Source organism: Meleagris gallopavo, chromosome 2 (genome assembly GCF_000146605.3).
Source record: "Meleagris gallopavo isolate NT-WF06-2002-E0010 breed Aviagen turkey brand Nicholas breeding stock chromosome 2, Turkey_5.1, whole genome shotgun sequence".
NCBI lineage: Eukaryota > Metazoa > Chordata > Aves > Galliformes > Phasianidae > Meleagris > Meleagris gallopavo.
Window position 1 is genome coordinate 100,422,395 of NC_015012.2, and position 72,089 is coordinate 100,494,483.

General features: G+C 42.8%; 1 protein-coding gene and 2 long non-coding RNA genes across 5 annotated transcripts; 2 read left to right on the forward strand and 1 right to left on the reverse strand.

Moving 5' to 3' along the window:
- Nucleotides 1–6,968: 6,968 nt before the first annotated feature.
- LOC109366316 lies at nt 6,969–22,479 on the reverse strand. The gene is made up of 5 exons (XR_004159015.1): nt 22,019–22,479; nt 18,870–18,938; nt 17,650–17,844; nt 16,614–16,700; nt 6,969–8,013 (listed from the first exon to the last, which is right to left on the reverse strand). It is a non-coding gene; the product is annotated as an uncharacterized LOC109366316 (long non-coding RNA).
- A 32,051-nt stretch (nt 22,480–54,530) lies between these two features.
- LOC116216185 lies at nt 54,531–63,294 on the forward strand. Of its 3 annotated transcripts, XR_004159017.1 has the most exons (4): nt 54,531–56,401; nt 58,712–58,771; nt 58,904–59,041; nt 59,634–63,294. It is a non-coding gene; the product is annotated as an uncharacterized LOC116216185 (long non-coding RNA). The 3 variants fall into 3 exon arrangements; XR_004159016.1 differs by having other exon boundaries at nt 58,712–59,041; XR_004159018.1 differs by lacking the exon at nt 58,904–59,041.
- Nucleotides 63,295–69,616: 6,322 nt separating this feature from the next.
- Nucleotides 69,617–71,352, forward strand: LOC104910013. Its single transcript, XM_031552262.1, has 5 exons — nt 69,617–69,689; nt 69,896–69,996; nt 70,103–70,142; nt 70,236–70,395; nt 70,502–71,352. Exons 1-5 carry the CDS (start codon nt 69,617–69,619, stop codon nt 70,878–70,880), a joined length of 753 nt encoding a protein of 250 aa, XP_031408122.1. The 3' UTR covers nt 70,881–71,352.
- The last annotated feature ends 737 nt before the right edge of the window (nt 71,353–72,089 follow it).

Here is a 72,089-nt window from a genome sequence, read left to right on the forward strand (position 1 = left end):
CAGGAACTTTTTCACGAAGAAAAGAATTTGCAGTTTCATTTGCCCGTCTGACTGTAAAAACTCAGTCAGCATTGCCTGATACATTACAACTAGTGCATTTTTTTCCTACTTATCTGTCATCAGAGGTTGTTGTGGTTTGGGTATGTGGAGGCAGATAGGGAGGCTGTAGATGTATACACTGGATCTAACTGTTTTCAGCTCTGCTTCCTAACATTTCTGCTGCATGGTATTTCTTATCCTAATGTAGAGTAAGTCTAATGAACAATGGCAATGCTTGTGTCTCCCTGCTGATAACAAGTGGGCACCAGCTCTGGTATATATACCTGCTTTGCAAATGCCTAAATTAGGTGGGATAAATCTTGTGCTCCAAGCTTGATGCTATAAGCCCTGATTCAGCAAAGCACTTCATGATAGCATTAAACAAAGCCTAAACTTAGACACTTCTCTTGGTTGAAGCCTCAGTTACTTAAGGAAGGAGCGAACAGTCACTGGAGATAGAGCAGTTAGACTTTCACAAGGCTCTTGTTGGATTTCCACCGTATGACCTTTCTACTCTACTACAAAAAAACTTTTCTTCCTTCAGTTTCCTCCCCCAAACACATTTATTTCCAGCCCCTCCTGTCATTTGCTCCCCCTGTTCAAGTCACGCGTGCTGTGACCCAAAACTGGGGCCAGCCAAGCCTGAGGCCCACTAAGCCATGCGGACCTGTGGCTTTTTGCCACTGGCCCTTATCCTTTTGTTTCATTTCTGTGTTTAGCACCAAGGTCTTCCTAGCTGAAAACTTTGCTTGAGAATGTCCAGACTGCATAAATACAGAGCAGTGGTATGACAACTTCACATTATTTAGGCTTTAATCTGTAAACCATGCAGGGGCCAGCAGCTGGAGTATCACCAACCCCCCAAAGAGCCTCTTTGAGCTGAGCGGAGAGTCTATCAGCAAAACATCTGATTTTTGTTTTCTCCCTTTCATGTCTTTTGCATATTTGAGGAAGCCTAAACTCACAAATTAAAACAGAGCAAGTCTGTGTTGTAATACATGCAATTAAGCCAGCTAAAATTGGTGAGCAGAGCGGCACTAATTACTGTTACATCCGTTTTCAGCAAAACAAAGTGATCTATAATGTGTTCATACATATATAAATTTCCTGATTTTTTAATGAAAGATATTGTACAAATACGGAGGAGTAAACCTTGCAGTTACACTAATTATTTTTTTTTTTTGTCATTTTCGGCCTTTGAGGCAGAGACCTAATTGTCCCTTTCACGAAGAAAGAAGTTACTACATTCATGTCCAGACTGTAGCCAATGCTTTTGCTGGAGATAATAAATAAGGATAGTGATTTATTATTGATGTGTTTAAGGTGTAAAGATGTCAGAGGAAATGTCAAAATACTCAAATCAAATTGACATGCTTTGTCTATATGTGTCTATTAAGAAGCAGAGAAATACAATTACTGAATTGAAAGAATTACTGCAACCCTAAAGATGCTCAATGTGCAGATTAAGTGGAAATTGATAACACTGGCAACACAGGAACACAAATATGACCCTTTTTCCCCCCGTTACAGCAATTCAGATTCTATTCCCTGCTGGTCAATAAAATCAATGGAGATGCAATGCTTAGTATTGCTCAGTACAGGTACTGTTAGTTTGTAGAATCATAGAATCACAGAATCATTGAGGTTGGAAAAGGGCTCCAAGATCATCTATTCTAACCATCCACTACCACCAGCGTTGCCCAATAACCGTGTCCCTAAGTACCACATCTACAAGTTTCTTGAATTATAGGTGCCTGAAACTATTCTTAGTTTCACACAACTAATTAACTAATAAAACAAATACACAAATTAAGCTCACTAATAGCTACACTGCTGTAATTAAGAATTAAATTTAATTCCAGTGGCTGTTATTTCCATGGCCAAGGTGACTGGATTAAGGAACTGAGTAGGGTTGGGTCAGCATTACCGGAAATAATGCTCAGCAATTTTCTGGGTTAAAATATGTTAATCTCCGTAACTCTACAGATCAGACTTTCATTTCCTTGTATCAAGTACTTATGCTACATTTACAAATGCATTTTCACTTGATTTTATTTTGATGTTTTTTATAACATGAATGGCTGCATACGTCTACGTACAAAAATTCACGTCACCATCTCTTTCACTCCATTTGCACTCAGCAGCTTTGAGCAATAATGGGGCATATTTAAGTTTCTGATTTTCCCTCTTGATGATACGTTTAGAACTTCTAAGTGTGAAAAAAGAAGTTCTTTCTTTCAGTTAATCCACGTGTCAAGTTTCATTATTAGATTTTTATATAATTAGGAATGAATATTGTACTTTATCTATGAGACACTTTCAGTAAACTGCAGGCTGGAAAACAGATGTGTTGTATCTCTGTGTTATAACTTTCTGAAATGCTCTGTGGTAACGTAAATAAATGCATTTTGGTTTCTCAAAATAGGAGATTCTTTCAACTAGAGGCAGAAATGCTTCTGTAGAACTGCAGAGAATTAAACTCGTTTAAACGCTCTGACAATTTTTCAGTCAGAAATGAGAAAATTAGATGCTTTATTTTTTTCTGCATTTTTTTTTCTTCTATTATGTTTTGTATGAATTAAAATGGCACTGTAAAATAACCTGTTTTAGCCTGTTCTAACCTGAATAATTTTCCATTCTTCTAAAGCCACATCAAGGTCAAATTTGCCTGCAGTTCTTATTTCTGATTTTTAAGTATTCAAAATATAATAAGTAATTAAGAACTACAAGCAGTACAAAAAAGACCCTAAAAGTTCCATAAAAGTATTAACACCCTGCTTGCGTAATTCCCGAGGTTTCACAATTCTTAAGCATTTCTCCTTTATGTAAGACAACAACTGAGTCAGAGACCTCGACACGTTCTGTTACAAGCTCATTTGGTGCTCAGTTCCCTGTTTGCTTTCTGACCACGGTCATAAGGCAATCTACATCCAATTAAATCTCTCAGCCTGCAGATCAGATATTCGTTACACGCCCCTGATGACTGCATGCAGCAGAGTTGCAAAATGTCTTAGTAAATCTTATTTGAATGAATGAGCTGTTGAGTTAAAAAGTGATGTAAAGCTTAGTCCTGCCCTTCCATGTGTTAAGCTTCATGACACGCTTTAGAGAATTAGCTGCTGGGGAGATGCGGCTCAGCTTACCCCACAACACCTAAGTGGCAGTGACTGAGCATTCAGGGTCACCCTTGGATTCAGTAGTCATTATACAAGCAAGGTGCCAGCTGAGGTAGCTGGAATTCAGACAGTTCATGCTGAGGCCAATATTCCCTTGGCATTTATTTCAGTTTTATTTATCTTGTGGGTAATAAGGCTTCTGCCCAGAGAAGGGAATAATTACAAAATCCAAGAATAAGGCCTTGTGCATGGCAGCAGCCATAAATAGAGGGAAAGCATGTTTTTGTGTGAGTTTATGGCGCATGCATTGGCTGTAAAACTTGCGTTCCTGTGAGCATCGGTGCATTGCAATGCCATTGATAACCGGTATGTCTGACGCAGAGATCATGTGAAACTTTTTGTTTCGATGATACTATAGAGGCGTGAGTGAGCTTTGAGTGAAGTAACCTTGCTTCTTCATGCAAGGTGAAATCACAGGGTCCGGTAAATTGCCTGCTGAGTGCTGCACCAGGTCTCTGCATTACATAAAGTCTCATCTCCGCTTCTCAGTACATTTCCAATGGAAGTGAAGATCATGCTCACTGACCTGCCTTTGGGTGTGAACTGTGTTGAAAGCAATTGCAGCCGTTGACGATGAAACGGCTGCAAAACCTGTCCTTTGCTTTTCACTTTTCACAAGAGCAAGCAAATAAAGGCAACGATTTGGGCTTCCCATCCCAAGTCTGCAGGAGTGCTGAAACGGCAATAACCCACTGATAGTACTTCTGGTGGTGTAACTGAGCTCCAGCTCAATTAATTAAAGACACGTTTACTGACAAGTACATCCCCTCACGTTCAGCTCTCCCAAAATCTTTTATTTGCTGTCGTGGGTTTTTTGTCTTTTTGTTTGTTTGTTTGTTTGGACAGCAAGAGACTGAAATCTAGAAGATAATTTTGGCTTTATTTCTGCAGGAATTAGTCCACAAGAGACTGTGCCACACTACTTAGATAATTCGTTTCTCACCACTTTCTCTTTCGGCATCCTGATGGGAAGCCAGAAAAATGGGAAGTGCTCATAGGTTTGCTGGTAGCGCTCCCCTTCGTAAGCTGCTCCTTCATGCTGGTAAGGTCAAAGCAATGGGAAATCAGGTTTGCAATTGAGTTCACCCCTCTTCAGAGGTGAGGCACAGAAAAACCGATCCCTCATTTCACAGGAAAGAAAACCACAGTTCTTAGCAATGAAAAAAATGAAGGAGAAGCCCCTTATCTACTCCAGCATAACTGAATGGGCCAGGTCCTTCAGTCAGGTGTGGCAGCTGTTTATTTCTAGAAACCTGCTTTGGAAAGAGTGTATCTGTTTACAGATCTGGGTAGGATTTGGCCAAAAATGTTTACCTTCAAAATACAGGAATACTTTTTGAAAATACCATAACTCTTCACTTTTCATTACAAAAAGACATTTTTAATCTTAAAATTTACAAAATTTACCAAAGAAAGCTTTTTTGAGGGCTATGTTCTATCTCCCCCAAAAGTCTTAAAACATTTTGTTTTAGATAAAATATATTTTAGACGATGACAAAAGTAGTTTTATTCTCCAGAAGATCCCATGTTACTCTTTTGTTGTTGTTCTTGGTTCAACACAAGCCAAAATTTCCACTGTACTTGTTTGTTCTACTTCTCAATAAACAGGAAACATTTTTTTTTATACTCAGCTCTATGAGACAGACTAAAAGTTAAGCCCCTGTCCGAATGTCTAGCTGTTTGTAGAAAGAGTATTTAAATTCTGGCCTAGGCCACCTTCACAACATGGAAAAGATTTGGCAGGGGCAATAGGAGGCTGTCTTCATCCTCATGGCAGTGCAGTGGGGACTGATAGCGAGGAGCATTCCTTAGAGCCTCTATGATTTTAAAACACAGTTGACATAATAGTTATGCCCATGGAAGTGTTTTCCAGAGGTAGAACAATGTGGGAGATAGGGAGCCCCATGCAGCGAGAGATTTTGAGAAGCCATGAGAGATGTAGGATAACCTGTGTAGAAGTTAAACCATTTGTTGCAAAACACCCCCACAATTAAAAGAGGAATTAATTGCCTCATAGACAGAAAGGTTGAAGACCTCACTTGTTTTCCTCTTACAAATAGCGTGAAGTGAAATCAGGAAATGAGAATCTGAGAAAGAAATGGCTAAGGTCCTGATTTTATTTTCATGAAGTTACTAACTTAAAGCAATGCAGGACCCATGCATATGAGTGAGCTCATGGCAGTCATTTATGAAAGAAAGGGGCATATGATTTGTCCATAATGATTCTTCTGATGGTAAAGAAACAGATTTAAATAGGAATTATTTAGTAAAGAGCCACACAGAGCTCTGTTGAAACTCCCACACTGACACTGTAAAGTCCCAAAACTTCCCTCCCACCCGAGAGAGATAGGGAGTCTGTGGCACCTGCACACACAGAGTGGTCTTTATTTCTTTTTATTTTTAATGAAGTGTTATCTCCAATGTGGTATACTTGAATTCTTGGGTGTTCTTCTCTTCTGTGAGCTGCTGTTGGACGTCCCCTGGCAGTCAGGAAGGGCACTCACTGGATGCAGTTCTGCCTACATTTAGACATCCAGTTCACACTGCACCACCTTTCCATCCCTTTCCATCACATTCGTGTGGTCATCTGCTAATCCTTGCCAATGCTACCCTCAGCTTCCTTAGGGAGCTATAGTTGGATACCAGCGTTATGTTGGTCCTGAGGATGCAAAGAGGTGGCCTGAGAGCGTGAGAACCGCAGACGAGAGCAAGTCCCCAGCAAGAGGTAGCACTGCTAAGCAGTGGAGCCCAAGACTCCTGCAAGCCACAGCAGTTCAGGACAAAACCCATGGCATGAAAGCTACTGAACGCTGACCTGGGACAACCAGGAGCACATGTCTAGCCTGAGGACTCCATTGGGAGAGTGAAGCTGACATCCTGGGATAGACGTGGCCCTGGAACATCTTACTGAACTGCCCTGAGCATGGGCATGCTGCAAGGGGAGCATGGCCTGGGAGGAGGGTGGCAGTGTCTCTGGCGCTCTCATGTCTGTAGGCAGAGGGCTGGGTCCAAAGTAATTCCTAAGAACTGCACTGAGGAGTACAGCTGGAGCTTGGTGGCTATTAGTTTAGCTTTCCCAGGCTAAGGCTTCCTTTTGTTTCCTGCCCTTCCCTCTAATAAAGTTCTGTTCATCCAAAACACTGTTAAGGCTTGCTGCTGTGACCAGGAAAACATTGCTCAAATCAGAGCATACAAACAGAGCATTTAACTACTCATGTTTCTGAATGGGAGTTAGAGTCTGGGCTGCTGGAGTTTTCAGGAGACATAGTTCAAAAGTGGTCCCAGCGTAGCAGCATATGTCAGAAGTATTACAGAGGTAAGCACCAAAGAAATGGGATACAGAGGTGAGACCAAAGAAATGGGAGGAAGGGCAGCAGAGGCTCAAAGTGGTGAGGGATGCTCCCAGGATCAGGCAGGTGGTCAACCACATATTGTGGCCTTTGCTTTCTATGCTCTATAAAAACCAATAAAAAACACTAGAGACCGGTGTTGTCCCTCTCCACAGACATGATCCACCCGTGGCTTTCTCTAAAAATGCCATGCCATCTCACATAGACAAAGTTTCAGTATTTACAGCAATAGAATGAATCACAGAATGACTTGGCTTGGAAGGGTCCTCAGAGCCCACTCAATCCCAGTTGTCACCCAGCAGAGCAGACTGCCCAAAGCCCCATCCAACATGGCCTTGAATGCCTCCAGGGTGTATGAGGTACTATACAGCATGGAAATCAACACTGGCATAAATAAGAGTAGTATTCTGATTGTTTCTTTATAATTATCTTAAAAAAGACCAATATAACACTTTCTAGGGATCCATTTTTTCTGCCCGTCTTTTTAAATTCATAACATTTTTGAAATGCAGATTTAAATTCAGAAAACGCTTTTATTTCTTCAAGGACATTTAACTTGCTGTAACCCGTGGGAACATGGTAGGGGGGGAGGGGGAATCCAATTACATGTTGCTTGTAGAACTGAAAGGATAAAAACTGCAAACTGACCCAGGTCAGGAATGAGAGATGGCCAACCTGCGGGGCTCTGTACACTTTGCAAGTATAATTGCATCCTCTGTTTGTAGTGCTGCTGCTCAGTGTTACACCCACTCTTGTGTGACTGAAATTTACTGAAATGTATATGTTCTGTATAGCAAAGGGAAAATCACAGCCCTGATGTTGCTTTGCTTAAATGAGAAGCTTTGCATGGATACCCTGCACATGGCAATGCTGCTCTGCCAAAGCAAGCTTGCCAAGCCTGGGAGCGCCAGCTTTTCTGACAGCCGAGTAAGTTTTGCCCTTTCATCCCACCTTGGCTGCGTGTTGTAAAAATGCAGATGCTTAGGAAATTGCCTCCAGGTGTTGAGTGATCTGAGTTTCACCAAAAAAAATAAAGCTTAATCTAAGATAGATGACCTTGTTTTCAGCAGAGGATCTTTCTGCTTGTGGAAGAGGACTGGAAAGGGTCTTTTCTGCGTTGCCTTGCTGCAGCCGTAGTGGTTGTTTGCTGGACTCTGACAATCCCCAAGTCAAATGCACATTAGGGCACAAGGCTGGTTTGGGTGTTTTGAAGATATATGTAAGTTAACATAGAACTCCCCAGTCCCAGCACTTTTTGCTAACTTAGTCCTGGCACCGTGGTACTCAATGTGGAGGAAAATATCTGTTTTTGAGGAATGCAGAGTTCATAAAGTTATTTGGTGTCTCCCCACAGCAAGCAGCAACAGAGGCTTGCCCTTTGGCTCTCTGTTTTTTTTGGACGTCTTGTGAAGCAAAAGCACTTAGCTTTTCTGTCTTGATTTCTTCAACTAGAAAAAAAAAAAGAAAAAAGACAATATTATTTAGTTTTCTCTTGGGAGTGTTGTGCTGGTTGATTTATTAATGGTGATAAAGTCTGGGTCTTTATGTAGAGGCTTGCTCTAATGCATGGGTGTCCAATCTTTTGGCTTGTCTGCGAGACACTGAGCGAAGTGAATTTTATATTTGGGCCAAATAAAAAATATAGTTAATGTCTGTAAGTATCGTAACTTCTTTATATACATGTATAGTTAATATATATATAATATGTATAATTAAAACATTAAAAAAGAGGGCAGCAAAAACATGAAACTGGTGGGGTATTTGACCTTGTTTTTGTGAAACCAATGCAGCAATGCGTGGTTTGATGGAAGCGGTTGCATTTCTCAGTGAGTTCCTAAGGCGTTGGTCAGAGAATTTTTTGATCTAATTTTACCCTTCCTGTACTTTGAAAACAGTTGTTCACAAGTGCCAAAAAGCACGAATAAAGTGTGATTGTGAAGCAAGGGATATTTTGGTCTCATAAAAATCTGGTTAAGAGACATGGTCAGATTTTTCTTCGAGTTGAATGTCTGATTGCAACTCAGTGTACTCCATTTGAAAATTCACATGGAATGTATTTGTATGTATTATAGACCTGTACTGAGTGAAGATGGAGTTGCAAATATACAAAAAAAATCATCATTTTTTTGTAGTCTTGAAACTTATTCTCAAATTCTTTTAAAAATGGAAAGCATGGCTGCATATTTTTCACTGTTCACAGGACTGTGTTTAGTCAGTATATCACAATACATACAGTTATTAGCCATCACTTCACTGTGACATAATCTAAGTTTCATTTTAAGCACTGTTATGGTTTGGAACACAGCATAGATAAGTTGATTTTCACCTTGGAGATGCATGTCTAGCTTATTTAAATGAGCAGTCAAACCCACGAAAAATACTAAACCTGTGAGCTATTGCAAAACTGATTAAAAGCACATTGCAAATTATTTTATGCTTCTTGTGAGCTTTTTGAGATATTGAAAATGACAAAATTTGCCAACACTACATGAGTCTTTCGGATATTTCTTTTGCACTGAATGTATTAACTTATTAAATAATTCCATGAAACAGCTCCCATCTCTTTTCGGACCATGCAATACTTACTGTTGTCCCAGGTTCAATAGTGCTGGAAACCACACATTGTAGATGCAGTTTCACTGTAGGTTTAGAGAATGGTAAAACTGTAGTCAGACTATGTGGGATTTTTTTTCCCCCAATATAAAGTGCCCAAGGATTAATATCTGTTTAATACTCAGGAGGCAAGAAATGCTTCCAGAACTTGAAAACAACAAAGATTGTCCTTTTGGGATACCTGAGATGAGATGGTAAACCTTCCAACACGCTTGCACTCCTCCTTCTCCTATTACAGCAGACATTGAGGGCAGCAGGTACATCACCACCACCAGGAACAAAACACATTAACTCGATGGTGCTAATGAGCAGCGAGCGAGCACTGGAATAGGAAGCTGTGTTGACATTTGAAAGATCCCAGTTACGAGGTTCCGCATTGCCTAATTGTGAGGGTTGTGTGGGAAGCACTGCTTCAGTGTATCTGTCTAGTATGGACATGACCGGCAGGAATACACTACCCCTGTGGAATGTCAGTTACTGGAGGAAACAATTATCCTTTCTGAATATTCAAATATGTCAGAATATTCTTCCCTTTTCCCTTTTAGGGCTCATCAAAGCTGTGAGTGTGTCAACATCATTCCACCTACTGGGAGGTGCTCTGGAATATCTGATTCACAGGCATTTCACTTGCTTGGCATTGAGCCTTGTGCAGCCAATGCTGTCTTGAGCCTTTACAAGTAATTCAGGCAAAAATGGAGTTTGCCAACAAAAGCGTGAGCATCCAGACCTGGCAATGGAAAAAAAGGAGCTGGGAGGTGGAAAGGGAAGAGGTGGGAAGGGCAAACAGGAGCTGTGTGCAGGGAGCTGGGTGCACCAAGCTTGCTGCTCCCACCAAGACACAAGGCTGGGGGAAGCGATTGCTGCTGTTGCTTTCAGAAGGGACCACACAAACCCACATGTGGTAGGAGCACCCTATCACCCCTCCCCAGATCTCTGGCATAATCTAAGCAGGTAACGTGGCCAGGGTTGTTTTACTGCCTTTAGCATCCTGCCAAACATGGCACAGCATTCAGCGCCAGCGCTCCACTGACCGCGAGAGGAGAAATGAAGCATGTAGTTTATCATATCCAAAGGCTGAAAGGGTACTTTACTTCTAAGACCAAAATAATGCAAGGATCTATTTCTTGGGCCTTGAGGCCTTCTGGCACTGTCTAGTTGGCAAATACATAACATTTCCTTCCTCTCCAAACCAGGGTGCCATATCCAAATTGCTCGTAGCCCTGGACTATGCTCATTCCCAAACTGTGTGTCTGGGAGAGGGCTAGGTGGCCTAGAACAACAGCATGTGGGGGTCTTCTTTATGAATTTAACATTGCAGGTAATCATGTTCTGGGCCTGGGTTCTGGCACTAATTTACCAGCAGAAGTAGAGCCAGTGAGTAGTAACAAAAGAATCACCCAGTCAACTTGTCTGATTGCATATCATGGGTTATTATGTCTCACCTTGCTTCTCTTTCATAGGGGTTTGCCTAGAGCATCTCTACTAGGAAGACATCCAATCTTGATCTGAAAACATCAAGAGACAGAGAATCCAACTCTTCTTTTGGTAAGTAGTTCCCAGGATTAATTGCTCTTACTATTAATAATGCATGCCTGGGTTTCTTTGTATGAATTTGTTTGGCTTCAGCTTCTAGCTGTTGATTCCTGCTATGCTTTCTCCACTAGATGAAGGAGATCTTTTGCATATGCTATTATCTTGTTGTGGTGGTACTTGTACACTTTAATCAAGTCACGTCTCCATCTTCTTGATAAGATGAGCAGAGAGATCCCTTCCAGGCTTTCACTAGAGAGAGGCATTTTCTCTCATCCTCTCTCTTGACTTATCTCCAGCTTTTCCCACTTTAAACACAGGCACCAGAACTTTTTACACTATGCCAGTATTAGGCTTACTAGAGCAGTGGAGAGAGATAAGATCAGCTCCCCACTCCTACTCACTGCTTCCTTGTTTATACATCCATGAATCACATTATCTCCTTTTGCTTTACACTAAGAGCTCATGTTGCTGCTCTTAAATCCAGTCTGCAGTCCTTGATTTCCAGGGCTGCCCACTAGCTAGATAGTTCCTTCAGGGCTGCCTACAATAAGGCTAATCTTAAAAACCAGGTTTTCTGCACTGCCTGTTTTGTAAGTGTACCAAGAGTGTTGTGGGGTTGAAACCCTGAGATGTTCAGGTACAACTCTTGGGCATGGAATAAAAAATAAAAGGTGCTTCTGAATAATGAATGACAAAAACCGTCCCTAGCTGTTAGGAGTAAGATCAACTTATGGCATTTGTTCCCCACTATGAACTAAATTTTCCAGTTCTACAAAAGGTAAAATCTACACCTCTCTCTCTAATTCTTTTCCCATACACAAGATTCCCAGAGAGCTGGTGGATGCCCCATCCGTGGGGACACCCAAGGTCAGGCTGGACGGGGCCCTGAGCACTGGTGGAGCTGTAGGTGTCCCTGTTCATTGCAGGGGAGGAGGACCAGATGGCCTATAAGGGTCCCTTCCAACTGAAACAATTCTATGATCTTGTATTTGCTGTAACCAATGAACATGTTGCCTCCTTCCCACTGCTACTGACAGCATTTTCTCATCTTATTAAAAAAAAGAATAAATCAAGTCTAACCTGTCTTTCCAACAGAGATTTTATGCTCATTAAAATCTGAGAACTATGGCAAGGATTTCAGCTTGATAGGCAGAAAGTATCTCATTCATCCTAAAGGTAAGTGTAGTCTACATGTCTAAGCCAGCATTATGATTTTTTTTTTTTTTTTTTGAGCAAAATCATAGCTACTCTTTGAAAGCTATGATTGTGCAATCATCAAGGCATTCTTCATGCTGGCAAGAAAAGACACAAAGCAAACTGATCTGACACATTTTTAAAAGGTTTTCTTTGTTTTAAGAGATGTAGATTGAAAGAACAGACCTGAAACATTTATGTGAGTGATCCTTACATCTTTGCTCTTGTTGATTTTGATGAGAGCTTCTGCTCAGGAAAAGATTTTAGGATTTGTCATGTGCTGATATTTTGTGTCAGTGATTCTTTCCATGTAAATAGGAGGTTGCATTGATTCCGTAACACTGAGAAATCAGTGTTGTGGGCTTTTTAACAGGGGACAGGCATCTAAATGTCTACAGGCATTTGTGGCTAGCCAAGAATTACAGTGTGAAACCACCTGTAATACATATAGATGCATGAAAGAGGAAAGTACGTTGAAGTCGATGTGAAGCTGCTGATTACTCTGCACAACACACTTTATATTACAGCCCAAGAGCTCACAAACTCTGCCATTAAACAGGGCTTGATCATCCTGAGAAATGCTAACACTGATGTCTGAAACGACTTTGGGAGACTGTGATCAAGGATGATGTAGCTGTCATTGTCAGATGTTTACCCAAAATGATATGGTTATTATTCCCAAGGAGTGGGGGGGACACCCCACAGCTCTCAGGAAGAGGGATGGCTTACCTGGACATGGGCTCTTGGTGAAGGCTCAGCACAACGTGAGGATGCCCGTGGGAACCTGTACCTCTGCAATATGCATTTTGCCGTGGTTTATTTGTGCTGTCCCCGTAACACACCCATTGCTGTGGGATGTGGATGCCTTTCAGTGATGTACTAAACCAATAAGCTACCTGTCATGCGTGTTTCTGACTCAGTTTTGCAGTCGAAAAGGAAAAGTCATCCCTCACTGATGGCACAATGCCCTGTGGACACTCTACACTCACTATAAGTTTAAAACAACCAGGTAACGTCAATTCTGGTTTAAACAAACATAATCAAACAGCATAGACATGAAAATCTCTGTTAATAATAATCTGGTCACAAGGTATACCATAAGCAAAGCGTGGATTTCTTCTGTCAGTGTAGTCGTAGCTGCCCCGGTGGCTGGGTGGCAGTAAGGTGTGTTGGTCGTGGGAAACCTCACTTGAGGTGTTCCCAGGCAGAGGAGTGAAATGAGGCCACACTGCCTAGGGATCTGTTGGGACACTGGTCATAAACCTCACTCTGCCAGATGTTACCTTCTAAAGTATTGGTGACTGCTCAGGGTTTGGAAAACATTTGGAAAACTTGGTCATATTCCTCAGTTGCTTAAAAGTTGGTATAATTCCTCTACTGAAGGTGGAACCAAAATAGTCATCAGCAAAATATCATCTGCTACACTCAGACACAGCCGGGGAGCTGGAGTGGGTTTTCTGCAAATGGAGAGACTAGAAAAAAGTGGCCAGCAGAGGTCAGATGTGGTTTTGAACTCTCTGAGAGCAGAAGTTATCCAGAGATACTCATAAGAATTTATACTGTCTATTAGCATTTGGGATGAAGTGTTGTTTGGTGTTTGTCTGCAGAGCAGGGCTGCCTGCCCTTGAGCCATTTCACTTTACTGACAGCTGTGATTATATTTCTACCATTATGGTATTTGCTGTGTTTCACTTAAGTACATTTTTAATGTTAAATCTCATATTTTGGTTCAGAGATGGCAGGCTGTGTGGAAAGTGATAAATAATAAACAACTTATAGAAGATTCCCTCTCTTACTTTCTCACTCTTTCTTTCTTTCATTCTCTTTCTTTTTTTCCTTCTTTCCTTCTGTGTTGTGAACTCAGGTACAGCTTGTGTACTCAGGGTGACAGCTACACCCACAGATTCACCCTCCCTAAAACCATTCACAGTTAGACTTGCCACTGCATGTTGCTCTCCTTTCCGAAGCTGAACAAATTGCACAGAAAGAACTGAAAAACTTATGCTTCCTTTCAAGAGTTTTCCAGCTGTCCCTGTAGCCAAGCCTGAGTTATTCACAACTTAGACATTCTGCAGACAGGAAGAGCAGCACACGTTGCACAGAGCTGGGAAGCTGAGGTGGGCTCACTGCAGGTGATAAATGATGCCATGAGTATTCTAACATTTGTTAGGACCTAATATTTGTTCGATCTGGTCTTCCTCACTAAACCATGTTTTGTTTGTGTTACACAGTTTCCTGATGGACCAACGTAGATGACCTAAAGAACTAGAGGAATTAAGAGGAATTAATCTGAGTTATTAGACCTCCTAGGACATGTTTTTCTGCTCCAAGTTTCAAAGCAGCAAAAAAAGAATATGCAGAATTGTATGTCTCAGAAAGTAAGGTTCAACATGACTAGGAACCTCACCTCTAGAAATTATGGAGCCCCAGCAAGGTCAAAGGGAGAGAGAAAGAGAAAAGCAAGATCAGTTAGTTCCCAGTGAACTAGTTAGTAGCTCCTGTTGTAGGGAGCCCAAAGAGGAAAAACAGGTCATTCCCGCTTGCAAATGAATTGTTATTCCTCTGAAAATGTTATATGTATACATGTAATAGAGTACTGTCCACAGGCCTCAAACTACATTGGGAGTACTTAGTGAAAGTAAGTGAATGAGAGACCAAACAGACAGGAAGTTGGGAGCTATGGGAGGAACAGTCAAAGGCAAAGGAACGTGCAGTGTGGTCAGCCAGGACTTCTCCCCTCTTCTGTACATCTGGCTGCTCTTCTGAAGGCAGGGCCTGAAGCACACATGAGGTCCAATGGACCTGGTTAGTAAAAAACAACTCCTGGTTGCACGTAAAGGTCTGAAAATCATATTTCTAATAAGTGCTCGGATTGCTGACTTTAATAATCCAGCATTTTAAAGATCTGAATATTTCAATAGGGCTTACAATTGTATCTTGTGCCTACACTAGCAAAGGCTATAGTCTCAACTAAACTGATTGCAAATCTTTCCAGTATGATGCTAGATGTGTTATCTGTGTAATTATCCAGACCCCCTTTGTAGTGTACCTCTCAAGATAGTTCTGGCTCTTTAACATGACCAGAAGAACAATTTCCTTTAGTAGTTAAATACTGCTAAGGTATCTTCAAATTGGGAATATTTTCTTGAAAACAATCCTACTGGAATGAGAATTCTTCTTCTTTAGGGACTAAAAAAAAAAAAGTTGTAGGAAAGGAAATCAAGTCGTATTTTGATAGAAGAGCCATAAATGGCATTCAACTAAAGGAATTTTCCCAAGATCTTCACATAAATTCTTTCCCCTTTCTCTACATTTGTTAATTTGTTAATAGGGTAGATTTCAAGATGTAATTTTTTTTTCAAACCTCCCATTAACTTATGCCATCTCATTCAAAACAGTTCTTCTCAATTCATAAAAAAACAAGCTGACCAGTAAATATTGCTCTTTCTACGAAGCTTGCAACTGTGGGCCTTGCTTTGGTCTTAGTAAAACAAACAAATACACTTGGGCACTGAAGATACCTTAGCATGTTTTCTGTCAGAAGAGAGACAATATTGCAGGGATGAAAAGTAATTTCAACTGTCTTTCTAGAATTCCTTTGCAGGAATATGAGAGTAATAAAAAGATTTCTCTCCTATTCCTTGCATGGTTTAGGGTTGCTGCACACTGTTTGAACAGCTGCATTTGCAGCCACCTTCAGGGATGGGACAAGTCAGCAGAGGAGGAAGCAATCCAAGTATAGATCATTCAAAAGTGATGGAAAGGATGAGCTATTGGTTTTCCTGACTGATAAATCCTTGTTTCTGTCTGGGATATTGAACTTGCTGTCATGACTGAGGAGTTTCAGTAACTTACCACAGTGCTCAGCTCATTTGTCATATAGCAAAAAAACCTCCTTCCTATCCAGGTTTAAATTTCCTAACATCCAAATCTCTGCCTTTAAGTTCCCAGTAGGCATGTCTCATGCAGCAAAACTCCACTGCTCTGTGGCTTGGGTGACTTGCTAGTTACTGACACCCTTCAGGTTCCTAATTGGAGAGTTTCTATTTCAGCGACATTTGTGTGAATCCGTGTCTGCACAAATAGTGCCATAGAATGATAGAATAGAATCATATAAGTTGGAAAAGACTACTTAGATCATCTAGTCCAGCCATCAACCCATCCCCACCATGCCCACAGAACCATGTGACATAACTTTTTGTACACAGCAAAGGGCCATAACAAGTGAGTATTCTTCCCCTTGTTATTCACTAAATGCATGACATACAGCCTTGGAGGATTTGCATAGGATAAAAGCTGTACATTTGTAATTTTCCCACATATTTAGCAATCTTAAAGGTGTAATGTTCAAAGTCATTATTTATTGTCTCAAGTGATCCAAGAAAGCAGGAATTCTTCCACAAGAGGGAAGCTGTTTCAGTCTACCATCATGTTGCTGCAAGACTGAAGTCAGGGTAATTCCCCACACAGCAAGCACCCCTCATATCAAGTACTCTTGCAGAGGAAACTCCAAAACACTACTTATCTGCTGCAGGGAACCTTACTATAGTGAATATCTCTATGGAGCTGTGTTTTAATTAAATCTGTGACTGGCATATGACAGCAATTTTTGGCATGTTGGGTCTGCTGTGTTGCTGCCTACGTTGCTGGTACTCCCACATATGGACATTTCCCTGCCCACTGTGATGTGTCTCAGTGCACTGCTTACCAGCTTTCAACTTTGCTTGTCTCACTGGAAGTCCAGATTCAGTCAGTTTCATCTAAATCTCAAAGTTGGTTTTGGGCTCTCTGTCATCTGTGGTAGTTAAAAGAGAGAAGATTTAGACTGTATATGAGGAAAAATCTCTTTACAATAAGGGTAGTGAGGCACTGGTACAGGTTACCCAGAGGTGGTAGATACCCCATCCCTGGAGACAATCAAGGTCAGGCTGCTTGGGGCTCTGAGCAGCGGATGGAGCTGTAGGTGTTCATTGCTGAGGAGTTGGACTAGATGACCTTGAGAGCTGCCTTCCAACTCAAATGATTCTATGATTCTAAAGGTGGATGTTAAAGTTAGATAAGAAGAAAAGTTTATTGCCCAGAAAAAGCAGCTGAGATTTAGGTAATAAATGTTACATATCTGAATTTAAGCAGAAAGAGACCTATCTCTGTCTTCTTGGAAGCAGAGGCACAGCTCCCAGGAGGCACATATGGATCCATTAAATAAACTGTGAGCTTTCCAGGAAAGGTAGTGAGTTTGTGGAGCCACACAGATATCTATCTACAGGAGCACATGACAAGTCCTGCACATACACACAGAGACAGACAGATTTTGGGTTTCTGAGTTTTGGAGTCTATTCTCAAAGATTAAAAAATAAGAAAAAGAGATTCACATTGTTTAGAAAACAATACAATTTATGACTGTTGCAGTAATTTTCTTCAGCTTACCTATTGAAGGCCAGCAGATAGAACAGTCCTAGAGCAGTCATACTGGTTCTTCTGCTCTGCTACTTCCCGGTCAGCTCCAAGAGGCAACCACAGACCTTCCCAGTTTCCCCAGTTCACATCTGAAAAGCTAGTTGCACCAGTCAGTAGACTAGACATCTTTCTGTCAGTGTTTGTTCTAAAACCACAGGGGTCCATCAATTCTCTGCGGCTGGTCCTGTTCCATTACATTTTCCTTCCTTCTAGAAATCTAGCTCAGAATAAAGGCTAAAAAATGGCAAAGCACCACCTCCCCTTCTTCCCCTCCCCCCAGTACTTACATTTGTAGAATGAGTGATGGTGCTGAGAGTTTGTAGACTCCAAGATAACTCCAGCAGCTGAGGGACCAGAGGGAGCTGCACAGACCCCCAGGAGAAAGGTGAGCTGGAGGGACTGACATCACATCACCACGTTTGGTGTCTTTTCAGGGCAAAATAGGCTACTGAATCCTGGTTTTAATGCAGTCACCTAAAAACCTGGAGACACATTTTTTCTTTAACACTTTGGTCAGATATAAATTGCATTTCCCACATATATAGTGAACATTCTTTCAGTTTAAGGAAACTGAGAATGTATAGCCTGCACAGGAAGATGTGCAGAGAAAGCTTTATCCCAAAGCATTGTCTGAGGGTCACCTAAAAGAGAGAAAAGTTATAGTTCCAAGAAAAGCATTAGAATAACAATACAGCTGTGCAGTCTGTTTTACTGCGTATTTCACATATATTCAAAGTCTGTACCAACTTAACAAGTCTTCAAAGACTTCAAAGCCATTTGCGGTGTGCTACGTTAAGTACTGGCAACATAGATAGTAGGGATATTTAGCTTCTGGCACCATCGTTTGGATATGGGATCTTAAGTAAATGAAAGTTCTAAATCAAAATCCTTGAGTCAATCTTATTCGTATTTCAAAGATGTCTTAAAATCTGAATTTGGATTCTGATCTGAAGTATACCGCTATGCTCCCTTTGTAAATGCCACATGCACCGAGGAATATGTCATGATTTAAACTGCAATCAGAAAGGAAAGCAGAAGGTGTTTTTCAATTGGCTAACATAGATAAATATACACTTTCCATGTAGAGGTAAATCCTTTTATCCTATTTCACAATGTTATAATTATGTAACAACTAAAAGGCTATTTTGCATCATAAAAGAGGGCCAAAAAGGCAAAACTAACCAGAGCTGACCATAGCTGAAAAACAGGAAAGCCACTGGGAAAAGAGAAAAAAGGAATTCTAGCTGTTTTACATAACAGATGGCAGCATAACAGAAAGCAGCTGATGTTGGTAGCCTAAGGGAATTTTCCTGTGTCAGAAGAAAAATAAAATTTAGGATATACAGAACCCCCCATTAAATGAGTTTCATAAAAAGAGTGTTTAATTTACATATACATGTATGGATATAGATATATAGCTGCACACAAACTTTTGCATAGTTGTATAAATATCCGTGTTTAGAAGGAAAAGAGGCTAAGAAAAATGACACAGTGATACTTTTCTTACCTGCTACACAGCATTTACTGCTCCTTTCTTCAGAGCACCTCCTTGCTTTTATTCTCTCTAAAAATCAGCCTGGGAATAAGGAAGAAGAGGAGAATAAGACAGAACATGAAGGCACGTGCCTTGATTCACCTCACCAGGAGGTTCCACAGGGCTAAGTACCATAGAAGCTGGCTCAGATGTCTGAAGCTTTTATTTGAATAAGAGCTACAATGTACAAAGACAGGTCACAGCCAGGAAGTCTGAAAAAGGACAGCGCAGAAGAGAGAAAGACAAGAATAATATTTTGCAGCAGCATGTACCAGTGCTGCTTAGAGCCTGATGAGCTCAGGTCATTCAAGGATGCACGCATACGAACATTTACCCCATGTCTGCAAGGGCTTCTTGTACTGCCCTTTGGAGTATAAAGGAGAAATAGTTGCTGAGAAGTGCCTCTTAACCTAGCTCAGAGCATACCTCTGGTAGGATGATAAGTAATGATGATTTTTCCTGAGTACATCACTGTACCAAAAGAGCAAAGCAATTATTATTAACTGGATTTGTTATTCACTAGAAGCTACATGATGGAATTTTCCAAGCACCAGCCTAAATCCACTGTTGATGAAATCAGTGTGTTATTTGTTTCCCCATGGATTTGGCTAGAAGCATAGAATCATAGAATGGTTTGGGTTGGAAGGGACCTTTAAGATCATGCAGTTCCAATCCCCTGCTATAGGCAGGAACACCTCCCTCTTGACCAGGTTGCTCACAGCCCCATCCAGCCTGGCTCTGAATGCTTCCCCACAGGGGGCATCCACAGCTTCACTGGAGAACCTGTTCCAGTGTCTCACTACTCTCACAGGAAAGAATTTCTTCCTGATATCTAGTCAAAGCTTTTTTTGGGGGAAAAAAAATTAAAAAATAAACAACTACAAAAACCAGCCGAAAGGTATGTTTTACCTTGCTGAGAATTATATTTGTAAGACTTTGAAAAAAGTTGATGTTTTAACAGCCTGAGGAGAAAACCAATGGGATCAGAATAAAAATCTTGATATCAGCACTTCTAAGTGGAAATTCCACCTGTGTCTCAAGAAGCAGTCTGTTGAATGCTCTACTCAAAACTGTTTAATTTCCAGGAGAGGTTTCAGCTGAGTGACTTTCATCCCAGATCTTATCCATTACCAAGATAAGGGAAGGGCACAAGCAGGTGTTGTGGCTGGCATTTCCAAGTAGAAAGGATGAAGCAGAGCAGAAAACATTGCAACTATTTTGTGATATATTTTTTTTCCCATTGGTTAATGTTTCCTTTCATTTTTCTCCTCTTTTATTTCACTTGTGTACTCAGTTATTTTGTTTGCTTTTTTTTTGTTTGGTTGGTTTTGTTTTGTCTTTTCAGTTCAGCCAATCTTAATGGAAAGGACCTGGTAACAATTTGGTGGTTTTGAGTGACATTGCTGATAACAACAATGTTAATTTTCTGAAAATAAGAAGAAGAAATTATAGGATGGACAATTTTTTTAAGGCTCTCAAAAAACCTAGTTAATTCACTTGCTGAAATATATTGTGGATCAAATAGTCCTCTTAAGATTTAATACAAATCACAAAGCAAACCGTGTGCTGCCTTTGTCAATTGCAGCCACGAGCGGGGATGTTCTTTGCTCTTTTACTTGCTTTTTCTCATGAAAAGATGACTGACACAAACCCTGCCATGTTTGTTCAGAGGGTGGTGAGTCACTGGCACAGGTTGCACAGAGAGCTGTGGGTGCCCCATTCCCAGATGTACCCACAGCCAGGTTGGGTGGGCCCTGGGCAGCCTGAATGGACTTTGAGGTCCCTTCCAGCCCAAGCCATTCTATGATTCTATGATCACAGCGAGTCCGGCCAGTTGAGTAAGTTTAAGCTGGCAAATGCTATTCAATGTGGATCCTAAAGAAAATCTTCCCAGTACAATGAATAGCTGCAGAAATGTATGTTGCAATGGCTGCCATCTGGCCATGGCAGTCCACAAGTGTACTCCAGCATTTGACTGGAGAGGATGGGATAAGAATGACTATTATTTTCCTGGGTTTCTGCAGATGCTTTGGGCAGAGTTCCAGTTCTCACATTGTGCACTCCAGCTGCCATCACGGCTGTGGTGCAACATCTGTAGAACCATCAGCCACAAGGAATTGCAAGCATTCCCTGAAATGAGGAGCATTATGAGGAAAATCAGCACTAGAAAACATTCAGCACACAATAACTGTACGTACTTTATGCGGATATTAAGGAGGTTGCATGTGGCAGCAGGCTGTGACAATGGAGGTGGCCAGTCTCTTTGTCACTGCTGGCTGTACAAGTGGGACAAAAGAGTAAGAATATGAGGAAAGAAGAACCTTCTAGCTAGGAAAATGTCTGAGGGTAATAGCTTTGAAATTCACATCGCTGGCATTCTATAGGGCTACCGTAAGTTAGTTCAAGCAAATTATCTTGATTTTATTTCCAGTGAAAAACTTGATGGAAAGATGTTTGTGAAATGGCCATGGCTGACTCTTCTACATAGATGAAATACAGCTGGAGCCTATTTAAGGGTGAGAAATGCTCACCCTTAATGAGTGACACTGAATTATTTTCACTTTGTCATGGCTGTCATAGATGTTGTCTTCCAGTTTGCTTTTCATTTCCCTTTATGACACTCACCATTAGCATACATTACAAATGCTACTCAGATAAATCTCTTGCCATCTTCTGTATGTCAGATAGTTAAAATCCTTGCTTTTTTTTTTAACCATGTTTAGACACATCCATGTTCCTTAGATATATTTTAGCTCTTCATTGCTCAATATCACTCCAACGTTTTAATCTCCAAGAGAAACATCTGTTCTACCAGATAAAGCAAATAGAGAAAGCACTGAAAATGGAAGTCAGTGGATTTGTCCTGCAAGGAAAGTGGAGACGGTGAGCGAGTAGTCCTTCACAGTTCCTAACTCTAGTGTAAAATCTGAATTCTCATTTCACATCTCACTTCCAATGCTCTGTTTTTGGAACTGTTCTCAGACACAGAAACTGTACTGGCAGAAAAATGGAGAAGACAGGATCATCTTCTTGATTTCAAAATTGCATAATCAGCGGAAAAGCAAAGCAGACAAGCAAAATATAAGGATTGATATATAAGGAGTTCTCTATCACAAATTTACCTTGTGCTTTCTTCAGAGTCTCTCTCCCCTAAAACAGTCCAGCTCTCTGCATGCTGTCCTTTCTCTGCTAACTCCTGCAGGCACAAAGGATGGGAATTTGCTTTACTTTCAGCAATTTGCTTTCCTTCCTCTGGAAGCCAAAACAATCCTGAGCATGGAGCAGACTTATAGGAGTGCTGCATATTCACATATTCAGAAAATCTTGCCCTTGAGACTTTTTCCCCTGTGACCATGATTTCTCTGCTCTGACAATATCATAATAAGGACTGGTTGTTGGCTGCCACCAGTGATACCAGACCAATTAGGAGCTAGCAACTCCGTCTGGAGGTTGTTCTGCTGTCATTTGGGGTTACCTATTTGGTCATCTTGTGTTGGACCTCTATGAGGTTGATCATCTAATGCTGAAATCCTCAGATGTATTGTTTAAGCTGGCTTTCCACCTACATTTCAGTCACTTGAGATATCCTGTGGGGTTAAAGCCAGGATGACTAACTCGGATGTTTGTGCATCCTGTCTCCCCTTTGACACAGTGGTGATCAAACCAGCTCTGCCCTCAGAAGACATCGCCTAAGGCTCCTACAGCCTGTGGACATCAGACCTGGTTTGCTAGCAGGGTGACCGTAGCTCCTTGGTGTGAGTGGGGCTAAGTCACATTCCCCTTCCTCCACTGTACAGGGGCAAGAAGCTGAACTACACAAGGGGAAACGTTTTGGAGATGCGGAGTGGAACATTTTATGAAAAACATGGGGAAATGTGGTGATTTTATGCACAGCCCAACCATAGTTGGCTTTCTTCTGGCCAGGAGCATGAGGCAGACAAAGCTACCTCTTGAACATTGAGGTTCAGCTTTTTATTTGGGTGCAAATAAAGCTAGCCATAGTGAGATGACTGGTAGGGGAACAGTGTCTCCTTTCAGCTTTCACCAGAGAAGGCCGGATTACCGAAGTCATTCTTATTGGGCTTCTTCTTTCCCCTCTCCCTGTTCTTCCTGCTTTTCTATTAGCTGATCTGCTATTTCAAGACCTTGTGCATAGGCTTGCTTTTGAGTATTGCTCTTCATTACTGTTATTATTGTGATACAATGCTATAGACATGGTCCTTGTCCAGGCACAAAGTCTGCTTACATACACTGCTTCAACAGCTTCTCATTTCTAGAACTTATTTGAGTACTTGGGGGCTGAATGATCTGTGGGGTTTCTGAAGGAAACATGACCATAAACCCAGGATGACACCAGCCTTTTCTGTACTTTGCACAAGCTTTGCAGAATCAAGAGAAATTAGATATATAGTCTTGGGCACTGCTCATTTTGGTTTGGATCCAGCTCCTCTAGTGTGCCCCTGCAATGAGGTTTGGTGGTTTAAGCATAGTTTAAGAACCAGAGATGTCTGATCCCAGCTGTGCTAGCCCTTGTGTGGCCCTGGTTGTAGCCATGAATTTCCATGTGTCAGCCTCCTCAGCTGAAAAATGGAGCTGTAGCTCCTGCTCACCTCCATGTAGGTGTTGGAAAGGATGACTAGTTTACATTTGTGAGGAGCTTCTGGTATGCAGAGTACTTCATAAGTGCTGAGTGTAGTTAGGATGATTAGAACCTTCTATGGAGACCACGTATGAGGATCATAGAATCATGGAATCGTTAAGGTTGGAAAGACCAGTAAGATTCTCTAGTTCAACTACCAGCCTATTCCTGTGACCACACTAGGCCACGGCCCTCAGTGCCACATCCATCCTCCGTGGACAGTGAGTCCCCCACCTCCCTGCACAGCCCGTTCCAGTGCATCACCACTCTGAGAAGAAATGTTTCCTAATATCCAACCTGAACCTCCCCTGGTGCAACCTAAGACTGTTGCCTCTCTTCCTATCACTGTTATCTGGGAGAAGAGTCCAACTCACACTTGTCTACAGATTACTTTCAGGGAGTTGTAGAGAGCTGCAAGGCCTCCCCTGAGCCTCCTCTTCTCCAGACTGAATAACCCCAGTTCCCTCAGCAACTCTATGTAAGATTTGTGCCCCAGACTCTTCAGAGTTTCGTTGCCCTTTTCTGGACATACAAAGATGTTTCCTGGGAAAAGAAACAAAGGTAAGGAAAGCCAACTGAGTTCTCCTGGAGATGAATGACAATCTGCCTGGAGATGAATGACAGTCAGCATATCCAGGCGGATTTTTGGGTTCAGCCCAAGGGTACAGCCCTGGTCTTTTCATTGCAGTAGGCTTATTGCTGGTGTTGTTCCTAGAGCAGCTAAGCAAAACCATAGCCCAGTATCTGATGGATCTGCAGCAGAAGGCAACCAACCTCTGCTCCAAAAAGAGAGGCAGATAAGGGAAGGAGAACTGGCCTGGGAGGCATCCAGGCATACCTGGAAGAGTACCCCTTGCCCATGGTGAGGCAGCAGACTCGGATTTCATGGAGGCTATAATTTTGCTTGCTGCTGCTGCGAGATCCTAATAACTGAGCCGAGAAGGGATTTTTTACGCCATCCGAGGCATTCCTGATCCCCCTCCACATCTAGTGAAAACTTAATAGCGTGAGAAAATGCCTTCCTGTAGCGTCTTGTAAACCACATGGAGACCAGCAACAGATGGAGGGGCGAGACCAAGGGGCTCCGTGAAGATGTTGCCGGTCCTCAGCATTCCCCGTGAGGGATGGAAGCACTAAGAAATGGCACTTTTGTAGGGTAAAGCCTTCAGTCAATGAGAGTGAGAAATTGCAGAGGGTGCTAAATGGGTGCTCTGAGGAATGTACATAAAGGGAGAGGGAGAGCTGCTCTTCCATTGCTATTCCCTCATACAGATGGTAGCAGTTAAGATTCCTGCAGGAGCCAGGAGTTGCAAAGTTAGCACATCTGAAAAGTTTCCCGATGCCTGAAGTCAGGCCGTGGCAAACAATGCTCGCTGGGCTGAGCCCCGCTTGGGTGCTTTTATTGCACTTGGACTGATTTCAAGCTCTGCTCCGTGATTAATTGCGCCTTTAAAAATAAAGTTCAAAACACTTCCCAGGAAGTCTGGGAAAGGCAGAGAGCTTCGGTAGCACCAGGAACTCAGTGCTCAGTGCAGTTTTCATTAACTGCAGCTTGCATTAGCTGCAGCTTCACTTGGGCATTTTCCATCTGCATACTAGGATGGAAAAAGGTTAGGACTCTTTACTATAGAAACAAGTATATGTTTAGGATAGAGGAGGTGCTGGTTCTACTGATGGAGGAGCATAGATTATATTGCCTGAGAAAAGCTGGCATGGAGTGAGCAGAAACTTGGAAACCAGGATCATAGTTATTCATGAGCACATAACAAAAGAGCCTGTGAAGGGTGGCTGCACCTCATCCACCACCCTTCTGGGGCATCTGCATGAGACAGCATGGACTAGAACTCACATATCCATAGAAACACACTGCTGCAAGGATTGCACAGGGCTGCACTGGCACCCAGAGGGGCTAAATGAGCTAATGAGGATCCTGGCTGGCAACACTCTGAGCAAGTATCTTCTCTGCAAAAGACAGAGGTCATTTTTTGCACAAAGATCAGGATAAACAACAGAAGATGTGCTAAACCAATGGAAAATACCACAGGAAGGCAGCAAGCAGGGGGCTGCAGGCACCCTGTGCTTGTCTTGGCAGTGTCCACACCAGGACAGCCCAGCAAATACAGCTCCCAGTGTGGTTTGTAAAGATGCAACACAAAAAACCCATGGGGCTCTGTTGCCACCAAGCATTCCTGTACATGTCACTATGATGTGCAAATGGGGTTCCAGATGCCTGAGAACTAGACGGTAGATTTGTTATCCTGCGGGCTTGTGGCGGGCTCTAGGCATCCTTGGGCTTCTGGCATTTTCCTCTTCTATTTGGTACGTCTGAAATAACACTCAGATTGGTAACAGTTGAAGGCAGGCACACTTACACTGCTGGTTGATTTTGCAGAGCATTGTTCCATCTCTTCCCATCCCCTCTCTTCCTCCACTATACTTACTTTGCATTGTGTCTCACTTTAGGACCTGGTTCTGCAAATAACCAGAATATATAAAAAAATAACCAGTTTGCTTAACTTTAAAATGTTGCAAGTCACTGTGGTGCAATCAGAAGTGCAGCTGGCTCTATGTAAATCATCAGGCACAGCAGGGATGTGCACCCCGAACTGCAGGACCTGGTCAGGATGCTCTCCTCTGAGCTCCACTCCCAATGCTTTTTTTGGTTATCATTAGTCTAAGGATGCTCTGTTTGCAACACTGCCATATCAGGCTGATGTCCTGGGATACCTGCAGGCCAGTGCCTGGAACACTATCAGGAAATCTCACCTCATTCCACTGCTCCAATGGCACAGTGTGTATGGTGGGCTGGGATGTCACTGCTGACCAACAGCAGCTTCCTCACTATGGAGCAATGTGTTTTTAGCTGGTTTTCCATCATGCACAGATCTCTTACCAAGGCGAGCTCGGCAGTGGGTAGACAACACTCCTTTGGAAATGCTTTTCTGCCTCAAATCCCTAGGCTGAGTTTTTGTCTTTGTGCAGCAGTAATACCACCACCATGCTGACAATCATAGCCCAATCATAGCCCCAGTGACTGCCTAGAAGCAGGGCACACAGCTGATAGTTTTTCTCTCTCCTTCATCCCTCAGATACCTGCAGCCCCGAATGCACAAGTCTCTGTGGATTGAGGCCACATTATGTGCTACTTTACATTTATATCAAATAATGGATTAATAAGGAAGGGATTTTCCCAAAGCTCAGATCAAGCATCTTAACCAGAGGCATTATATCAGCAATCACCACACATATGTAAAATTGCAGGTGGAGCAAGCCTGCACATGGAAATACCACTGTTTGCGAGCAAGAATTTACTGCGTTGTTTTTTGTTGTTGTTGTTGTTTTTTCCTCCTAACAATATCATTCTGCCTCTGTGCCGTGTCCTCTGATCAAATTTCATCATGTGCTGAGCAAGGAATACACGTGGGAATGTCTCCATGTTGCTGCCTTCCCGCACAGACTGGGAGCAGCACTGATGCCACCACTCGCAGTGTCACACGTTCACCTGTGAGTCAGTGACATACCCAGCTGATCCTGTTGTGGCCTGTGCGTGATCAGAGCTGGTTCAGACACCTTTTTTTTCCCTGCTCCTTCTGATTCAGTGCCTAATTTAGATGGCTGACAGCTTCACGCTGCCATTAGTCACAGCCCTGCTGTTCACTAGATTTCCAGGAGTCGGGAAAGGACAGGCAGTCAGAGGCAAAGGACTTGTCCTCTTTTGGGTGAGCATTTGGTGGACAAGTCTGGGAAGAATCAATCACTGTGTGATTTCTTGGCACCTCAGAAGGGAGCCCAAGGCCTGTTGATAACATCTGCCTCTGCGTTTCAAACAGGAGGTGCTCCCAAGGGGGTCTTCATAGAACCATGGAATTGTTTTTAATTGGAAAGGATCCTTAAAGGTCACCTGGTCCAACTCCCCCGCAGTGAACAGAGACACCTACAGCTCCATCGGGGTGCTCATAGCCCCATCCAGCCTGGCCTTGACTGTCTCCAAGAATGGGGCATCCACTGTATCTCTGAGCCTTCCAGTGCCTCGCTTATCATAAAAAACCTTTTCCATATATCCAATGTCACCTCTCCTCTTTTAGTTTGAAATCGTTTCTCAAACCTATTTAACCAAACTTGGGACGTTTGAGAATCCCACCAAAGCAGCAGGAGCTGCCAGCCTGATAACATGTGCCATGTTGGGGGGCCCGTGTTGACCAACACTGGCCATAAGCAGCTTCTCGACATCTGGTGAAGATTTTCCCATTTTCAGGAAGTTCTGCTGCCTTCTTACCGACAGCAGCCAGCTGGCTCATCCACCACAGCACACAGAAATGAGATATGCTAACCACATGCCCTCATTTCTTTCATGATGTTTACCTGGGATTTCAGCCAGATTGGCACTGAAAACTGGTTTCTGAGACCAGAATTTGGGACAGTGATAATCTAATCTGACCTCCTGTGCAACCCGGGTCAGGGAGTTTAATATGATAATTCCTGCAAGGGAGAAATTAGCCTTCCTGGCTGCTCAGCGGACTCTTCTCAGCCTAGCAATTTGTGGTTGAATTAGATATATTCAGACTGAAGCAATGATGATTTTTCATCTCCCTTAGTGGATAAAGGTCTGGTTTGTTGCATTAGATTTTCTCCCCAGATACATTCAAGCAATGTTCAACAGCTAAATTGGATTAGAGGAATTACACCCTACATAGTTGAGGTATAATTTGTGTATCAAGATATTGCACCACTAATAGTTTAACCATGCAAATTCTTGGGTAAAAGGGACAATGGTTACAAATGCGATGACTTCTTGCAGATGATTGTGAGCTATTTCTGCACAGTGATTCAGAGGCAGTAGGAATTGGGTGCAGATAATACAGGGGAATTTTATGACTTCCTCCTCCACTTCACTGCCCTGACCCTGCTTCTCTCCTGCCTCCAATTCTGATCTCATTTTGGTTATATACTTACTTGCAAGCATCCTGATATTTCTGAAGGGATACTGGCCATGTGTGGCAGAGTATCCACTTCTGACAATTAAGTAATATTCTCCCACAGTGAGTATTTTTATTCGAGAATCTCATCTCTTGCATAATGTGAAAATGAAAGGCAAATATGCTGGAGAAAGAAGAAGGCTGAACGTTCAAGGCCTCAGAAATCTCAGTCTGACTCCAACTCTTGTTAAATGGCCAACAGGAGATCACTCTTGATCTTCCAGCAGAAAGCTGTTCCGGGGACTGCTCTGTGCAGTGGCTTAAGATCAGTGAGTCCCTAAGGAAATATAACACCACAAATGTACAGCTGTCTGTGCATGCTTTGCGTGTATCTACCTCCATGCATATATATATATACATGGCACACACAAACAGATCTCTGCATATATCTGAGCTGCTTCAGTTTGAATTAAGTGCTTCCAGCAGGAGAAGGTGGAAAAATCTCTTATTGAGCAAATATGCAGAGCCCAAAGCTACCCATAGTATGGCTATGTCCTCCACTTTTTCTCTGTCACAGACAAAACTCCTCTCCATTCCATGGAACCACTGCTGCATCTTACCTGGGAGGTCAGCAGTGCTCCGTCTGTGGCCTTCACAATCTGGGCAAGCACCTGAGGTAAAACAAACCTACTACCAGCTCGTTTAAACTCACCAAAGCAGAATTTTTCCCTCTAGTGCTTCAGAGTGGGCTTAAACCTACAGGTCTAAAAGCCAGAGAAAGAGCACGCATCAAAAGCCAGGCAAGGACAGAGCGGTGGGTGCCTTCTGCTTTTTCATTCACCCTCTTGCTCTTTCTCCTCGTTCTTCATCTCATTTCCCTTCCCATGGTCAAATGGGCTGAGTGGGTCTCAGGTCATCTGTGTCTAACAGAGTACAAGGAAATCCTGTTGGAATATATAGGACATATTTTGGTCCAGTAGGTTTTGTGACATTCACGGAAGGAAGTGTCATTTTACTTACAATTGAAATTACCTAAATAAAACCAGGCTGTGCTTTCCCCAGCAGTCACTGCCTGTGGCTCACTGAATAAGAAGCTCTCAATAAAACAACAGGCTCAGCCTGGAGACCAACAGTCAGCTGGAATGAATGGGAATCAAAACCAGACTATTAGTATTTTGTTGCTTTTTTTCCTTGGCGGCAGATAAATTTGCCCCCATGCAAACTAAATGAGAGCCAAGATTTGTTCCGGAGTTCTGAGATCACTTCTTTGCCTCTTCATACTTTCTCATTTCTCGACAGGGTTTTATTTTTCATAGTATCAATCCAGTAAGCAAGAAGCCTGTGGAGACCTGCTCACATGGAGAACAGAGGGGAAAACCCAAACCAGTATTGCTGCTTTGCTAATGGCACAGAGGCTCAGATAACAAGTATGGCTGCTGGATATTTAGGCTCTGCATGTAGCCCACCTTTCCTGGCTCCCTTTGCAACACAAAATGACACACATTTTCTCTTTCCCAAGGCATTTTTGTTGTGCTTTTTTTTTTTCTTTCCTTCTCCCCATGTGTGGCTGAAGAATCTGTTAAAAAAAAAAAATAGCTTGAAGGAACCAATAGGAACCAGAACTCTACTGAGGCAGGAATTACATGGCTTTCCTATGGAGCCGTTTGACCTCTTACTAACAGGATGGGGAAGAAGGGAGGCTGGGCATTTTGTTCTGTGTGGTACAACTTTGAATCTGGAACTGGGGTTAATTTCCCTGCTGAAATTAGCAGCACTCTGGGAGGTGGGTCTGTATTGTTATCCCAGCTGTATGTATCGATGTGTAGTAAAGCTGTGTATATAAAGATGTGTAGTATAAGAAAGGGAAGGACTTTGGAAATGGAAGAACCATTATATTGCATTTGGCCTGTATTTGCTTTTCCTGGGGTACTTACTCCTCCCACAGGGTAGTAGAGCTGGGACTGTCATGGTGGCCTCTTGACTGTGGCTACCCAGAGACACTGTGGATAGCCCACCTCTGGGCTGGGTTGGATGGAGTTTCAGGCAACCTGATCTGTTGGAATGCGTTCCTACCCATGACAAAGAGGGTGGACTAGATGATCTGTAAGATCCCTTTCAACCAAAACCATTCTATGGTTCTGTGCCTCCTGTTTCTGTCCCTGGTGGCTCAGCCATCACTGTGCATAGCAGTGCCACTACTGGGAGTTACACTGTGGTCCTCACACTAGGTTGTATAGCATTGTATCTCATGAGAAGTTGTGTCACCCATGCCTGTTTTAATAACAAATCTAGAGGAGGAAAAAAAAGAGAGGATCATTACCTGGCACGCTTCCTTCAGCAGAAAACTGGGTGTAGAAGTTCCTGCCCTATCAATCACCCTCTGGCTCTTGTTTGTTCATCTTTGATGTCTTCTCAAGGGTGGCACTTGGCTGGCAGGCTGTGCTTATCCATGGTGTCATTGGAAGCATCCCATGAAAATAAAATTAGATACTGCACATGAGGAAAAAGGAAGATATTTTGCATCTCATTGCATAGCAAGCTTTCTCAGTACTGATCTCCGAGGGGGAGCTGTAGACTGTTCGCACTGTGCTCGTTACCAGTCCCCAGGCAATGCGTCCTGCAGAGGTTTTTCAATAAATTAAGGATTTTGTCTTCTTTACCAGAACTGCTGACAAGCATTTTGTATTGTCTTGCCTATCCAAGATTTTCACAGTTCTGTGTCCCATAGGCTCACAAATTAATGCTGTATTGATCCCCATAGAAAAAAATGTTTTTAAGAAAACAAGAGTGGCTCTTTCTGTACTTAGTTTTGCCAGTTTTCAAACTGCACTGGACTCTGAGTGTCTTCTCTTTTGAAGATGCATTCATTTATGTGTTTAGAACTGCTACAGACACACTGATGGCAGCCAGATTCAGGCCTGAACTCCTGTTTTGGGGGATGCAGCAGCACTCTTCTGTGGAAATAACAGCAACTCTGGGCATCTTGAAACCAAGGAATCCTAGAAGGCTTTTTCCTTCTCTCTTTCCAGAAGATTGCAGCACCGTGTTACAACAGCTGCAGCCACTGACATTAGCTAGGGATAGGACTGCTGCCAGAGATCTGGTGATGATTTTCATTCCATGTTTCTGGAGTTTGTTACCTTATAAAAGAAGCAATCAGCTTTCTTGTAATAGGGCAGGGCTTTACATTACTGCAGTATTTTCTACTTCCAAACACTTTACAAGCATTAAGTGGTGCATCGTCACAGCACACCTGCAGAGGACTGTGGATAGGTTTTATCTTGATGTTATAGTTGTATTTAGTCAAACAAACAGGAAACAGTTTTCTCATCAACTCTTCATTTTCTGGCCCTCGGGTTAAACCCACAGGCACAGTCCCATCCTATGTCTGGTTTGGGGCTTGTCTCTAATCAGCCTGGGATGTCATTGATGCAGAAAAACAGCCCAGGGAATAATAAGCCACAAATATCAACACCTGGCTGCAGAGTGGCCGCATGTCATAGTTTGCCCTCATGTGTAAATGTTTAAGCCAGCTCTTGAGCATTTCCAGCCTTCTCTTTTCAGACCATCTTACGCTATGCACAGAATTTTGCAACCACAGCTCATCCTCTCTGACTGAAGAGCTTGTTTTAAAGGCACATCACTCACTTTAGTTTACAGCCACCCAGCCTAACAACAAATGACTTGATGATAAAATGTTGTCATAGTAATCTCTCCCAAAACATATTTTCAGGCTTCAATAACTATATAGCCAAGGGTGAAGAGTACAGCAAAGATATGTCATGAAGGAGACAAAGGTGAAGGTATAGAAACTGGGGAAGCAGCAGCAGCATGGGTGAGACAGTGCCTGCACACCAGAGACAAACATCCCATGTGCTACCAGGCTGCTTTTGGAGGCCTGGTGCTCCTAATCCTTCACCCAGGGCAGATCCTGTACTCTTCAGAGGAACAGAATCATAGAATCATCACATGATTTGAATTGGAAAGGACCTTAAAGACCAACTAGTCCAATCTTCCTAGATCAGGCTGCCCAGGGCCCATCCAACCTGGCTTGAACACTTCCAGGGATGAGGCATCCACAATCCACAGCTTCTCTGGACACCCTGTGCCAGTGCCTCACCACTCTCACTATGAAAGACATATTCCTTATATCCAGTCTAAATCTACCCTCTTTCAGTTAAAAATCTTTGGTCCTTGTCCCGTCACTGCAAGCCATTGTAAAAAGACTTTCTGCATCTTTCTTTTAAGCCCCCTTTATGTATTGAAGGACCACAAAAAGGTGTGCCTGGAGCCTCTCCAGACTGACCAAGTCCAGCTCTATCACCTATTCTTCATAGAGAGGTGCTTTGTCCCTCTGAGCATCTTCATTGCCTTCCTCTAGATCCATTCCAGCACTTTCATGTTGTTCTTATGCTGGATACATTACTCCAAGCAGGGTCTCACAGGGAATCTAGAAGGGAACAATCACCTCTCTCAACCTGCTGGCTACATTCTTTTTTTTTTCAGTGACCACTCTATGTATTCTTATTCACCTGACTATGCCAACATGCTCATATGCTGATGTGAGAGACTGTTCTAGTTCTTTCAATTTTACTCAATAAAGAATGTCCGCTGCCCAGAAGCTCCCAAAGAACCTTGTTCTTGACAAAGTACATTCACTGTTTACATTATGCTGCACTGTGATTTTTGTGGTGGTTAGAAACCTTAATGAGTCACCAAGGCTACAGCTTTGAGTCCCACTCTGGTTGCTCATACTTGCTGGTCAGATGCAGTAAAATACACTGGGCTCATTTTCACACTGCATTTCCCAGAGGCTTTGTGTAAATAAAAGGACACTGAATGCTCCTGACTCTCCTGATTGCTTTCATGAAGCCAAAATTCAGGAAGCTAGACTGCTTGTTCACTATGCCTCTTATGTCAATAGCCTCTTAGTAAGAGATTTTTAAAAAGGCCTATGACTTACTTGAAAGGAAAACCCCACAATGGGATGGAAGTTTGTGATTGTCAGGGCCGCTCTAATCTGAAAATCATGATGCATAGTCTGAAAGGTTAAGTACATGAATACTGTCCAGTTTTTCATTTAACACAGGCTAAATGTCATGTCTGAAAACGACAGCACTGTTGTCCTTGCTTCTTGGCCAGCCTACATCCATATGTTTATACAGCACATAAGGCAAAGACTGAATGTCCCAAGCAACAGCCACAGCAGTCAATGAACTTACAAACATCAGTAGAAAACATCTCCACATCAGTGGATTTCTTGCTTATGTAAGGTCATTTATATATCAGAATTTCCTGCTGCTGTTAAGAATTACAACGGTAATCCTACATGAATTGTTTTCTTAATGTTTCAACTGCAGCTAACCATCAGGCAGGCAAGATAGTGCAAGCCACATGGATGGAGCTAGCCTGTGATCTCACTCCATTACACAACAGTTGGAGGAGCCCCAGCAGTGTAACGCTGCACAGAACAAGCTCCAAGGAGTTTGGGCTTATAGACAGTCACAAGGAATTATTTTAAGTCATGGGAGAGGGAATGGGTATGAACGGGATTTCAAAGTCTGGATTACCCATAAGGCCAGCAGAATACATTCCTATAACCAGCAACTGTATGAAGGCATCATACTTGGCTCGTTTCCTTTTATCTTACCTCTAGCAGCCATAATCTCAGATTTGTTCTACCTGTGTTTCAATAAAATGTGACTACAGAGCCTGATCCTCACTGAGTAGGCAGCTCTTGTGAAACCAGCAGGTCTGTGAGCACCAGACTGGGCTTAGGCCAGTTCTGTCCTGGACAGTGAGCCACTATTTCCATTACATTATCTTTTTCTTCCACTGACTTTTTTTCCACCTTAAAGGCATTTATATTTCAGTCATAAAACATGTTCACATTCCTACGTGTTCTGAAACAAGTCTCTTCCAAAAGGTTCATATTTTAAGGTTCCATTCAATTTTCTGACAGAATGAATATGCCTGTACATAGGAAAGTACTGTGAAAGGCAGGCTGGGCTTAACTCCACCAAATTCAGTCTGGGTTTATGTTGGCACTGAGCACTTGCTGTGGATGAGGCAACGACAGGCTGAAGGCGGGGGGAAGTACCAAGGACCTGGAAGGCACAGAAGGAGCAAAAGAGAAACAAGGGCTCTGTGAAATGAGATTCTCTCCCTGGCTATAGAATAGCGCAGAAGAAAACAGCATTGCTAACCTCCTGCTTTCTGGGATCCACGGCACACAGAAGATATTTTCCTCTTTAAGCCTTATATTTCAGAGCTCCTCCAAGTTTTTGGGGCTGATCCCTAAGCCGCTCCCCACTGCCCAAGGATGAGACTGTCTTGACCAGCCTGACCACTGTCTGTACCTATCTCTGCTGTCCTGTGCATCATGTCATTACTTCCCAAGAGATTTTGGTTAATATGTGTCAATTCTTTGCAGTCCCATGGTTTAAGCTCTTTAGATCATTACTACTAAAAACCAATTGAGGAGCAACTAGCCAAGCACACGAGTAAGCACAGATCCTTAGGAATTCAGAAAAAACAGCCCCAAAGAGTTTGGTAAAACCACTTCATTCTAACAGCTCAGGTTTTAGAAAGATACTAATGCAAGACTTGTTATCATGCCCAAAGCACTGGTAGGAAGACAAATTCAATGACCGAGGGAAAGCTCTTTGTAAACCAGTCAGAAGCCCACCTATACTTTTCTCAACAAGACAACTGCCCTGGCATTACAACCAGTATCCTTTAGGCCACAACAGAGATTGATCTGTTGCACAGTATCTGCATTTTTGTGCTGTTTGACTGGATTTTGGATGAGGTCTCACTTTTTTTACTGGCCTTTGCCCTTCACTATGGTGTGCATAGTCTCTGAAGGAAACTCTGCTTCCATCTGTGTTCTCAGTGCTCTGCAGGGCTTTCGTGTTTACTGAAATAGATCCTTGTACTCCCTCTGCACTTCTCTCAGAGCCTGCACACAGCAGCCCCCTGGGGTTGTTTTGGTTATCTGTATACTTTTCTCCTTGAATTAGATGACTTCTCCCTTACTAGACAGATTGCACAAGCTGTTTCTTACCCAGACACCATGAGTCTTTCCACCCCCAGAAATTGCCACACAGCTCCTTGCTGAGCATCTCTTTCCCATAAATAATTCATTCTCAGATTTCTTAAATTCTTGGTCATTTTCCTTGATTCAGCTATGTCAATGACCTCTGTTATGATAGCAGTATCTTTTCAAATCAGTGTATCTGTGGTATGAATCCTGTTTAATATCTTTTTTCTTATTTTATAAATAAAAATATGTACTGTAGTCCTTCACATGTGGAGCAGTGAAATTGACATGATGTTTTTGTGCCTGGTTAAGAGCTCAGACCTACCTTAACACCAGCCAGCTCCCAATGCCTCTTACTCAGCAGTTTCCATGGACAGGGTGCAGGCGAGCTCCATCTCTGGAGCTCATGGGTTTGTATCATGTATGAGGGGATGCGAGAGGACAGGAGGAAACTCATCCCACCTAGCTGAAGTATTGTATTCATAAACCCAATTACTCAGCCTCCTGTAACTACTGCTTAACATAATTCCCATCTTGTGTTAATCTTCTGTCTCTGATACAAGACCAGGTTCACTGTAAATATGATGACTTGAGCGAAGTCACTGTATGTGGGCTCATAGAACCATAGAATCATAGAATCATTTGAGTTGGAAGTGACCCTTAAAGGCCATCTAGTCCAACTCCCCTGCAATGAGCAGGGACACCTACAGCTAGATTGGTTGCTCAGAGCCCCATCAAGCCTGACCTTGAGTGTCTCCAAGGATGGGGCATCCACTACTGCTCTGCGCAACCTCTGCCAGTCATCCTCATGGTAGGGATCATTTTAATGGGTATGATGGCAAATATATGATTCCTATGCTCAGTCCAACAAAATCCAGTGGAAACAATGAGAGCAGGAGCAGAAGCACATGATATCCAGCCCAGTTTTACCAGAAAAAAACACTGGATACTATGTTATCAGAAAGATTAACCCTGTGTTCACTTTTCTACACAAATCAGAGCTGCCTACAGAAGATGATCTTCATGTCTATATGGCATCCTTTCCATGACATCTCTCTCCCTGTGCAAAGGCTGCCCTATCTCATGCTGGTTTGTATGCTCAGTAACACATATTCCCTTAAGAAGGAATCGTAGAATGGCTTTCAACCCCCATGCCGTGGGCTGGTTGCCCCCCATTAGCTCAGGCTGCCCAGGACCCCATCCAGCCCAACCTTGAGCACCTCCAAGGATAGGGTATCCAGAGCTTTTCTGGGCCTCACCACCCTCTGAGTAAAAACTTTCCTAACATCTAACCTAAATTTTCCCTCTTTTAGTTTAAAGCCTCTCCCCCTTATCCTGTTGCTATCAAACCTTGTAAGGTGTTGCTCTCCTTCCTGCTTACAAGATCCCTTCCAGTCCTAGAAGGCCACAATGAGGAACATCTGCTTTGCTCAACCCTTTTGCTCTTACTGGATCTGAGGACTAAAGTCCCCTCCCTGTGTCACTTTGCTTGTTACAGCTGCAGTGCAACACTGTGTTCATGATTAGAGGCCTCTATTTTTCCACATCTCTGCTTTCTACCACCCCATACCCCAACCTGCTTTGTCCCCACATGTACGAGCATCCTTCTGTCCCCATCTCGTCCATGCTGGCAGCCCACAATCCTGCCCCACTGCAGCACTTGGGCCTTGCAATATTTGCAGCCCTGCAAAACTCCTGCATCCACACTACCTCCCCGACATACATGATATGTTCACACAGAACCTCCTCACACAGCCACATGCGCTGTCTGTGACCTCTCCTCTCCCCTTTGTTTCTGTTGGCGGCCAGTATTTATGCCCTGTGACACCTGAGGCCTGCTCTACTCCTGCCTTCCTCTTACATCCGCTGTTCCGCACACCTTTGCTCTTGGGTTCAAAGTTCAAAATGAAAAGTAGTTGCAAGTGAAAGATTAAAACATGCGAGTGAAACAAGACACTCATACCCTTGTGTACTTCTGCCAATGTCCTTGATACGAATCGATCTTTCTGTCCCCCTTGATACACAGCCAGTGGGCCCTTTGTACTGTGTGGGATGCAGAGATCAAAACAAGCAGATTTAATGAGCTCACTTCTAACAATATTTTGAAGTCGCCTTTTTGTAGCGACTTCTAAGTTTTCTCTGGCTCTACTTTGCATTTGTCTCATTAGAAACGTGCTTTTCCTGTCAGGCCGCTGACACTGCAGGGAAGCAACTCTTGGAAGCTGACTCCCAGTCTGCATCTAAGTACACATTTACACACACAGACAGATTCATATGCATTGATTCTTTAGCAAAATTCAGGATCTCGTAGGTCATTTCAGTTACAGGTAGAAATTGAAGATGAGTTCAACTCTCTTCATACCTGCTGGTTTCCTACATGACAGTTCAAATCCTTCTTCCCTGAGCACAGGAGCATTAAGTTACTGATTTATTTTAGTCTTAGTTCTCAAAATGTCTGAGCTCTTCCTAGGTCAGCTCCCTAGTGCCCATGGCACACAGCTATGGTTTCCCTGCTCTCCTTCCTTTCCTGTGGGCTCCTGGCCTGGTCTGCTCCTCAACCTAGAGTTCATCCCTTGCTCTACATGCACATACAGGGTCAGAACGTTCCCAAAAAATCATACAATTATAGAATGGCTTAGATTGGAAGGAACCTTAAAGATCAATCAATTCCAACCACCTGTCACCCACCAGTTGAGGCTGCCCAGGGCCCCATCCAACATGGCCTTGAGCACTTCCAGGGATGGGGCAACTGCAGCTTCTCTGGGCAGTCATGCCAGTGCCTCACCCAGAGCAAAAAAAATTTCTTCCTAATACCTAACCTAAATCTCCCTCTTTTAGTTTAAAATGTCTTCACTGGGATCTGTCAACTTACCATGTAATCATTGCTTCTTTCTGTGCTTACATTTGGCTTTTGAGGTTCCTGATTTCCTACAAGGACCAGCTTTTTGGTGCTGAAAAGAGCTAGAGACCTCTCATGCAAGAGGCAGATTGAACACAACCCTCCCGCAATGGGGCTGGGACAGGACAGGGCCCAACAGTCCCTGCATCTCTGTGTGGTGACTGAGAGGGATGTCCACAGCCCCAAGCTATCAGCAAGCTGAACATATCAGAATTTGGCCTGGTCTGAGCCACAGACTTAATGAGGATAATGGCCCATACTCTAAAGAGCTTGAATTTATCAACATTTGGAGTGTGCTGTGCTGTCAGACTCAATTATTATTGTTACGCATCACGCTGCTCTTTGCCCTCTCTCACAAATTGTTTCATCCTATCCTGCAGTGAGCTGGGGCTGAAGATAAATTGTGTTTTGTGAGCACACAAAGGCTACATACTCAAAGGCACAGTAGATATCACAGCCATGCACACCACAGCATTTTACACTTTGCATTTTTGCATTGCAAATATGCATACTGTAACCAGACTCGTTTCATTCTTGTTTTCAGTAAGAGATTGAGCTTCTATTTCCCATTGGAAGTACAACCCTCTCCTGTGATGCATTTCTTGACTTCTCCAGCTTGGCAGCGTATTTTAAAATGTACACCAGATTTGTAGGATTCTTTTCCAGAATCTAATCTTTTCCAGTTGGGCCAACTAAAGAGGTAAAATAATTTCTTTCTTCCTACTAAATAACTTCCTTGCCTTGTACACACAAAAATTGGTTTATCCTGTCACCTTGAGAGCTTGTGTGTGCCTTGCCAAATAGCACTCTTAAATCCTTCTTGAGTTCCTGCTTTTTGGAGACAGCCTTGCCCTGCAGATGGTCAGCTTCCTTTGCTGCGAATTCTGTAATTTTCCATCTCTCTAATTTAAAACACAGTTTGTTTGAATCATCTTGATTTATCTCTCTCTTCAAATGATTCTAGATGACAGCCTTATCTTCATCATTATTTATCATTCTGTCAATCTTGGTGTCATCTACTGTAAATTAACTCAGCAGTGTTTCTTATATTTGCTTTTAGAGTGCTGTAGAAAATGTTGAACAGTACTGACTATATATAATGAAGCCAGCATTTCATCATTAAATGATTCCCAGTGACAATCACTTTTTGAGACCTGTCAATTAGCATGCTTTTGACCCAATTAACGTGCATTTTATTGACATGACATGGAATTCTTTTTAATTGCAATGATGCAGGAGTACCAAGCTTTAAAAATCCCTGTTTGCTACTACCACTCAACTCCACAGTGCCTCTGGTAATGAAATCAAACTACTTTGAAAAAGACAGCAAACCATGTGTCTGACATAATTATCTGCTTATCATTTCTTACTTTGCTAATTGAATCTTGCTAATGGAAGCATTCCCATTATCTTGCCTGAGAGCAGCAGGGTAGCTGGCCTGTAGTTCCTCAAATAATCTTGACTGCCATGTGTGACTGCCTTCACATGGGCCCATTTCCATCCCTCTGCAACTTCCCAGCTTTTCCAGTGCTTATCATTAGCGTGCCAAGTTTCCTTCCCCTAACTGGTTTATGGCTCCTGAGTTCAAGTTGCCTGGACCTGCAGATTCTCAGCTGTGCCATGAATGCGCTGTTAACCAACTTAGCTAAAGAAACTGACCATTCTCTTGCCAATACTGAAGTATTTATTGAATGTTTTCACTTTCTTCCGTGGAATTCCAAAAAACCAAGGCAGTTTTGGATTGCAGTTTTACAAGGAAGTTACAAAGTCTGGTCCCTGTGCCAAGTTCCCCATTCATGTAGGGTGTTTTTGTCTGGCTCAGCCTATCTGGATATAAGCTTTTTGGCAAGTAGAGCTGGCAGAGACTTGCTGTGATATAATCAGGTGGCTTTATGATACAATCCCTTTCACAAACTGCTCAAGCTTAAAAGTGACTGGGTTGTTTGTTTCCCTGGGAAAGACTCAGAGAACATCATTCCTCTGGAGCTTCCTTCCAATTTCCAGCCTAAACTTATTCATGGTGAGTTTTATGTTTTGGCAGTACCAACATTTTCCTTTTCTTAAGCAGTCTTTTCCATCCCAGGCATGGACTCCATATTATACAATACATATTATACAAATATACAGGCTTCGATGTGAGCAGTTAAAGACCCAACTTGTTTTGGTTTCTCCATGTCTAACAGAATGCTTGTTCTTCCAACCATTCAAGCTATTCTTGTTCCAGTCCGAAAAGAATTCCTCTTTCTTGAACTTAGAGTGACCAAATGAGGTTTTATTAAATCTCTACATAATAGTACTGATATTTCCTTATTTTTGCTGGAAATGTTTCACTTTATGTGTCCCACTTTTCTCTCTTAAATGCCCTATTATATGTGTTCTTGCTTCTTGTTGCAGAGTGGAGATGGCAAGAGAATTTTAAAAAATTATATGATAAAATTTAGACTCTATTTTCTAAAAGCTTCACATTATCTTAAAGGCCTGGTCTCATTTTCAAGGGGGGTTTCAGCTCTAGTGAAGTTCTGCATAGCACTTAGGCACATGGCTAACACCTCTCTAAATTCAGATTCTACTAAGACGCTACCTGCACCTTTAGGTGCATAAAACATCTGAACTTAAGTAGTTCTAAAAAAGGATTTCAGTCTGTAGGTTACTTAAACATTTTTGGACGTATTCCCTCAGAGGTCACGCAGTGGGCATGGTGTGCAGCCCTAAGAGCATTGTAAACGGGATGCGTCAGTAGTGACTAACTAGGATTGTATGGAAAGTCTTTAAAGTATTTGACTGGTAAAATCATCAGTAGAATTTTCCTTAAATAGTCTTACACCAGGAAAAGCGACCAGAAGATTGAAGTATAGCGAACTGGTAGTTAATGAAGAAAAGGAACATGCATAGAATCTTCAAACTTCTAGTCAACACCTTCTCTGGGATTTTGCTGCATAATATTTTCATGATACCAACTTTTTTTTTTTTTGTTTTTTAATGTCATGCTTATCACCTTACACCCAGCAGAAAATGTCCTTTGTCACATTTGGCAAAGATTTGGGTCTCCGTCCCAGAAAGGGAACACCCAAGAATGCTGACAGGGATGAGTTTGGGGAGATGACAGTCACAACATGAGGATGACTTAAGTATGCCTTGGTTACTCTGCTGGGAGAAACAGCTGAGGGCTTTGAGAGACATATCTGTAAAATTATGAAGAAAGAGATGATCTTTGAGGTTTCTTTCAACCCAATTCTATTATTCTATCGTATGATTTTATTGCATTTACAGGATTGAAATGAAGCCAAGAGATGCAAATTCAGAACACACAGAATGAAATATTTCTTTACGCTGGGATTCCCAAAGCTGTAGGCACGTTTAAGCTGATAGAGTACTTGGGTGAAGCTATCACTGTGCACTTGTATTTTCCTTACACTTTCCCTAGGTGTACATTTTTAGTCTATATTGGAAACATGATTGTAAGATAGCTGGGCCTTTGGTTGGAGCTGGCATGAACATTTCTGCATATTTTTGTGCAATGTGGGTGTGTTTTAGTTTCAGCTGGGATGGAATTGTTTTCTTTAGAGTATCTGGTATGATGCTGTGCTTTTGGTTCTAAGAGAAATACAGTGTTGATAACACATCAATGTTTATAGTTGCTGCTAAGTGTTGTTGTACAGAGTCAAGGCCATTCTCAGAGATGCAGGGATGGTTTTGAAAAAGTGATGGATCTTTTCCTGTGTTTTCAACTCAAACACTCGTATTTTAGAAATAAAGACTATTGTTAGTCATGCTTGTGTGCAAGACATAGAGAAATCACATTATTTTTACACGGGACTTTCAATGGCCATAAGATAATTAACCAGCCCATAATTAACATTATGGTAATATTTTTCAAAACAAACAATCAAACTTTAGCTACACTTACATTAAAATATTGATATAAAGCCTCTGCTTTAATAAAGTTAAATATCTATTAGCAATTTCAAGCATTTAATTAGACCAGTTCTTCAGGTTAATAGATCTGCTTGCATTTCTACAGTGTCCTCCATCAATTTATCTCTGCAGAGAGCAATTAATTAAGCCTTATGCTACTCCTGAGGGTCAGGTAATAGTATTATATCAGTGATATGAGGCTCAAAGTGGTTTGACGGTTTTATCTTTCCCTCATGCTTCCCTGAGGAAGAAAAAGGGGCTGTGTGTCAACCTCGTGCACCTCTGCCTGGTGCCAAAAGTTAGGTGACAAAGATCCATCCAGGAGTGAGGCGCTCAGTTATGATAAAATAGTCAATGATGCCAAGCTTAGTGCGGGGACAGCAAATATTGGGAAATCTGGTCACCTGTAGGTGGACACAACTGGGATGCAGTGGTGTCAGGGGAAATCTTTCTATGGGATTATGGATATGGCTACCTGAATGCTCTTGGCCCTGCAGACTGTGCTCCCCACGAAGTCCCTAGTGTTCCCCTTCAGCTACCTGTGAAGTCCACAAATTTCTCACACAACAGTCCCTTCACCACTTGTGAGATGCAGACATCTCTCACAGTACTGTCTCTAGCTTTCTGCAATTTCTTACACTGCTGTTTGTTATCTTCAGCTGTTTCTTCAGCCGTGACCTGTGGTTTCCCTTGCCTTGCTTAGTTAGCCTCACCTCAAGCCACACTCAACTCAAGGACCTGGTCATTTGCCTACAGGCCTAACATAGGGCACTAAGGCAGTCCAGAAAAACCACACCATGGCATCAGAGACTTCAATACTCCAGCGAGTGCAAAACTACCACTGGTCAAGGAGCTGGCAGCATCCTTAGCAAGGAGAGAAAAAGGCTGAGTCTGACTTTGTCATCAGTAAGCAAATAAAAACTCAAGTCTTATGCAGCTTTGCATAAGCTCCAATCTCCTCCATTTCTTCCAGCACCAATAAGTACTTGAATCTCTTCACTCTCTGCTAATGGGAATGTAAGGTGCTGTCTGACCTTGCTGAAGAGGCATGGGATGTAGAGAGTGCTTGCAAAGAGTGCAAAGATGATTTAACGGAGGTGCAAAACAAGTTTAATGAAATGTTCAAATTGCTGTGAGTTATATAACCACATTAAAACATTAGCAGCAAGACTAAAACAGCAAACAGAAGCTAGAATTTTCCTAGCTGAGATACTCAAACAGTGCTAAGAATGCAACCTCCTCCATGACATTACTGCATATGCAAAATACAAGGAATCTCAAATAGTTGATTTTTCCAGTAAAATACTCAGTACGGTTGGGAAATTGCTCTGTGCATTGTTATCTAGTTGAACAAAGAGTGCACGATTTTAATCTTTTTCTGCATCACAGAAAGGTAGAACAGGATGGAGGAAGGAGCTGTCCCTCACCCTATGACCCGCCTGAGCCAGAGCTTCCCCTCTTCCCACGAATGAGGGACTGAGAGACCCAACGTCACTGCACCAATGTATGAGTGGCTCCTAACAGCTATCCAAGAAGACCCACACTTCTCCAATCAGAAGTCCTCTCAACTGGCCAAGGCCCTTTTGCAATCTGTTTGCCTCAGTGGCATAAGTTTACTCCATTTGGGTTGGATTGATTTGCACTGATGAGATGTGAGACAATGGAGATCAAAGCCTTCAGGTTTTTTAAATTTCGTTTTGGAAAGAACATTTCCTGCACAGGTAATAGCCCATATTTCGGTCTCTTTGCCTAATCTACATTCTTTACCCTGCTCAGAGTTCAATGCTATGGCTTTTACCTAAACGTCCTCCTACGAAGGGCTGCTGATTTACATCACTGTTACAAAGGGGGCAGTGGCCATATAAGATCAATTTGCCACATGGAGACATATAGGGAGAGTCCTTGTGGGCTGAAGCTGCCATCAGAGATGAGCCCTTTCTGCCCTGTGATAATCTAATTTCAAAGCAGGAAATTCCTCAGAATAATCAGCTCTGAGTCCCAACTGAGAGCTGACTAATAAATATTTAACTGTGCATAGTAGCAGATTAAGAGCAGGTGTGATCTAGCAAAGCAGCTATACCTGGAGAGAATACATCCCTCTTCCCCGGATCCAGCAGTGTCCAGCACTTCCCACTGACACCCACAGAGAACTGATGTTCTCCCTCTTTTGAGGAGCTGCCTCTACATCCCATCACCTGCCATATAAACTCCCTCCATGAAGTCACAGTGCTGAGAACACAGGGAGGTGACAGTACTTCAGGAGCTGGTCAGACAGAGGAAGAGCATGTGCAATATTGATCCTTGGACTGATATGAATATGAACTACCTCCAAGTTTGGGATTGAAGCATCAATGTGAGATTGTTACAGGAACTGGGCAGAATGTTTTCATCAAGGTGCACAAATTCAGGCCCAGCATCCATGTCCAGGTTCCCCAGAAGACATGTTCCACTTCCAGGGCCCACATTACAGGGCATTTCTGGGTACCAGCAGTACAGAGCTTTCAGTGACTTCAGCTGCATTCACTAATCACAACATATCTGAAAGTTCAGTTTCTTTTATCTGTGTGTTTAGAATAAGAACTTCAGCTATGGCATTTGAAATTTTATCTAGGCGTACTATCTCTTTCATTCTCCCTGGCTTTCATTCCAAGGCTTTAATTTTTTGACTTAGGTTGCTTACTTTCTAAGCAGACTAATCTTTAATCTTTAATTTTGGTGATATTCAGCAGATATTTCTGTAAGATTTTATTTAGTTATAACTATCAAGTGTTTTCACAATTAATTCAAGGAAAACCAAAACTCAAAAATTTAATTTCCTAGCACAGAAGTCATGGTTACTCAGGGAAACCTTTATGTCCTTATGACTTGCTGGCCAGGAACACGGGATGTTTGTGGTCGCTGCCCAGAGGTGGCTGTCTGGCTCTGGCTCACTGCAGCTTCACCACCAGCCACTGAAATACTGAGTTACGGCAGCTGATAATGAGAGTCATGCAAAGAATATTACAACCATGAAGGCACTTTAGGCACAGCTCCTGGTGGACAGCAGAAGCAGGACACAAGTATATCTAAATAATTCTTAATTAACTACAAAAATGTGGCTGGCTCCCTTTTCCCCCACCCCACCTTCCCTCTTGTTTCCCAGGCCATAAACCAAATCTTCAGCAGGTATAAACTGGCACAGGCCTTTTGACTTCAAAGGAGCTGCCTTGGTTTGAACCAGCAGAAATTCTGACGCCATATGGCCCTCATTATGTTAATGTGAGGCCCAAAGGATGCAATGCAATAATAAAAAGGAAATACTGTGTGATCCATCATAGCTTTGGCACTCAAGGCAAGACTTTCAAAGGTATTTAGGCACCAAAAGAAACAGACAGGTGCGTAGGAGATTTTTTTGCCTTCCATTTCCCCATGACAAAAACTCACTTCCTTTCCATCCCAAACCAGGCTGGAGAGTCGCTGCACACAGAGGAGAGATTGCTCACCCCAAGTGACCACAGAGAGCCATTTTGTTGTCATCACTGTGGAAAGAAATGATATTTTTTACATGGTTCAACAACTCAGCCTAGTGCCGCACCAGGGGCTGCCAGCAGCTGTGAGGGCATGGGCAGCACCAGAGCAAGGCTTGGGCAGCAGGTTAAGGCCCCAGCAAGATGAATAACTCAAAGCAAGCTCCGACCGTGCAGTCACACAGCATACAGAGCTGCAGGAGGAGATTCAGAAGAATGGATGCCACCCTCTCAGCAGATATAAACCTACCACACCCTGAGTTCCCCCAGGCCCACCGGTATGGAAACCTTCAAGAGCATGGAAACTTCCTTTGAGTTTAAATACAAACAACAAAGCACTGTTATTCTTGGACATTTATATGACATTTTCCTCATATTTTCCGTTGCATGGATCATTAAAAACAAATTATTGCATTAAAGTGTTTGAAGTGTGGATGCCCCGTGCAGCACGTGTTTGTTACCTTGTCAGGACTTTCCTGTTGATCTGGTTTTATGTTGTCTTTATGTAAAACAAATTTTCACCAAGAACCAAAATAGGCCTTAAATAGTTTTAAGTGTTCTCCCATTTCAGGTTGTTGTTTTGTTGTTGTTTGGTTGGGTTTTTTTTAAGCCATGTAATATTTGCCTTGCCAAGTAATGGAGGACGATTGCTGAGAGAATACGCGTGTTGTCCCTAAGGGAGTGGGAAAAGATTGATGATGCATCTTGAGTTACAGCCCTAATTTTCATTGCTCTAATGCCTTTATATTGGTGATCTCTCATAGTGTGCTCATAGAATCATTAAGGTTGGAAAAGACCAGAGATGGTCTACTCCAACCATTCACCTACCACCAATACTGATCACTGACCACGTCCCTCAGTGCCACATCTCCACGATTCTTGAACACCTCCAGAGATGGCAACTCTCCCACCTCCCTGGGCAGCCTGTGCCAATGCTTCACCACTGTTTCAGAGAATAAATTTTTCCTAATAGTCAGCATGAATCTCACTTGCAACTTAAGGCTGTTCCTTCTCACATTCCTTCTTAGGAATGATGCAACTCGGTTGCTGTAATAATATGGTGGGCAGCTGGATTAATTCCCTTAAAAAAAAATTCACCATTTTATGAAGGCTTCCTAGTATGAAACATTTCGTTATTAGATGTTTGCTTTTTGCTTAACTTTGTTCTCTAGCCTTGTTAAGAGGTTAGATGCAACACCAGTGCTTGGATATATGGACTATGCATTCCTGCTGTCCTTTGCAATTGCTTGCAGTGTTGGATGCTTTTGCTTTAATTCATCATATGCTATTGTATCAGGAGCACATGCTTTTCTTGGGACTGGCCAGAAAATATGGGAAGTCAAGAGTGAAGTAAGGTCGTTCCCTGAAAAATACTGCTAATGATGATTTCTGTTGTTAGCTGCAGCAAAACGCGAGGCAGAGGGGTGTCCTGGATTCCTTCACGTGAAGGTACAAATTGTCATCTGCCACCTGGTTACAACAGAGCAGCTTCAGCAGTAAGCACCTTGTGAGATAAAGTATCCCAAACAATATTGTCAAATATCTGCTGTTAAAAGAATCATAGAATCACAGAACCATTAAGATTTAAAGACCACTAAGATCATCTACTCCAGCCATCAAGCCATGAAGCAATGGATCAGGAACTCCTATGATTTTAATTTCAACAAGTGAACATTTACAATATGAAACCATGGTCTGACTCATTTTTGTGATTGCAACTACTTTGACACATGCAAGTAATATTTGCCCTTTGGCATAAATATTTGCAAGATCAGAACATTAACACCTAGCCAATGTGATTTAGGAAAAGTAGCAACCACTGAAAACTCCTCATATATGAGTCCCAATAGTAGCTTAATATTTCTATAAAGTACCCAAAGTTCATTTACACTGTGCAGCAGGGAGCAACAAAAATCTGTTATTAAAAATCCACAGAGTGTAAGACTTATGTTCAGCCGAAAAAGAATGTGGAAAGGAATATTTTTATAGCAAATTCCTTAAATACTTATCAGGTGAGGCATCAAAAACAAGACCTTAAGCAAGCTCTTAATTCTCTATTGAGGTATTTAAACAGTGGTTTGATATTCAAAAATTCTGGACAACAGCATTGCTTATTGGCATCTTTTCTGAAGACAGACATATGTTCTTAAAAAACTCTAAACTTAGACATTCATTGGAAAGTTTCCACTGTTGCTTCCATTTGGTGATATGTCATCCTTATGTTGGGGTAGTGGATGCCCATCTAATTAGCATAAATCATAGAATGACTTGGATTGGAAGGGACCTCAAAGATCATCTAGTTCAAACCCATTGCATGGGCAGGTTTGACGACCACCAGATCAGGCTGCCCAGGGCCCCATTCAACCCAGCCTTGATCACCTGCAGGGATGGGGCACCCACAACTTCTCTGGGCAGCCTTTGCAATGTCCAGCTGTTGAGTCTTTGTTAATTCTCCAACTTTTCTGGTTTTACAAAACACAGACTAACACGTCACTGAGTATTTATTGTGGGCCTGAACAATGACAGCTCATTGTTACAAAGTGTAGGTGTATGAAAAAGTCTTTTTTGCATTTCTCATCTTTTTGCCACCACTTTCTTTCCCTCTTACGTTGCAGTCTCTGCGAAGAGCTCTGTGATAAAATCCTTTGTACAGCTAACATAAAAGATTCATGAAGAAAGGAGATAACCATGTGGACTTACCAAAAGGTTTCTCCATAGCACAGGCTTTCACCAAAGGGCTTGCCTCAATGCCCTTGAGATTTTTAAACTCTGTGGGCCAGCATGGGTTGAATTTTGGGCACTTCTAACCTCATGAGAGACTGTAGTTGGGTTCAGATCAAACACAGGAGCTTCAGTTTGGTTGGCATCAATCCTTAAGAAACTTGCCCCAGTACCTGCACAAAGGAAGATGAGATTTCTGAATGGGAAGCAACAGCAGAGCTTCTCAGATAGAGCAAATCAAAGGTTTGGTGAGGTCAAGAGGAGTTATTTTTTGCAGGAGGGTAATGTTGGGCTGAAGAATAATTGATTTCAGACTGCTTTTGGAAAATTCATTTTGGCTGCTCTTTAACCATTGCTTTTGGGTTGACCTTTCAGGGTTCATCTGGTGCTGCCCTGCCTCTTTATTAGTCACTATTAGTAACTGTAGCCTGCAGCTATGGGGCAAAGGAGCACGGGGGAGAAATAAAACATAGGAGGAGGCAGGAAAGGAAGGGCTCTGCTCAGGAGAGTCTGCCATGATGTAGCCTCTGCTGGAGCCCTTTAGGCTTCTCATAAGGCTTCTCATCCTTTTCTGCAGAGTGGGGAAGTGGTAGAGGGATCCGGGATTGTGACCACCAGACTGGTGAGAATGCATCATGAGCAACCAAGAGGAGACATTTTTGTAAAGGTTTCTTACTGGGAGCTGCAACTGGTAGCTTTTGTAAGCTCAGAGGACTCAAAGCAGTGGGAGAAGCAACTGAGGGCCTTCTGAGTTTGCTTCTGTTGGCATAGATATAAAGCCCTGGGGCTTAGCCTGAAGCCAGGCAGTTAAGTGGATGTTCCCCCAACAAATTCCAGATGTTTTTCAACTTTCTAGTGTAATATTTTGCATATTGTTAAGTGCTGACTATCACCCAGATGGACACGTCGTTTGGTTTCCCAGACATTTGTATGAAGAACTTCTAGGTGATTGCACCTGGCCACTGAGATTGGGAAATAGCCCTACCAGAAGGTTTTCATCATTTTCTGTCACCTCTTTGGCACTCGATCTAGTTCTTTGCACTGGGAAGCTCCCTTGTTTCTCACAGCCTTGTGTAAGAGACAAAGCTGGGCTGCATGGTCACCTGCAGTAATCAGCACAGCCATAGCAGGAGGCTGGGGAAAGAGAGAGAGCCACCAGTTTCTATGTGTTCACATCCATTTAAAATGAAAGTTTGGGATGCAACAGATATGAGATGTCCAATACAACCCCTCAGTGCTACAACAGCTTTGCTTTCTTGGCTGGGAGATGTTTCTGCTTTGAAGGCTCAGACCAAGGTCTGCTGCAAGCTTGGTCCTGGGCTGATATCATGAGCTGCTGGGTCTGGTCTTGCCACAAAGGTGTCAGGCAGCTCTCATCTCGGCCTCCAGGGAACAGCATGGCCCTCAGGTTGTCCAGTGTGACACAGACCGTAAACAGCTCCTAATTCTTCATTACAGAGTGGAAGGTCTTGGTGGGGACCAGACTAGAAGCTGGTAAAGCTATGCACAGCGTGTGTGGCAGACGGGTTGATCACTTCCTTTGGTCACATTCCTCACTGGTTGGTGCTCAATGCATCCCAGCGTGGTCCTTCATCCCTCACCAGCAGCATTAGGGGATGCTGTTTGCCTCCAGAAGCAAAAAAGAAATTAATCTAGTGCAGTTCCCAGGGAGGACTTCAACAACTGCTTCAACAATTTACTATAAAATAAGAATGGTCTTTTTAATGCAAGCTGCAAGCGCTGCCATTATAAATAAAAGTTGTACTACAATAGCAGCTTCTTTGCATTACACTGCTTCAGCATGCAATAAATAACACTCTGCTTAACACATTGCCAAAGCAGAACTCTTAAGCTGAACAGACTGCATTTTCTAAGTGTTGCTTCCTATTGCTATGGCTGTACCAGCTTAATTACTGTATTACTGTATGTTCATATACAGTAATTTATTTTGAAACATTTCTGTATTCAAGAAAATGTCGTTCTTGCCTGGATGTGAAAAAAAGTCATTCATCTACTGAACTTGCAACTGCTCTAGTTCTTCCTCCCGAATCTAATTGTTTAGCTTTTTCTTTTCATGCTTGCAAATTGCTCTGTGCAGATGGTTTTATTTAAGAGATTAGTATTTAAAAGTTGAAATAAGGACGTATTGCATGCATTACCCCACAGCTCACAGTCCTAGTCCTGTATATCATGCACAGCAGCTCAGACTGTTAATCATAGGTGAAGGTTAAAAGAAGACAAACTGTGTGCAACTGCAGTGAGATGGATGAGGATGTGACCAGACAGAGCAGCTTAGAGCTGTAAAAGTAGTTCCTGTCCCAAAGATGTGCACATAGCAAAATGGGTTAGCTTGGAGCATCCCCTTGCATGCAGTAAGTGAAGAGCACATGCAGAAGCAATGTTGCAGATAAGGAAACACTCAAACTCCATCAGATCACATGCTTGGCTTCATTGCTCTGTCTGAAACAAGATCTGGAGAGACCCTTTGGGAGCTCACAGAATCATAGAATGGCTTGGTTGGAAGGGACCTCAAAGATGGCCTATTTCCAACCCTCCTGTTGTGGGCAGCAGCTCAGGCTGCCCAGGGCCCATCCAACGTGGCACTGAATGCCTCCAGGGATGGGACATCCACAGCTTCTCCTCCTTTTCACCCACTCTCTGGAATTGTGCAAACGTGTACAGGGATTGCGGGGTTAAAACAAAGATAAACAATTTGTCCTTCATCAGGATCGAGCATGTTGCAGATGATCTAGGCGTGGTGTAAAAATGCTCCACAAGACGGCCTGAATCCCAAACAATTTCCCCAGTTTGGCCAGTTGTGCTCACTCATAGCAGGAGTGCTTGCAAACAGGCTGCCTCGCCCTTGGCAGAACAGTCGGTCAGGAGGACCTGGAGAGTGCAGCCCCATCCCCGCTCTGTTTAACACCATCCAAGAAACTGGTAATGGAAAAGGAATGAAAGGAATCGGTGTCTTCTGGCAGAATTAATCCCAAGAGGATTTGCAGTCTGTGAGCAGGGTCTGGCTGGGCAGTACAGAAGGCAAATGTAAGCACCCAGGGCGCACAGAGCTCGGCTCACCCCAGCAGTCAGAAGGCAGGGAGAGGGACTCTCCTTAACAGCTGTGAGAGCTGAGGTTTGTCATTTAAAAATGCTCACAAACAGGGGAAAAAAAAAAGTGAAAAGAAAAAGCTGACCTTGAGAATTTAAAACAGGAATCAACTATTAATTGATGTGTACCATTTTTTCCAAGCCTTGAGGGGCTGAAAGGCTGTGTGTTTTCAGTATATGGATTCCTCTCCGCAAAAATGTTTCCCAAAGTTTTTTGATGGAATGCAATGTAATGAAAATCAAGCTTTAATAGTCATAGAATCATAGAATCACAGAATCACAGAATCATAGAATGGCCTGGGTTGAAAAGGACCATAATGATCATCTAGTTTCAACCCCCCTGCTATGTGGAGGATTGTCATAATATTAATAATAATATAGTTAATTCTCTACCAGAAGTGTTTTGAGGTGGAGCTGAGCTACTGAACTTGGTCATAAACTTTTTTGTCACAAAAGGCCAATTGCAGTTACTGGAGAAGGAGTGATACACATATTTAGCATTCAGGCTGCAAAATAATTTGATGTCAAAAAAGCTGTTGATTTTCTCTCCCATCTCCAGGTGCCCTATCAGCAGGGAGATGAGAAGCCCAGCTCTGCGACAAACTAAGGGACAGCCCAACAGAGAGCTGCTGCCTCTTAACCTTTTCTAGTACTAAAAGCATTTTTTAGAATTACCATTGTTACTGTTTTCCTATTGTGGCCACTTTACATAGGCCTGCAGAAGAGTCCCTCAGACAGCTGTTGGCTTGAAAAGTCCTCCTGCCCTCTGGAGGAAATCAGATCAATATTGAACCTTGGATCTTGCCCCACTTCTCGTTTTCCCACCCTGCTTCACGCCTCGCTGCTGTCAGTGGTCCGTTCCCAAGCAGTTGGAGAGAGCAGCCATTGAGGGTCAGGGTCAAAACCATCACTGGGGATGGGATCCAGGCAGGTCCAGATGGGGTCCAGTGGTTGGCAACCCTGCCAGTAGCAGGGGGCTTGGAGCTAGGTGATCTTCCTAGTCCCTTCTAAACTAAGCCATTCTATGATTCTTTGATTCTATGATAATTTGTTCCTCCCTGAGCCTCATGTAGAATATGAGTGTTTCCACCCTTCACTTGCTTTCCTTTAGCATCAACAATCACTCATGAACTACGTCTGTTCAGTGGCTCGTTCTGATGATATTTTCCCAGTTGTTTCATTTCAGATATCCACAGATCCATTAATACAGCACCACATCTGGGATGCTGGCCCCAGACTCACATACATAAAACGATTCATGATCAGAAACACTAGAAGTAAAAAGACAACTGAGGCATTCATGTTATCTTTTCAATAACATGTCTGGGACTATAGCACTGCTAAATTAGCAGTGGGATCATCCTCAGCCTTCAGTGAATACACTGCCAGTTGCAGGTAAAACATTAATTCAAGAAATCAAATGCAAGTGTGGGCAGTTCAAACAAAGCAGCTTCCTGGTTCAAAGCCCAGCACAGACCTTGCTCTATCAGCCTTAGATTTTCCTACAGAATTGGCTTTGCTCTGCTCCTTACAGCTGTATGTTACCATAATAAAGTGGTAGTGAAGTGTTCTGAATAATTGTTGGGCATTTCCAGGCTGTGAAAAGCCTAAAAGTATAACTCAATTTGTTAAAGATGTAAAAAGAAAAACAAAACAAAAACAAACAAACAAAAAAACCCAACACCCTAAAACAGCTAGGGAATATGGATCACCAGAGTTAAACTCTATTGCTGGGTCCCCTGGTGTAAACCTGCTGCTAACACCCTGCTGATAGGGCTGCTCTTAAATTTGGACTGGTTCAGCTGGAGACTGGCAGACTGAAAACAAGATCTGAAGTAAATATGCCCCCATGCTTTCCAGTAGCCCATATCTCTCAGTTACGCAAACTACCATCAGCAGAGCATGGACGTGCTATTTTGGAATGAAAAAAAAAAGAAAAAAAAACGACCAGTTACATTAAAACAATAAAAAAACAGTGAGAGGGAGCTTAACCAGAGGGTAGGCTTGTGGCCTTAATGTTCCCCAGATCTGCAGATAGAACCCCTGCACACCAGGCTCTGCACAGTGCTTTCCTCTGACAAGAAGCAAGGAAAATTTTCTGTAATTATCCTCATTAGTACCTGTCTTTTCAAAACGCTTCCTTTTATTTTTAGAAGAAAAATGTGAAGCATGAGCTGACTGGTGTATTTTCTATCATAGAATCTTCCCTAACAGCCTGCCTCATCACATATTGTCTGCTGTTTATTGGTAGCATTGTCTTTGCATCTGTGGGAGGTCAGAATATGTGCAGCACTAATTTCAGGGGTCGGTAGCAGGTTTTACTGGGGGAACAAACCCACATCCAGTTAGAAAAGCAGACAGGCTGCCAAGCAAGAAGTGTGATTTGAGGAGTTTGTATGCCTGAAAGCCTCTCTGCTTTATCAGTTGGTCTGATAAAAAATTGCCACCCCCCACAAAACTTTCCTCAATTATTTACCAAACAAGAGCTTGCAGTTTATGTAGATGCTTAATAGACAACAGCAGGAATATTATGACATCATTGACAGGAGGAGAGGGAAGGGCCTCAAGTTGCTCCAGGGAAGGTTCAGGTTGGTTCTTAAGAATAAATTCTCTGCAAGTGCGTTGAGGCATTGGCACAGGCTGCCTAGGGGGTGGGGGAGTCACTGCCCCTGAAGGTGTTCAAGAAATGTGGAAATGTGGCAGTGAGGGACATGGTTAGTGGGCAATATTAGTGGTAGCTGGACAGTTGGGTTAAATGATCTTAGTGCTCTTTTCCAGCCTTAATGATTCCATTGCCCAGAGGGGCTGTGGATCCCCCCTGTCTGGAAGCATTCCAGGCCAGGCTGGATGGGGCTGTGAGCAATCTGGTCTAGAGGGAGGTGTCCCTGCCTATAGCAGAGGGTTGGAAGTACATGATCTTAAATATCCCTTCCAACACAAACCATTTTATGAATCTATGATCATACTAGAGAAAAGAAATGAACAAAAGGTGGATTTTTGTGTGTCAGTAATGAAAACCCATTGCTACTGTGCTGGAATGAAGTGATTCTGCAGAAGGAGTAGGTTTGTGTCTTGTTTAATGGAAGAAGGGCAATTGAAGCTCACTGTAAAAGTGGATGATGTGTTGATAAAGCAACTGATTGGCTTCGTGACAAAAAGAAGAAAATGCGGTTCCTGCCTTGCTCTGGTGTCATGATCCAAACTTTGCAGCGGGTTGGTGCGTTAGAGCAACAGTAAAACTCTTTGTCTGGCGTGGTTGAGTCATGCAATTATCTCAATAACAGTAAGTACCTAGCAACAGCCTCAATAAACACCCATTTATTTGATTAATCAGCCATTTTGAAACAGGTTTGGTAAACATTACCCTTTCACTTCTGGATTACTTCATTAAGAAAGCTGCCCACTGAGGCTTCTCCCCACATGATGAATAACCATCAATGTCCTGCACAGCTTGGGCAGGTGGGCTGAGCTTCCTCAGACAGTTCCACAGTACAGAGAGCAGGTCAGGGAAGCATTTTTTGTGGGGTTTCTAGCTATGAGTTCACGATAAAACTGTTGATGGTTATGTGCACTCTCAGTAAGTGCACAAGAATCTGGTGCCTATGAGAGCAAGACAGGAAGAAAGAAGCAGCAGCGTCTCAGTTTCCATGAATGTAAACATTTGCACGTGATATTTAAGGATAGCTCACAGTGGCTGGTATGTACTTTAAGTACTGAAATGTGCTCAGAGAGCTCACAGACTGCGAGAAGTGTTTGCCATGAATTGGAATCTGGGAACAAATGGAAAGTTTTGTTATCGTGAAAGATATCAAGATTATTTCCAAAGTAACCCTTGATGCAACCCTGTGAAAGGGAGGCTGTGAAGTTTAGTTAAAAAGCACATATATGCATATGCATAGAAAGAAATATGCATGTAAAAACATTCCTATATATATGCATATACAGACTGGAGGTGCCCTCTTCATGAGAATGCTGAGAATGAAGCTGTTGCCCATTCTTTCCCAAGCTCTCCTGCATAGTAGTGAGAGAACTGAACCGAAGGAACAGGGAAACTTCATTTCACAGGAAAATGTCTCCGTTGAACTGAACCTCTGTCCTCTTGCCCCAGGTAAATGCTCCAACCAGCTACATGGTTGAATGGCCTTTGCTCAGCCCTTCCAGCTGACACTGTTCTGTTCTGCATGAAATAATTAAACATAGATCTCTACTTGTTTCAGTCATGATAAAAAACTACAGACCTGCTTTTGTGTCCAGGTGTTTGGTGTTTCTTTTTTTTCATCCCGCTGTCATAAAGCCACTTAAATATGCATTATTTATCATCAATGTAGAGAGATTATCTCCAGTATTAAAGTACTGTATAGCAGCAGAGTTCACTCCCTTCCCTGTTGATTCTCAATATACAAAGAAATAAACTCCTTTTATGACTGTGTTCACAGCCCAGAGATTGTGCCTGTCATTGAAGCAATACAGTCTGCTTTCAGATAAGATCTAGACCTAGCCTTGCTCAGCAGAGAGGAAAGGCAGATGTAGACCTCTCTCCTGCAAAAACATCATCGCCCGCCTGCTGCGGGGTGAGGCTCTCAGGTGCCTCCAGATCTTCCCGCTTATCTCAGCCCGTCATCACATCTCCTTGTGTTTCCCATGCGTCACCTTTGTGCAGCGTCAACAGAGAGCCATGCAGCGCGCTTCCGTAAAGGCACACAGAGAATAACGTAAAGGAAAAACCACACATCAAAACAGAAGTGCACACTTTGGCCGTGTAAGTGTTAATTCATGATGTATTTTTTAAAATCTCGCCTGGGATCATCTCAGGATTTTATTTTTTTTTCAGAACTTGCGAGCTGTGTAACATAGAGGTGTTTTGGAGTCTCCGTCCTTAAGGATTTTCTAAAAGCTGATGTGAAAGTGGGTAACTGGGGCAAGTTTTGTGGGGCACGTTAATCTTTTATTAGACCAACTGATAAGGGTGGAAAAACGCCTTGGGCAACCTCACCTAAATTTGAAGCTGATTCCGCTTTGAGGTTGTGCTTGATAGCTCCAGAGCACCCTTCCAAATTATATGTATTTTTTTAATAATTTGATTAAAATCAGATTGCAAAACTGACACCTAAAACGCCACAGATGACAATGTGCATGCTGCAGTATACAACATGTGCTGTGTTCTACCACAAAGAGCAGTGCTATGTAGGTTGGTTAGTTGTGGCTGGGGCCTGTGCCTGCTGGGGCCTGTGGGTCCCAGAGAGCCCCACCTGGGGCTCTGTGTTTGGCACTGAACACACCATCTTAGGACATATCTTAGCAGGCATGGTAAGGATGGACTGATGGTTGGATCTGATGATTTTAGAAGTCTTTTCCAACCTTAATGATTCTGTGATTTTATGAGTGGGCGCAGTGGTGATGGGTTTGATGGTAGGACAGGGTGATATTGAAAGTTGTTTCCAACCTTAATGATTCTATGATTCTAAAAGGAAGAAAGCAAAAAGCCTTTTGGAATCTGTGGTGTGGTTATTACAGCTGTTTTCACAGCATACCACGACCTGAATAAACACACATAGTACCACAGCACACGCAGGAAAACAAACACTCACAGGTACATTCTGGTTGGGACAAAGAACAAAAAGCAAAAGTGAGGCTGTGCAATGCAGGAATCTACTTGTTGCTACTGTTCCCCCCTGCAGAGGATGTTTGTAAAGGGATAGGCGTAGAAACCTACAAAAGTAAAAAGAGGGGGATGGGTGTGTGATTGCTTTTCCTAAAAGAAGTTAGATATAAAATATAAAACTTAAAAGATGAGGAAATCAATATAAATCAAAAGAAGCAAGACTTTTTTTAACGAACACTGAAACACTCCTTCTTTTTGACTACATAAGTCATTAAAGACTGCGGTTCAACACATGGAGTGGCCTATGCAAGTCAGGGCAGATGCCAAGTGCAGTGCAGCTTTGAGAAGTAATGCTTGGGAGCTGCACTTCCATCACGTGATTTTCCAGTTGGAAAAAAAAAAGTCACATATCACACTGAAGTAAAAGCTCTGCATTGGTTTCTTTCCTTGTAGATTATGACAGAATCCAGATGAAGTTGAACTCGAAATGAAATTCTCCCAGGTAGTCTCAAAGCATCAAAATTGGAGGGTGAAAAGTTCCTAAATTGCAGGAACTAGCCAGAACTTGTTAGGTTCATGACTGATAGCCACAAAGTTCAGCTGATCTTCCATGGAACAAATAAAGTAAATTTCCCTTCTGGGGGTTATATTTACCTGACCTTCCAGATTGCATTATCACCCACTGTAATGTATTTGACTTCCATTCATGAGTCACTCTCAGACTTTACTGATTTTCAGCTAAACAAATAACAAATACACCAAATTTCTAGCCATAAATAAAGAAGGAACTTTGAACAGAACGCTTTTATCAATGAAACATGTTACACATGACTGTATTGATGTCAGTCATATTTCCACTGAAGCTGAAAGGATTAAAAGCAGGCCAATATTTGAAGATCATTTTAATAAGGCTTGAACATCACTTGAACCCAACAAATGGTATCAATTGTAGCATCTTTACTAATTGCCATGATACAACTTCCTTCATAAAATGTGTATGATAGTATATTAAAGCATTTTAAAGATGAGAAGAGTGTATAGAGTATATGTGAAAGTAATATCTATCTGCTTATTAAAATGTTTCTTTTGATATTTAAAGTTAGAAGTTAAACAGCTGCGTAATGCTTACTTACTTTACAGAATTAGTATTATTACAAATGATTAACATTTTATTAAAGTGAAGCTATGAAAATGCAAACCACATTAAACTGAGAATTATGCTGAGGCACATTTATATATTATAAAGATAGTATATGGACTTTGAAATGGTGAAATCCCATTATAAGTGTCCTGTCCCATGAGGGAGGTTTTTTAAAAAGATGTGATCTTGGCATGTGAGTTTTCCTGAGAGAAGTCAAAGCTATCAAATAATAGATGTGCTGAGGATTTGGAGCCTAATATTCAGTATGATGAGAGTTGTGGAAATCCTAAGTTGTGTGACGGAGGTGCTCATTTTATGTCTTTGAGGTTCCTTCCAGGAGCTCAGATGGGTCCTTTGCATGCAGTTCCAGCCTTCTGCAGGTCCAGGTAAATTAGATACTGGTCATTTCTTCTGGACTGCTAGGAGCCTAATTGTATACTGCTGATGTTTGACCTTTCATGTCAGGACTTGATTGCAACTCAGAAATAGATGTTATTTCTTTCTAACGGTATTTCTAGGTGGTCTTTCTAATGGTATTTCTGCTGTCAATCTATTGACACACCTAGAAGCAATACAGAGCAAGGTGGAGGCCTCCTGTTGTGAAAATGAGATGGGAGCCTGGAAGTCCTACAGTATCCTCCATCATCTGTTACATGGTATATAAAATAATACAGCATATGCACTGATGTAATGCCATGAGCTATGTACCTAGCACTCTTTACTCTCAGAGGCCATTAAAACAATAATCTCTGTGTAAACCTGTGCTAAGAGAAAATTATGAGCAAGTTCCTTAGTAGCTCATCCTGGTGTCGCAGACAAACAGTAGGCTGGCAGTGGATGCAGTGTTCCTCACATAGCTCATTACTTCCTGTTTTGGCACCAGATGCCATTTCTAAGAGGTGTTTGGTGCATCAGATGAAAAGAGGAACAGGACTTGCCCTCTGTTCTGCCTTTGAGCACAGATGTGAGGAGCCCTTGGGGAGCCGGGACACTGCTCCAGGCCATGACAACATCTGGGCTGACCTGCCATAACACCTCAGTGCCCATAAAGTTTGCATGTAATCACTGTCAGACACTGCCATACCCTCAGTAAAACTCTCCAGTGACTTTAACAGGAGCAGACTAAGAGCTGGAGGTGAGCGGTTTGCAAAATCTCACTTTGTTCCACTCATGGATTGATTCCAAAAGCCTTTTAAGGAAGCTGCTGGGCTGACTGAGGCTCAGGTACTTACCTATCTTCTTTGGCAGGTTTTGCAGTTTCCTGGGAACAAAATGTTTCCAAGGCTGGATGGTTGTTGGCAGCCACTCCCACCAACTGGAAGGATCTGGGCAAATGGCCTGGCAGCGACAACAGGGACTGCTTCAAGTGTCTGCTGTGAAGGGCCAAAAATATGTGAAAAAGAGAGTAAAGGACTTTCTTTCCTTTTCACTACCACAGTAAAATCACCTGGGTTTATGCCTCATCCCTCAGGCTTTTTGTCACACCTTTTCTGATGCTCTCAGCCTTCCCACCTGCTAAATGCCTATCTGATGGCACACGACAGACTGACAGCACATCTTTTTGTAGTTGCTCACACTGGGGAAAAAAGTCTCCACTTGCTGAAAGATGCTTTAATTGAATGTTGTGAAAGCAATCTTCTGAACAACTGTGCTGGAAAGATGGGGCTTGCATTTGTTGCAGAAGACAGAAAGGCAGATGAGTAGGCCCAGAATATAGGCCATGTCAACTCAACGGAAATAATTCACACTTCATATTTTTTAAGTGCCTGATTTCACATTTTCAAATGACTTATATTTTTGAATCACTTAACAGATTGCCTCCAGTTTTGGATTATCTCTTTAGTCTCTATTAATAAATAAACCAGGCCAGGGACCGTGTGCTGGTCCTGAGGCACAGAGGGCAGCACAGCTCCCATCCATATGGCTGATCTTGCTGCCCCTTTGTGAAAAGCACAGGGAACAGTCTCCAGCCCGTGGTGTTCTCTGGGCAGGGATAATGTTTAGATACTTGTAATATATGTTCTCAGGACGACAGATGGAAAAAAGTTGAGATTTTTCATTTATTTACATGAAGAGTTAGCTTGTTAATTTTCCACTTGTGCACTTGAGGGGGTGGCAATGTATACTCAGAGTACAAGGTCTAGGAAAACCCAACCAAGTATAAATAATCCTGAAATTTAACACCTGCACAGCCACTGATGCTTTCAGCCCACAGAATTGTTTTATGTATTTTAATTCTTCATGTGTGATTTTGTTAGCATCTTCCAATGGTCAAGGACCAGGACAGCTTCTCCCACAGGACAAGATAATCCTGATGAAACATTAGGAAGAAATAAAGCCCAGAGAGACCATTATTTTGCTGTTGATTCTTCACTAAACACCATAATGAGTCAGACAACTTCCGCCTTGATATGAATAGGGGTGTAGGCAGGAGCAATTGGTTAGGTTTTGCCAAGCAGGCTCACATGGCTAAAGTTCATGGGCAGGTTCCTGGGGTACCTGGCTCTCAGGAAGCACTTAGAAAAGCAGGAATGATACACTATTCTGCTCAGAATCTTTTCCACTAGATTTATCCATCAGTAGCCTGGAAAGCAATTAACAAGTTCCATTACTCCCAAAGCAGGTAACAAACACTTAGAGTGTTGAGCACATCTCAACACTTAATTCTCACCTATAACCACTCTTAGGGCTTTACAAAGGCTAACAGCTTGGAAATGCACTATCTATCATAGAATGGCTTGAAATCAAACTCCACAGACAGGGCTGCCAACCACTAGATCACATTATCTGCTACTGCTTTGCATAATTCACCCCCAAAAAGCCTTACTGAACATACACAATTATACTTAATGGATTACACACTGGTGGCAGAAGTGGGTCTTATAGAAGTTCAATAGGCAAGAAGAATGAAGAGTGAGATTACAATTCATGTAATTGACAGTATATGGCATTGACTTCTGAGTGTCTAATACAGGGCTTTCCATGTGCCACAAAAATAGTTGTTCTCTCTCACCTGGCTACACTAGCTTGAAGTGCAGAAAATCAGGATTTCGGCTCCAAAATTCAAGTTTAAATATTTTATGTATTAGCTAGAATAGGAGCTATCACATCTGCCAAATAAACTGAGGGAGAAGCTGCCCCTCATCTCCCCATGTGGGCTTGCCAAGAGTCCCAGTATGAGCATCCCCTGTGTTCCTAACCATGTGAGTGGTCAGAAAGCAGCCAGAGGCTTCGGGCTGAGCTCTGCAGGCTGCTGCAGTCTGCCACAAGCAGCCATGCACTCTGCTCAGTGTGAGCAGAGGCCCCGTCTCCATTGGGTTGTCCCTGCAAACAGTGCAGAAGCACAGCCCCTTGCCTGCAATGTGGCAGAGCTGTGAGACAGAGCAGTACTGGCTGGAGTTGCTTGAATCTCATCACTCTGCTCTTTTTATCTCACCCTCACAAATCATTCCTGTCTTTAGAAGTATTCTGAGAGTTGACAGTGAATTTTATTGGTCTTTTCCAATGTACAAAGATCTATCCCTATTCAGTCATCTAACAGGGGCTATACTAAGACTGCAGCCTTCCATCAGTATAGGCACGAATGGGACCTGCTTTCTTTTCCTATTGCTATGAAATCTATGGGAAAAAGAGATCTTTGCAACTGCTACCCACAAATGTTTCTTAGCTGGCCATACAAATAGAAGGTTTTGTGTGGTTATGCTACCTGACTCATCAACACAAAGTGACCATGTCAGTCAGTATATATTCCCTAGGGTGGAAGTATTTCTTAATCATGTTCATTTAATCCACTTCACCATATTTCTAATCTCTGTCAGCATAGGAGGACATCCTGAAGTGCTCCTGTGCATAACAAGTACATACAGTGTTCATGTGACATTGTAGCCAGGAGCGCACAGAAGAGCTGTTAAACCATACTAGAATCATGGAAATGCTTGCAGTTGTCCTGCAAATCAGTGCGGCTGAAATTTGTGTCAACCCCTCCCTCCCCCAACCTATTTTGCATAGAATCCAACTTGTTCCTCTCCATTTCCCAGAAGAAGCAATGAAGGAAGCCATACATGTGATTCCATCAGTCAAGCCTGTTCCCAAAGACAGAGGATAGAACTAAGGCACAGGTTTTAGTGATTAAGACATATGGAACTGATATTACATTTCTCCATAATTCTTGCTCCTTAAGGACTTCGGACAACCTTTTGGCCTTCCCCCCTTGCATAAGCAGAACCATGCAAGAAAAACAAGAACATGAGAACCTGCATAGCACAGACTGCCTCAGTCTGAACTCTCTGGACTTCAAAAACCTCACTCTGCACAACAACCACAGGACAGACAGACGGGAAATGGTGCTGGGCACAGTGGCTGATGGTGTGAGGTTGCTCTCCTGCCCCCTCAGCAGTTTTTTTTCCAGCCTTCCTCTGATTCATCAGAAAAAAAAGTCACAAAACGGTTGAGGTTGGAAGGAACCACTTGGGATCATCTAGGCTACATTCATAAGATTCTCTTTCAGTCTTCTCTTCTCCAGGCTGAACAAGCACAACTCTCTCAGCCTCTCTTTGCATTACAGATGCTCCAGGCCTTTAATCATCTTCATAGCCCTTTGCTGAGCTCACTCGAAGAGCTCCATGTTATTCCTGTACTGGACAGGCCAGAACTGGGCATAGTACTCCAGATGTGGTCTCACAAGGGAAGAATACAGGGAGAGGATCACCTCCCTCAGCTTGTTGGCCACACTTCTCCTAACATACCCCTAGACACCATTGGCCTTTTTGGCCACAAGAACACACTACTGGCTCACAGCCAACCTGTTACAACTAGATGTTGGTCGTAGGAAGCAGCAAAACTGCTACTGACAAGTTCTTTGCAATACCAAAGTATCACAGAATCATAGAATGGCCTGGGTTGAAAAAGACCACAATGATCAACTAGTTCCAATCCCCTGCTATGTGCAGGGTCACCAACCAGCAGACCAGGCTGCCCAGAGCCACATCCAGCCTAGTCTTGAATGCCTCCAGGAATGGGGCATCCACAACCTCCTTGGGCAACCTGTTCCAGTGTGTCACCACCCTCTGTGTGAAAAAATTCCTCCTAATACCTAACCTAAACCTCCTCTGTTTCAGTTTAGGACCTCTTGTCCTATCACTATCCACTCCTGTAAACAGCCATTCCCCCTTCTCTTTATATGCTTCCTTCAACTATTGGAAGGCCACAATGAGGTCTCCCTGGAACCTTCTCTTTTCTAAGCTAAACAATCCAAGTTCCCTCAACCTTTCCTCATATGAGAGGTGCTCAGCCCTCCGATCATTTTAGTGGCCCTCCTCTGGACCCTCTCCAAAAGCTCCATGTCCTTCCTGCACTGGGGGCCCCAGGCCTGGATGCAGTACTCCAGATGGTACTACTAGAAATATCAATAATCATATATATAAAAAAAAAAGTTAACACACTCAACTAGCTCTAAAGGTCTCTAGCTATAACACACACCTTCTCCAAGGAAATGTTCTCCTCCCAGAAGCTAGCCCTTAAATGAGCCCAGGGAGGGGTGGAGTCACAAGGGAAGCGCAGGTGTTTGCACCTCTGCTTCCTGGGCTGGCCACCCCTTCACCAGGTGCTCAATCATCAGTTCAGGTCATGACATAACAGTTCCCCTACACCAGGATGCCCAAGTCGTTCTCTGCGGAACTCCTCTACAGAATCCATTGTATTTTCCATGGAAATAAATAGGAGGCATTACTTTCAGAGCAACCTACTTATTTCATACGTGGCCCAAGACAAATCCTCTTCACTCAGTGCTGCCCAGGAAAGCCAAAAAGTTCGACACCTGTGGTGCAGAGTAAAGTAGTGTTTTTTTTCCTGAACAGAAAAAGATCTCAGATACACACATAATGACGTTTTTGGAAAACAGTATTACATCTTATGAGATCTAGAATGAATTGGTCCTATGTACTGCCTGATAGAGATATCTGTCTAAACCATGTTAATGAACACCTTTACAGATTTCAGACTCCATTAAAATTGTTTAATGCCATAAAGACTACTATTAGTTAGGTGATCTGTAAAAACTACTAGTTAAATGAGCTCTAAAGCTCTTTCAAGATGCTCAATGATTAGGCTGCTGGATTGAATGCATATTTAAATTAAATTGCATTTTAAGTTCTGGCCCATTTAAATTTTAAACATTCAAAGGGCTGTTTTTTACTGTGCAGAGAAACCAGTAGCTGCACCTTAGGACCAATTCACTGCACTTTGAACAGACGGATGAGGCTGTGCTGGGAGGGGAGGTTCTACTGTCATTATTCTCTGCTGGAAACCAATTAACAAATATGCTTTGAGATTCAGTAGGAGCCACCAGTTTATTGAGCGGTCAGGGGCTTAAAATTGTCTTTAAATCTTTAAATCTGCATTGAGTTGCTGTGTATTTTCCTTTTGTTCGTTTTGTTTGTGAGCATTTCCAGACCTTAGGGTGTCAGACATGACTAATTCATTTGACCAGGTGCCATAAGCAAACTGCCTGTTCTATTCAAACCTACTTCAGATTAAATTTGTAGTAATGCATACTTCCACACTTGTTAGAGAAGATAATATCCAGTGCAACCATTTAAGCAATTTGCAAGGCAAGGGACAGGACTGCAGCAATCTGTTCTGTGAATTCCTCTTTCTGAGGAATTTCTGAATGGCCTGAAAGTCAACTCATACATGCTTGAAGTTCCTCCAAGAGAAAACAGGGCCGTGCACTTCTAGACATTTAAAGCACCAGCAAAATGCAGTATCCAATGTACAAAGGATAATCTCACTGATTTATGATACTTCTCATGAAGTCACACAGCTCTTCTGTTTCCTCTTTCTCTCTGGGAGCTTGCCACCAGCTGTGACAGTTGTGTGGTGATTGAACATCAAGGATCAGTCTCTCAGCCCTCACTCAAGCATGGCTGGGCCCCACCCTCAGAATGTTAAACCCAAGGCTTCAAATATCAGGCTGAAGGGTTAATCACTGATCCAACTTTGTTAATAAAGGGGGCAGCAGGCAGCTGGTTAATATTTCACCATCCATTGGACTTGCTGTTCAAAACAGCTGCTAAGTACATGAAAGCAACCCTGTTCTAGGGGAGTAAGATGGCCCAAGGCAAAACAACAGGGAGAACGTCTTCCTCCAAACTCAACTACTTTGTGCAGTAAGTTAAGAAGAGGATGATATGTGCAGAGGTGGTAAATATTCCTAGTTGTGTTGCTTTGTTTAATTAAAAGCACTTAGGTGACAAGATGTCTAATTATTTTTTTATTAATCAGGACACATTATCTGTTTCCTGCTAAGCATTTCTAATCAAACTATATGATTATTTTGTTTAGCCAGATTCTGTGAGATGAATAAAACCCTCTCAACTTGTGAACTCAGCAGAAGTTATTTGGTTCTTTTAATCTGGTCAGTCTATCCAACAGTTATTGTAACAGTGATAAGAGGAGTTTTCTCATGTGAACAAAGAATACATTAAGATATCTCTTAAATGCAAGGCACTTTATAGCTGTTCTGTATTTACTAGTGGGATACAGTTCTGGCGCACTGTTACCAGAGCTAAAGCAGTAGTCAGGCTTGCCAAGCCAAAAGGAAATACCATTAATGAATAGAAATGACTTAACTCATTGTAATAATCATAAAATCATAGAATGGCTTGGGTTGAAGGGGACCTCAAGGATCATCAAGTTCTGGCCCCTCCACCCCAGGTGGGGTTGCCAACCACTAGATTAAATACTAGGTCATATTGCCCAGGACCCCATCCAACCTGGCCCTGAACACCTCCAGGGCGGTGTGAACCATTAGGTTCATAAGAGCCCACCTTTCAAGTTTATCAAGGTCCCTCTGAATGGCAACTCTTCCTTCTGCTATATCAACCTCCCTGCTCAGCTTGGTGTCATTAGCAAACTTGCAGAAGGTGCTCTCAATCTCATCATCTATGTCACTGATAAGATGTTAAAAGTACCAGTCCCAAGACAGGCTCCTGGGGGACAGAGCTTATTACTAGCCTCCACCTGGACATAGAGCCACTGACCACAATCCTCTGACTGTGAACTTCCAACCAATTCCTTATCCACTGAGTAGTTCACCCTTCAAATCCATATCTTCCCAATTTAGAGATAAGGATGTGGTGGGGGATCATGTCAGAAGGCCTTGCAGAAGTCCACATAGATGACATCAGTTGCCTTCCCTTTGTCCACTGATGCTGTCACTCCATCACAGAAGGCCACCATATTGGTCAGGCATGAACTTGCCTTGGTAAAGCTATGCTGGCTGTCTCAGATCACCGTTCATCCCTCATGTGCCTTAATATGTTTTTGAGGAGGATTTGTTTTGTGATCTTCTGTGAGATCTGTCTGTGATCTCAGTCACAGAGGTGAGGCTCACTGGCCTGTAGTTCTCCAGCTCTTCCTTCCTCCCTTTCCTGTAAGTGGGAGTAATTTTTCCAGTCCTCAGGGATTTCGCCTGACAGCCATGACTTCAAATAGGATGGAGAGCAGCTCAGCAATCACATCAGCCAGCTTCCTTAGGACCCTGGGATACATGTCATCCAGCCCCATGGACTCGTACACATTCAATCTCATGAGCTGATTTCAAATTTGCTCCACCCTCACAGTGGTGGAGGAGTTTGCTCCCCCAGTTCTCACCCAGAAGTTCAGGTTCAGAGATGTGAGAATCCTGGCTGCCAGAGAAGACTGAGACAAAGAACTCATTGAGTACCTCAGCCTTCTCCATATCTGTTGCAGCCAGTTCTCCTTTCTCATTTAGGAGAGGAGATACACTATTTGGCCTATCTCTTTTGACAAATGTACCTGTACCTTCGTGTTGTTTTTAACATCCTTCACCAAGTTCAGCTTCATCTGCGCCTTGGCTTTCCTAATCCCATCTCTCCCTGTATTCTTTCGAGATGACATGTCCTTGCTTCCACTGCCTGTACCTGCCCTTCTTTTCCCCCAGTTTTTGACCAGCAGGCCCTTGCCAGGCCATGCTAGATCAGATTGCCCTTCTCCTGCCTGCTTTCTTTTTCTGAGGGATGGAGAACTCTTGCACTCTCATAAAAGCATCCTTAAAGAGTAACCAGCTTTGTTCCACACCTTAATCTCTAAGGACTTCTTCCCAGGAGATCTCGTCCAACAGTTCCTTAACCTGAAGTTTGCTCTCCTGAAGTTCAGGTTTCTGACTCCACTCTTCGCCAGGCTCACATTCCTTGAGATCACAAACTCAAGCAGGGCACTGTTGCTGCAGCCCAGCCTGCCTCCAATCTTTATATCGTTAATGATCTCCTCCACATTGGTGAGCACCAGGTCCAGCAGCACTTCACCTCTGGTCAGTCAGTTCAATATTTGAACCAGAAAATTATCATCAATGGACTCAGAGTAAGACTCTTAGAGTAAGACTGCTTAACACAACTTTGGGAATGTCAGCTATAAAGTTTTAGAACTTAGTATCTTCATGAAACACCCACAGGAGTCTTTGGAAGGCTATGCTCCTTGCTCTCTTCAGATGTGTGTAGAGCAGGAGAATTCCTCTGGGTACCAGGGGTAGAGCTCTTCATTTGAAAGCGTTGGCAAAGTTCCAGACTTTTCAGACAGCTTTGGGCAAACAGCCAGTCTGTTTTGAAATGACTTCTGCACAACTTTAACTCCTCTGATCTTTCTAAGTCGCTCAAAACATTGGTCTCTACGTTAGACATCTTTTTTAAATTTCTCTTAATATAGCAATATCCCCTCCAGCTTGAAGTTTTTCAAGACTGGACAAAGTGCTTTGGCTCAGAATTTCACTTCTGGATGCAAACTGAACAGTGCCATGGCAAAGGGCACCTTGACATCTGAAATGCATCTGCAGAGCAGAATACTGGAGTACGGCACTCATAGACATGCACGTTTACATGTACGCATGCGTATTTCTTATTTTGAAATGACATTTCTCCCATTTTCACCCTCTCCAACAAATTTTCAAGGACGTTCTCCAAGCAATCCCCTGTCAAGGACTTGGCCAACTAGTTGGCTATTCAAAACAATGCCTTGCTGCCAAGATTTCCAGATGTTTGCATGGTGTGCTCAATCTTTTAACAGCCCAAGTGTTTTGTACCAAGGGCTGAACATTTATCCTCAAAAAATATGGTCAAAATGATCTACAAAGAATAGGACAAGAGATGGAAGTAGTAAGAGGAACTAGAAAGAAATGGATTTACAAAATGAAAATAGTAGATTTGAGAACAAAAAAGATGTTTTATGTAACAAGAACATTTTAATCTTTTTGTTTAAATATATGTCTGATCTTTCTTGCTACCAGAGGAAGATTTACAAATTCCTTCAGAAAATTGGATCAAATATGGTATGATTCTGAAGAATAATTGTACAATAAATTGCACTCTTTTGCTTAACAGATATGTTCAGTGTATATTCAGTGCTAGGAAAATTTTTTGGTTATTGAAAACATTGTCTTATCAAACCATTACAGCAAATGCAGAATGAAACCAATTCTATTCCATTTTTGTACACTATCAGCTCAGTTAGGTGCTCATGCAAAGTCCAAGTACCACTGTATAGATACATCAGTTTAATAATTGCACTACCTCTGAGCATCCAGCTAAGCAAAGAGCTGGAACAGCTGAAGAACAGAGATAAGCAGTGCTAAAGTGAAGTTCAGATCAAGAGTTCTTCTTCCTAAATTAGTCAGTAGCTTGATGAGGTTAACCGAAGGAGAGTTTTAGAAGAGGAAAATGACAAAATCAAGCTTAACATGCTAGCAAATTTTTCTAGCCAGGCAGTTTCCAGTGTACACCGGTGCATGGGGTTGTTTCTCCCCATGTAAAAGGACTTTCCACTTCCCCTGTTGAACTTCTAAAAGTTCCTGCTTCTCCACATCTCTAGCCTGTCCTCGCTGGCAGCACAATCCCACAGTGTCTTAGCCACTCCTCCCAGTTTATATCATCAGCAGAACTTGCTGAGAGTGCAGCAAGTACTGTTTATTTAAGCAGAGACATCTCATCATTTTTGCTTTTCAAGTTAAAACATTGTCAATGACTTTATGGTGTCCTTTCAACATTACAGAATTGGATTCTTGGATCTGTAATGCCACAGATTTTTTTCTTCAGTACATTTGTTCTGAACAAGAGGTATGTCTGTGTCCAGCTGCTTGTCCTCAAGCTCTGCGTGGCTCTCTGTATATGTGACAGCCATGGCTGATTTCTGGGGAATTATCTTCTTCCCCAGTCTGAAGGATGCTATCCCATCCTCTGGATCATGCTGATCGTATCATTATTTGTATTCATTATGGCCTTGTGGAAGTGGAAGGTAGGAGTCAGGGCTGGTGCTGAGCCAGGCGCTGCAACACACGGAGGGGGGTCGGTGGGGTCAGGGCCATCCGCAGGGCTGGGCTGGGGGCCCTGCCTGGGAGGAGAGGCCGTGTCCCAGCGGGGTCTGGCCAGGCTCGGCCGGGAGTCCCGGGGCAGGCACGGGCCTGGGCCTGGCTGTGCCCTGGGTTGGAGGATGCCGCTGAGGCTGCTGGGGATGCTCCCCTCTTGCTTGCTGCTTTCTGTGCCCATACAGAAAGAGAGACAGAGGAAGTGCCAACACAGAAGTAATCAGGAAAATTCTAGAGGTAAGCAGCCCTGGGCAGGTGCTCTGCAAAGACACCCCTAGACCCCACGTGCCCACCACCCCATCACGTGCTCCCCATCCACTCACTCTGTCTCCTTTGCCAACAGTTTGGAACTTCCACACGTCTTCACAGCACACAAGGATGCAGTAAGTAAAATTGTCCCCTCTTGGAGCAGCTCGGCAGCTCTCCAGTCATCTCCCACCAAATGGAATCCCACTAACCTTCAGCCCCGGGTGCAGGAAGAGAAGAGACTGTGAGAGAAGAACCCCCCACGAGGACAGGGACAAGAGGCAGCAGGTCCAAAAAATGCTCCTGCGGATCATCAGCCAGAGGGGCTCCTTTGGCTGAGGACATCAACCCCTGTAATTGCAGGAGGGAGCCCACCAGGACACACAGTCAGTGAGTAGCAGATCCCTGTCACACCCTTCCAGGGAGAAGGTGCTCTCCCAAGAAATGTATCTCTGGAAGCGATCTCACAGGTGTTCATCTTCTTTTTCTTGTGCAGGAGCAGCAGCTGCAGCTCTCTGCTCACTACTCAGCCATCCTTGCTTGGAAGCTCTGTTGCCATCTTCAACGGAGAGGACACAGTGGCTGTCCTGATCCCTGAAGGCAGGGACCTGGGCCTGGCCCATCATGTTTTGCTGCCAACCTCTGTTGTGCACCATCATGGCAGCACTGAGCAGCCCTGCCTCGCCAACCATCACACCCATCACTCACAGCAACTACACAGTGGTGTGCTGTCAGTGCTGTGTAGGCTGGAAACAGGTGACATCGCAGTGCAGTGCAAACTAAGGTGGTGGCAAAAAATTATGTGCATTTTGATACATTGGCTGAACACTGTCCTGCAAAGACCGAAAAACATGCAGTTGTGCTTTCTGTTTTGATAAAGGAATTTTTAGAACAGGTTTCAAGAGTGTCAGAAAAATCAATTTTTTTTTGGTATATTTGCAACTCCATTTTCAGTCAGTATAAATACATTACCTGCGATTTTTCAAATGGAATATTTAGAGTTGCAATCAGATATTCAGTGCAAAGAAAAATGTGACCTTGTCTCTTTACCAGATTTTTATAAGCCCTCTTTTACCAGATAAAGATATCTCACATTTCACAATCATTATTCATGTCATCATTTTTTTGGCAGTACGCACATTTGTGAGCAACTGTTTTCAAGGATGAAGTACAAGAAGAGTAAGATTTCATCAAAAATCTCTGATAAGCACCATGAGACCTCACTGAGAATTGCACCCACTGCCATCAAATCAGACTGATGTGTTAGTTTCACTGAAACAAGGTCACATATCCCACTAGCTATATGGTTTTGTTGCTCTTTTTAAAAATGCCTTAATAAAAAATATTTTAAATTTTTTTCACCATGTTTTCACCACTGACTTGGATACAGGATCTGAAGGTGTACTGTGCAAGTTTGTAGACGACACTAAATTGGGAGGAGCTGTTGATGTCCTCAAGGGCAGAGAGATCTTGACAACAGACCCTTGGAGCCTCCAGCCCCTGCTCTTTCTGACCTCTTTCCTCTTCTCCTTACATGGGTCCAGGGGGGCACAGACCCAGCAAACAGCAGATCCCAGCCCAATTTTTTTCTCTGTTCTCAGGGATAGGGTGAGGACATGGCCTCAGAAAGTAGCCATGAAAGCTGGCTGAGGATTCCCACATTCAGTCCCCATTTACAGGGACTTCAATTCCAGAAACACCAGCAAACTGCTCAATCTTGTTACCAAGGTCAGTTATCCCTGGCGTAGTCAACAAGCAGCTTGAGTCTTAAGGAGTCTTGCTTGTTTGTATGAAAGAGGCTTTGTTGGTTGCTGACTTGCAGTGGGCCATGTGATATGGGCCTGGAGCTAACCAGTAAATTCAGAAGCCAAGCTAATGTATGACGAGAGAATTTTCTCTTGAGAAGGTAAGGGTGGGGCAGAGGACATGGTAATTACACGCTCTTCATGAGCCCTGCTTTTCTTCCTTTGCCCAAAGCAACTTTGGAGAAAGCATTCCTATTTGTGTATCTCGCATCAGCTCTGCCCTCCCCCCACACAAGAAAAATTCCTATTAAGAAGATCTGTTTTTCTTTGAAGGAAATT

Coding starts and splice junctions, on each gene's coding strand:
- LOC104910013 (XM_031552262.1), top strand. CDS start 69,617: ATGCTATCCCATCCTCTGGATCATGCTGATCGTATCATTATTTGTATT. Junction 69,690..69,895: donor TGGCCTTGTGGAAGTGGAAG/GTAGGAGTCAGG, acceptor GATGCCGCTGAG/GCTGCTGGGGATGCTCCCCT. Junction 70,396..70,501: donor CCCACCAGGACACACAGTCA/GTGAGTAGCAGA, acceptor TTTCTTGTGCAG/GAGCAGCAGCTGCAGCTCTC.